We start from the raw sequence: 68111 nt of genomic DNA, 5'->3' as shown, positions 1-68111 counted from the left end.
CTTCATTTCTCGTTTATTTTTCCTCATCCCTTAACATCAAAGCGTGGGGTTTTTTACTTCTTGATTTTCAATATTCTTTAGCAGTTGCTGAATTGCTATTCAGCTGCACGGAATTTTTCCACCCACTGCTATTTTAAAGGTCATTTAATTATTATTACAAAGAATTACAGAAAGATAGAGAATTGCTTAAATGCCTTGAGCTGCAACAGGTTATTAGTGTGGATCTTTTTTTATAACCATGTTTAATAGATTAGTGTTTGCAGCTGTGTGCTAAGCACGGCTTGGCAGGCTTTGCCTTGGTGTCATCCAGTTGATGGTTTGTGGCCGTGAAGGGACTGAGCAGCTGTGGGGTGCCCAGAAGCCATGAAACCCAGAGTGGTTTGGGTTGGAAGGGAGCTTAAAGCTCATCCAGCTCCAACCCCTGCCACGGGCAGGGACCCCTTCCACTGGAGCAGCTTGCTCCAAGCCCCTGTGTCCAACCTGGCCTTGAACACTGCCAGGGATGGGGCAGCCACAGCTTCTCGGGGCACCCTGTGCCAGTGTCTTGCTCATGGGCCAGCCCTGGATGGGTGTCACCTCCTCAACATCTCCTTGGGGATTTTGGAGCAGGTTTCCCAGCCCTGGGCTGTCACAAGAGCAGGGATAAGCCTCTGGCACCAATCCTGCCCTTGTCAGGGCTGTCGGGGCCATAGTGAAGCACTGGGAGAGCTGCTTGAGGCTTCCTTGTCTAGGTGGGACTCTGGGAGCATGGATCTGGTGCAGGATCGCTGAGTCCCCTGGACTCTGAGGCCAGGGAGGAGCCTTCCCAGCCTGCCCACAGCTCCACTGGCTCTCCCACACCATCATCCCCTCGAGGGCTGGATCAGCTGGGCGAGGCTTGGCACTTTCTCCTCATTGTGGCTTCCCACAGCATTCCAAACTCCTCCAGGGCAGGCTCTGGGGGCCCTTCTGCAGGATGAGCTGCCCCTGCCCCACACAGACCAGTGCTGGGTGGGAGCAGCCTGAAGCCTGTGGGACAGCAACAGCCAGAAGCTGGACCACCGGTGAGGCACGACATCTCCTCAGCTCTCTGCCTGAGGAATTTGAGTCTTACCCACGCAAGAAGCCGGATGAGACCCCGGGTTCCTAATGCTGGTATTTCTCAAGGAGCTGTTGCACACACAGGTTTTCCCCTTCGTTTCAACAGCACATTGAGGAGCAGAGTTGATGCTAAAGCAAAATTAAACAGAAAAGAGTCCTCTGTTTTCATGGAAACATGGTTTTTTCCTATCAAAATGCAGGTATTGCTGGGAAAAAGCCAACTTCCCACCCTTCACAGCAACACGGTGCTCAGGAAGGAAGAGAAGGATGTGCTGCTCTGTCAAGCCTGCAGGTAGGCAGGAGAGCAAAGAGGGGCTTGGGAGAGGCACACCAGGTTTATCTTCTGCTCTGAGCCACGGAAGTTATTGGCATTTACTGTAGAGAGAATTCAGGATTACAAACCAAAGGAAATACTTCCATTTCTGCACATAAGATTGACCAGGCAAGCCCAGAAATGCAACACACATCTACCAGCATGACTGAAGATAGCGTTAACCAGGCCTTAGCTTCTCAATAACCTCCTCCCTGTATCACAGCATCCTTTTCATCCCAAATGCTCGTTCCACAAAGCCGGGGGGGGGGGGGGGGACGACACACAACCAGTCGGAAAGTGTGGACTAAATTGTAAAGCCTTGTTCAGTCCTCTAGGTGGAAGGCTGAGAAAAGGAATGTACAGCTTAGACAAGGGATACAGGATGTCTCAAAGAGCAAACCTGAAAGTGCAACCACTTCTTTGCCCGCTTTACTTGATGCCAGATGTGAATCAGGCGCGTGGGTTGGGAGGATGCTGGTGAAGGCTTGTGAGGTCTTAACCGAAATAGTCTGACAAACAGACCTCGGATCCCACACGTTGTTCCTGAATATTGTGTCTCTGGAGCCTTCTGCTTCCAGATGCTGCTGTGTTGCAATAAATGCATCACTCTTTTTGTATACTGTTGTGTAAAAGTGGAAAGACAGGCTGGGGCCTGGCTGGGCTGTTCCGCTGCGGAGCCTCAGCAGGGTTGAACACACCGGGATCAGGGCTGGGAAGCACAGGGGGTGTCAGGAGCACAAACCACTGGCCGCAGCATCCCAAGCATCCCTGGTGCTGTGCTGGGGGGCAGCTCCCTGTGCCCTGGGTGCTGCCCAAATCCACATCTCCCCAGGAGCAGCCAGAACCCGGCACAGCCGGAGGCTGCTCTGGCTCCGCACCAACACGGCACAACCCACACTGGGAATTCCCCAGGTAGCGAAAGCACGGTCTTGCCTCATGGGGACAGGCTGCGCTAGGAGCGGAGGGAGAGGCCAGCCCTGTTGCACGCCTGCATTGTGTGCATTGCACAACTGCTGCGAGCGGTGTGAAACACGGAGCTTGCCTCCCATCGCAGGCAGCTCGTGGGGCCAGTTAACACCTTCGCTACGCTCAGCAGGTAGGAAACCACCTCTGGGCCCCTGCCCGCGGCTGACACAGGCTGAGTCACAGCAGCTCGGCACACGGAGCGGCTCCCGCTGCCGCTGACATCACGGAGCGGCGCGGGGAGAGCTGCGCTCTCTGGGTGCCGCTCTGCCGCGCTGACACATCCGTGCCGTGGGACGGCCCCGGGGCAGGCAGCGCTGCCCCGCATTGCGCAGGCAGCGGTGGCGACACCCGGCCCCCGTGGCTGGGGTCTGCGCTGACCCCGCTGCTGTGGCTGGGAGAAGGAGGAAATGAGTTTCCTGTGCTCAGCTCGGTGCCTGCTGGAGCCGGGGCGTCCCATTCCACACTGCTTCAGTGGGAGCACTGGGGAGACCCAGCCCTGTGTGAGGGGGTTGCAATGAGCCAGGTTCCAAAGATGCTGTTAAGGAATTAACCCCTTGGGTTTGTGGGCTTCAGCGGGGCTTGTAAGGGAAGGGCATCTCAAGTCCTTCACTGAGCTCCTGGGTGCCCAGAGCAGATGCTCCAGCCTGGGAACACTTGCAATTCATTCCCGGATGGACAGCCTGAAGGTAGATTGAGAGGAGCTCTTAGGCAGAAGCTCTTCCCTGTGAGGGTGCTGAGGCACTGGCACAGAGTGCCCAGAGAAGCTGTGGTTGCCCCATCCCTGGCAGTGTTCAAGGCCAGGTTGGACACAGGGGCTTGGAGCAAGCTGCTCCAGTGGAAGGTGTCCCTGCCTGTGGCAGGGGTTGGAGCTGGATGAGTTTTAAGGTCCCTTCCAACACAAACCAGGCTGTGGTTCTGCGATCATTTGATTTCATCAGCACGTGCAGTGGCTCGGGACAGCCTGTTGGAGAGCTGCTGCTGGCACCGGTGCCCTTGCCTGGGGGTGCTGGATGGCTGCTGCCCCTCTGCTGCTCCCTCCTGCTGCAGGCACCGGGAGCTGCCAGGTGAGAGCACGTCCCTGTGACTCAGGGAGCAGTTCCTGCTCCCTTGGCTGGCAAACCTCAGAGCAGACAGCTCAGGATGCGTGTCCCTGTGCTCACAAAGCCTTTGACACTTCTGGGTTCTCTACATATCTCCATTCATCCCAGAGACGTGCCTGCAGATGACTAAGAGCTGTGAGCCATGACAGCCAGCCCTGCTGACCCAACTCGCTCCCAGCCTATGTGCTGAGCTGGGTCTCAATGTCAGCATGCACCCGCATGCGGGAGGCACATGATGGACATGATGCAACAAGGCTGCAAATGGGCACCAGGGCTCTCCTTGCGGCCCTGCAGAGATCTCAGCCCTGGGTGATTGGGGAAGCTTTGTCTGCTGCCCTGGCACATGCAGGGCTCCAGAGGCACAGCTGTGCTTTCCCTCCTCTGATGCCCATCGTGTAGGCATGGCAGTGAGCTCTGTCCCCTTCTCCTGCCTCCATCCCTGGAGGAGAAGAGCAGGAGATCTCCTGGCCCTGCTGCTCCCTCACTTGTGTGTCCTCTGCTTTGGGTTCCTTAGACCAAAAACTGCTTCTCAAGAGGTATTTGCTCAGCAATGGGCACAAATCCTCTGCGCTTCACATTGCTCTCGGTGGGATAAAATATTCTGTGCCCGTCTATTTAACCATCTTATGTTAATACCTTGAAATGTTTGTTCATCTTCTATTATTCTTTTAGCTCTGAAGTAGTAAATGCTCCCAGGCACGTCAGAGCACAGCAAATCTATGGCTACAGATGCTGCATCTGAACAAACCCCGGGCTGAGCAGAAAAGGATGCTTCTGGACAAAGCGAGAGCTGACATTTTCCGGCAGAGGGGCTGTGACTGGGAAGGGCTTAGCGAAACGGTAAATAGCTGCTGTCACAGGCACTTGCGTAACTGCTTGGGTTTCCCCATCATTATTTGTTAGTCTGTAGCTTCTCTCTGCTTTGGCTCTGCTGTGGTAAACCTGAGGTTACCCAGTAAGCCGGGAGCGCTGCTTCGGGAAGGAGAGGGTGCTACTTGAGTGCAAATGCTCTGGGTACTTCTCCTAAACACATCTGCTGGGCTGAAGTGATCACAGCAGGGAGGAATCATGCAGATACTGAGTCACTGGGGCATCGTGGGCAGGGGGAGCGGGACCAATCCTCCCTGGCTCTGGCGCAAGGATGGAGGAAACCACATTCCCAGGCCCAGCCAAGCCCTTGCCTTGCTGTTTAGTCACAGGGTTTCTTGGGAGCTGCGCTGTGGTTTGTCTGTGCCTCGCTGCTCTGCAGCTTTACCATTCACAGATGACCTTGGGAGATGCAGACTGAGCTGCACAGTGGGACAGATGGAGAGGCTGAGGATTCATTCACAGCTCCTTGCAGGATCACACACACTCGCACAGCACCAGAGGCTGCCCCTGGGACAGGCTGGGCAGGGGTAAGTACGCTGCTGTCCCTGTCACTTCAAACCTCAGCAGCAATTTCGAGTCAAAACAGACACCGAAAGGATCACTCTTTTCCTTGACGGAAGCACAAGAGGAAAAATAATAGTCAGGGTGTGCCCGATCCATCTGTCACTGAGGAAATAAAGCTGTCCTCCTAAAACTTAATGCCTTCATTCACTCAGACCAAAGGTAGAGATCAAGGCTGCTTAGTTGGAGTAGTACCTAAGGCCGTGTCTACTCAGGCAGACAGGCAGGCACAGTGACAAGCACATAAATTACTCTGGCATGGTCCCTCGGGAGCGTGCGCTCTCCTCCAGAGCGATTGCCTCAGAAACACGTCTACTCTTCAAGGAGCCCTTGGGCTACGCAGGGAGTAAGTTACTCCACAGAGTGCTTATGAGGATCTTCTTAAAAGCCAAGGAATAAGTTCAAGAGAGAACACTTCAGCGAAAAGTCAGTGCATTTGTCTGCAGCTGCAAAGGAATCTCATACCCGCGGATGAAGCTCGCAATGGGACGAGTACTGCGGGCACACAGGCTCAAAACATGAGTCAGTCACTTCTGCAAATCCTTGGTTTGCTTCTCCTCTAGTTCTCCCTTGATAACTTCCCTTTTCCTCTGAGAGGACTTGAGCTCCCTCCTCCCCTCTCTCATCACCATGGCACATTGCGCCACCGGGGACCAGGCAACGTGCGCACCGGAGCGGAGCTCCCACGAGAGGGGAGTGACTTTCCCACTGGTGCCTCCGCCGGGCATGCTTCCAAACTGGAGCGTGTGCCAGCTGATGGGTTCTCACTCTGGCAACCAGCTATGATGCCGCCATCAGAGACGTCTTTATTGAGGCCAGCGAGAGAAGCAGATGGTCTCTCAGTCAGCATCTCCATAAATGTGAGTGGTTGTGGCTATAAAAGCAAACGGCCATAAAGGGATGTTGCTAAGCTTTCCTTCCAGCGTTATTGCTTGGCTTTCCTCGTGAGGCACGGTGACCCTCTTCCAAAGAAAGGGCATAAATCATCACTTGGTTTTTTTTGCCTTTAATTCCTAGATGTGCTGAGTACTGTGTAATAAATCCTACTGCTCACTGTAAAAGTAAATCCAGGCACAGCCCTGCCAGCCTCTTGACTCCCTGCATCGCAGGTGATGGGAGGATTTAGTCAGTCTAGCTGGTGTTGTTCACATCACCCCGGAGCACATGTTGATGAGTGCAGTGAGCTGAGCCATTAGGTCACCCCAGAGATGAGCAGGGATTTAGGATGCCAAAGCCATCAGGAACACAAGGCAGCCCCATCCCCTCCCAGAGAGCTCAGGGACCTGCCCCTCATTGCTCAGGGCTTGTCTACACAGGACTCTTATGAAAATTAAATTGAAGTAACTAAATCTAAAGTGGATTAAAGAGCATTAAAATTCTGCGTAGAACTCTCGTTCGAAATTAAAGTGGGCTTAATTCAGTTTAAGTTACTCCCAAATGCTCCTGGATAAGGCCATTTAAATTGTCCTTCATTAACTGAAGTGGTCCCATATAGGCATTTATAAATGAGGCTTAATTAGCCCATTTTGAAGCACAAGTTAGCTGCCTTGTGCTCCCATAGGTAGGCAGCCAGGTCCACGGCTCCTCTTTGACAGGGCTCCTGGTCGGGGTGGGTTAGCATTTGGCATCTCTTCCCAAAGGAGTGGCTCGTGTCCAGCTTCTTCCCCACCAGCAGATAACACAATCCTTGAATACCGCCTATTTTGACCGCGTTAAATGTACTAATGGGAGATGAAAGGCTGCTTTGCCAGAGGATGAGCTCTTCCTTTACAATCTGGGACATGGGAGTGGTAATACCTAGAAAAATCCCTAGAAAAAGATGGGATGTCGGGCTTTAATGAGACTTGCTCATGACCAATGAAGCAGACTGAAGGAGAGCTTATGCTGAGTCAGCAAAGAAGTGGAAGGAGACGGAGGGTTGGGAGGGACTGAGCCCATCCCTGGGACAGGGCTCCTGCTGTCACAGGCTACCTCACTGTCACTGCTGCTTATTAGAAGCCCTGATTCAGAAGGATAACCCTCCAGCGGCATGAGACACTGCTGGCTGCCCTTAATGCCCAGCCTGGGTCTACCGTCTGACCGCACCTTCCCCATCCCATCGCCCTCAGTCTCACAAGTTCCTCCTCAGAAAAGGCCCCGGGCATGCGTGCTCCGCAGAGGGGATTTCCACCTCTTTCCTGTGGGTGCAGATATCTCACAGCAGGACGGAGCCACGACAGCGCTCCACAGCCCAGCAGTGCCAGCAGGCAGCCTGTCTTGCAGCAGAAGGGGGATGATGCAGCTGCCCAAAGCCATGCTCAGCGCCCCGCTTCCCATCCCAACCTCTCCACCGAGCCCCTCAGCCCAGGGACCAGGACTATGCCCATCCCCATCATCCAACCCCAGCAGAATGACAGTCAGATGTGGTGGTATGAGGGCCTGAGCCCAAACCATCATCTGTGCAGGGTACCTCTCGAAACAAAGGGGTGTTTGATGGGGGTCTGGATGCGGAAGCAGAGCGTGCAAGTTAGAAAGCATTGCTGCAAAGCACCATGAAGGTGCTCAGCACCCCTTGTGAAATCCATGGTAAGGTTCTTGGCGTGTCTCTGGCAGACTTGGTGCTGTTTAGGCTCTCTGAATACAGCTCCTTTCCTCCCCTCAGCCTTGTTCTCTGTTCTGCAGCTCCCCCGGCATTCCCCAGGCTGGGACAACTCAACCTGCAGCAGTGCTGGGTTTCCATGGGGTACTGCTCCCGGGGCAGCGCTTGCACTGAAGTCCTGCTGGCTCTGACCCCAGGGGGAGCAGAGCAGGGCACAGACCTGGAGGAAGCAGGGGTTGGAAAGCACCGTGATAGCGATGGCAGCAGCAGCCCCATGGCACGAGGTCCAGAGGAGAGCGGAGCAGAGGCGGGACTGTCCCTGAAGATGCTCCAGGCATGTTTGCACAAGGAATTAGACTGCAACACCTCCTCCGCAGGGCTGCGCACTGGAACAGGTCAATACGCTTTCAAATCACAATTGAGAGCCAGTTTCTTGCTTTGCAATGAGATGCTGTAGGAGCTTTACCCAGTAGCAGGAAGAGGAGGTGGCTCTGCAGGACCTCTCCCTCCACAGGGCACCCTTGCCCAGGGAAGAAGCAAAACCCCCTGCCTTGTAGGTGGTTGTGAGGGGTGCATCAGTGATCCTAGCAGAGCCTTTGTTCTGGAAGCCTTCATGCCCTCAGAAGCTGCAGGCTCCGCAGCAGCCCTTGCAGTGCCAAGCAGCCAAAGCGCCTTCCCTTCAAAGCAATTTGCAAATGTGAAAAGGAAAGAGAATGAAAATCAAAAGTAAGCACCGGGAGCCTTGGGGTGCAGCCAGCGCATGACCCCTTTTGACTTCTAGGGTGGAGAAGCCAAGACCCTCTACCTTGGCTTCTTTTCTTACCAAATCAAACCAGGCAGCGTGCAGTTGCTGTCACTGCTTTGCATAAATGAGGAGATCCGGCTTTGTGGCTCTTACTTTGGGATATTTCCTATAAAAAGCACATCTGTGGCCATACTTTTTGGTGCCATAGACTTTAGCCTGGAAGCAAAAGCACATAAACAATGCTAAATTCATGCTGACTGGAGTAGATTCCAAAGGAAAGAAGGGTTGGGAAAGCACCTACTTAAGTACTGACTAAGGATATTATCTGTGATCTGAATCTAGCCTCTGTGTGTGTGTTACTGTTGAGTACACAGTGCGGTTTCAGACATGGCCAGAGACAAGAAAAAATGATTGTTCAGGGTAACCACAAGGAAGATGAATGCAAATGTATTCCTGTAACTGGGAGAGTTCCCTTGCTCTTAAGCCGGGCCCCGGTACATGGCCTCAGGGAAGCAAATTTGCAACTGCCTTCATTAAATTGTTTAGGAATGATTAATCAGAAGTCAGAGATGCAAAAATCTTGCACATTGTGAAATGTTGGTTCCATTCCTGCCCTTACACACAGGCTGCAAGGGTGACTTCACACAACACTCAGGGGACAGGTACTGGCGGTTGACAGATGCTTCCTGCTGGTTCTTATCTGCTTTAAAAGCCCAGGTTGATGCACTTCCACCGGCTGAATCACAGCCACAGGCATTGCATGGGGATCAGAGAGGTGCAAGAGCCATGTGTCACCTCCTGCGTGTTGGACACGGGGCACGCAGCCTGCATGGGCATCCCCCGGGCAGGTCACCACAGTGGGAGATGCTGTTATCACCCGGCCGTGCTGTGCTGCGTGCATCCATGGGGTGACTCCAGTGTCACCGTGTGCTGTGTCCAAGAGCAGCGCATACAGAACGCAAACACAGTGAGCACCATTGCTGGTGGGCCCAAAGCTGGTGTCTGTGCATTCACACGTTCCTCCTGCCTAAAGCTGCCTACAGCTTAGGCTCAGCTTAAACCGCAGCATCCTCAGCAACCCCTTGGTGACTGCAGGGTCTGACTGTCCCCTGCCCTCCATCCCATTTCCCTTCCTTTCCAGCTTCAGCTCCTGGGTGTCCTCTGCTTTCCATGGGCATTGAGTGATGTTTTCCCGACAGCTCTAAGGCCAGGGCCTGCTCTTTAACATGGTGAGAGGCAACAGGTTGGTACCACCTTACACTCCATGTGGGTCAGGGGACGCCCTGTCTCTCTTGGGATGCACTGAGCAGGCGTTTTGGAGCTCAGGGACCCAATTGCCATTTGACATCCACCTCTGATGGGGAAGGGAAGAGTAAAACAGAGCCAGGACTGGGTTTTAATGTGTGTAACCTCGGAGTAACAGCAGCCAAGGACAAGCTGGAAAACCGTCTGAGGAACCAGCTTCTCCACCGCATGGACCACCTTGATCCATGATGAAGATGACCACCAGCGGTTCTGCGGCTCGAAGCGGGGCTGAGGGCAACCCGCACCTCTCAGCAAGGAGGAGGAGGAGGTCCCAGGAGGACACCGGGAAGCAGGAGGGCGCATTTACCTAACGAGCGCGCTTGTCGGGGCAAATCTGCCCGCGTTGCAACACGATTTGCATAGGAGCCAGGTGTTTGCAGCGGGACCGGCATCGACATCTGCGGGGCTGCTCCGCAGCGAGGGCCCCGAGGAACCGGGGACGCCGAGCCGGGTGGTGGTGGGGGAGAGCCGAGCTCCGGCCCCTCTCCGCTCGTCCGGCGGGGAGACCCGGCCCGGCCCGGCCCGGAGCAGCGGTCCCACAGGCACGGCCGCGGCCGGGCGGGGCACGGGGCGGACCGGGAAGCGGCCGCTGCTCCGCCCCCGCCCGCTCTGCCCTTCCGCGTTGGCGCGGCGCGGCCCGGGCCCCGGTATAAAGCGGCAGCCGCCGCCCGGTGCGCTCTGGCCCCATGGAGACGCAGCGGCGGCCCGTCGGGGGCAGGCCGGTAAGGGACGGAGGCGGGAGGGAGGGCGGCTCCGGGGCGGGGGGGCCCGGCCAGGCCTTACACGCCGCGGCCTGGCCAGGCCCCCGCTGCTAACGCCCGCCTTGGCCCGCAGGTCCTGAGCGTGAGCCGAGGCCGGGAGTACCCCGCGGGGAGCCATGAGCGCGGGCAGCGTCTCCTCCGTCCCGGGCTGGCCTGAGGCGCTCCCGGCAGCCAGGCCGCCGGTGTCCCTGCTTGGAGAGAGGATGAGCGGCAGAGAGCCGAGCGAGGGCCGCTGCCTCGGCCCGGGCGGCCTGCCCGGCGCGGAGCCGCCGGAGGAGACGGGGAGCCCCGGGCGGGAGCCCTGCGACAGCGCCGAGATGCAGCTGAAGGTGGATTTCTTCCGCAAGCTGGGCTACTCCTCGGAGGAGATCCACGTCGTGCTGCAGAAGCTGGGGCTGAACGCCGACACCAACACGGTGCTGGGGGAGCTGGTGAAGCACGGCCCGGCCGAGCGGGACAACACCGAGACCCCGGCGGAGGCCAAGGAGGCCCCGCTGGTCCCGCGGGGGGGAGCCGGGAACAAGAGCCCGGCGCCGGGCCCGGAGGAGATGGAGAGCGACAACCTGAAGCCCATCGTTATTGATGGCAGCAACGTGGCCATGAGGTGCGTTTGAGGGTTTGGGTGGGCATGGTGGTCCCTGCGGGGCTGTTGGTGCTCAGTGGGGTGCTGGTTTTACGCGTTCTGAGGTGTGCCAAGAGCTTGGAGTCTGAAAACAGCTGCAGCTGGGTGCTCTGGTAACGTTTCCCAAGGCACCTCACTGGTGCGCACTTGAGCATCACATCTGCCTTGGTGCCTCTCCTGCCCGTGGTCTCTGCCAGCCCCTGAGCAGTGCTCACAGGGTTCTGACAGAAGCAGGCACGCTTTCTGGGAAGTAAAGACATTTCCTTGTGTGTTGCAGCTTAGGAGGAGGATAACTGAAGATACATTGTCCTCTTACCTAATGGCTTTATGTAAGTTTCAGTAGCAGGAAGTTGCTCAATAAATAATTACAGGGTTAATTAGAGGAGGCTCTGTAATACAGAGCTGTCTCCTGCAGTGGAGACCAGTCTCCGAATTGGGGCTTTTCTATTTTGGCTGAATTTGTGTATGGTATAGAGAACAGATAAGATGTTAAAGGGGCTCTCCAGCCTGTCCAGGGCTGCAAGTCATCCTCAGCATCATAGGTGCTGATGGCACAGGTCCTGTTGGGCACTGTGACCAGAGGCAGCCTGCGGAGCTGCTTTGGTTGGAGTGCAGGAGCCTTAATATCCATGGAGCACCCATGAGCTGAATACTTACTGGCTTGATGTCCCTGCTGTTACCTTGGCTGTGGTGCTTGGCATTGCCTGCCCTCACCCCAACCCTTGATGCTGTGCTCCGCACCTCTACACAAGGAGTCTGGGCTGGGTTAATGTAATACACCAAGTTTCTGAATTGGGCTCTGCAGTTGCAGTTCAAAAGCAAGCCTCCTTCACTGCGTTTTAGTGTAATAGGTCTTGTAGTGTCTGTTTGTGTACAAAGACTTCTTAATTAAAGTGTAAGTCTGTTTGCACACAGCTGCTCTGGATTCCTGTAGCTTTTGTCTAAGGTGAAAGTGCTGAGTGGTGCTTTGCTTGCAGGTGTGGTTTTCTCTAAGCTGTGGCTGGCAGTTCTGAGAATGGGACTGGGAAAAGATGGGTTCAGTCTGCTGTGCACGCAGCAAATGGCCTGCGACTCCCAGGGGAAATAAGGAATTCTGGTGGCAATGGAGTGAGGTTGGAGAAGAAAAGGTGGGACCTGGGTGCACACGGGAGAGCTCAGCCCTTTTCCTATGGCTCTCCAGCAGCTCTGCAGTCACTTGAGGAAAATGGCCCATTGTGAGACCTGGGCTAAGAGAGTGACTCCTGCAGGGAAGTTTACCTTGGAGAAGTGCTTGAACAACAGAACTGGTTGTGGGGTTTGAATGCAGAGCCCCTTCCCTGTGGAAGTTATCCCAAAAAGCCCAGCAGATGTGACTGAGGGCAGGCCAGGCAGCAGTAATGCTGCTGATGGGACAGAGCCCGACTGGAGAGAAGCACTCTGGCTTTTTTAAGCAATTTGCTAGAAGGGGAATTCCATTCTGAAACTTCCTGTATTGATGGTGTGATGTTCCCTGCTGATTCATTTGCAGTGTGTACAGCGGCCTCGATGAACAGCTCTTGACAAACATATGCAAATCAGAGTGGAAATTAGCTTTTACTTCCTTCTAAGGGAATTTTTTCTTGGCTGCTGCCAAATCAGATCAGCCCAATTAGCTGCCTTCTGTGGATGTGAGATTGGTGGCAGGGACTCAGAAAGAAAAACATCTGCTTTTTGTATTTATCTCTAAAAAATCACAGTAACCTGCGTCTGGGTAACTGCAGCAAAACCGGTCTGACACTTTAGAGCATCTTTGTTCCGATTGTTAATGTCAGCCTTTCTGTAACTTGAATGTACATCGGGGGGTCTCTGTAGGTGTTAGTTTTCATGCTGAAAGTACCAAAATGCTTACTCTAAAAACTCTATAACTCTGATTTTCCTAACAGCTTCAGAGGAGGGTGAGGGCAGGAGGAGAAGTCGAGTTTCTTTCTGGTGCTACTATGGAATAGATTTCAGCAATGCCTCTGCTGGGATGTAGGTTCTTTGGTAATCACTTAATGGAGGCGTTCGCTGGTGTGCTACATGGAATTGAAATGTTATGGGAGTGTAGATGGGAAGCGTAAACCTCAGGGTAGGAGTAGTGCCCGGGTGAGGAAGTCTGACTGAATTATGAGACCAGTTATCTTCAGTATAGTACATCTTACCAGGGTGTTATCATGAAACACAGGCTGTTAGGTCCCCAGAATGCAATATAGGGCTGTAATAAAGAAATGTTGAACGTTTGCCACAACCATTATCAGCAAATTGCTGATTATGCTGTAACTACTGGCACTTGTAAAACAGAAGCTGTAGTTTCCTCTTAGAACTTCTGGAAACTATTGATAGGACCTAATAAATAATTAAGCAGCAGCTTTTCGCATTGGTACGTGGCTTCTGATACTGTTGTCAAACTTTGTTCTCAAACTGACAAGTGCTGTTAGGGCATTCCGTGCTGATCCTGTTAACAGGAGGTGTTAGTTTGGTGCAAATGCTGCATTTGTAGCTGATTTGGGGCCATAAAATAATAAAGAAGCATCTTTAAGTGCTGGTTGTCTTGTTGTAAGTATATAAAATGTCTTTTTTTCCTTAAGTTATCAGAATAACTTTACAAGCAGAACCCCTGGTGAGGGTACAGTTTACGCTGGCAGGAATTAGCTGCTGGCAGACTAGGACAAAGGGTGTTGAAGATCACATTGTACTCAGGGCTAAAAATAAAGACCTAGAGTCCAGAGTTAAAGCAGAGGTTCTGTTTCAGCAGCTGCAACAATTACAGCTGCTCTCTCCCTCCCAGTGAGGATTTGGGTATTTCTTGGTCCTCAGGTGCTAAAAGGAACAGTAATTCTGAGTTGCTGATGCTGTTTACACAAGATGAGTAATAAATACTGATTGTACTGCTCTTAATGCTTCTTCACCAGAGGTTTTCCGAGTTGCTGGATCTGTTTGCTTACTGTATTGCCTGGCTGGTCTGTCCGTATCCTGAATATTGAGAGTCTTCCTTTTCTTCTTTGCAGCCATGGAAATAAAGAGGTGTTCTCCTGCCGAGGGATCCTTCTGGCTGTCCAGTGGTTTTGGGACAGGGGACACAAGGATATTACAGTCTTTGTGCCATCTTGGAGGAAAGAGCAGCCACGACCAGATGTGCTTATAACAGGTGTGGAAATATGAAAACCAAAAGTGGCTTTTCAGGCTTACTGCTGTGTCACTTAATGAGCTGTAGTTAGTAATTAACTTATGAATGGAAGATCTGAGTAGTAAGAGATCCAGTAAGCTGCTGACCCAGTGAGAATTAGTCATTAACTTCTCCCCAGAGTGAGTGTTTGACTGTAACATACTTGACACCGTAGCCTGGACAGAATTTCTTCATGCTAAAAGTTAAAGCTTGATGGGAATTACTCACATTGAGAGGAGTTTGCTCTGAACTTGCAAAGAGCTGAGATTTCCAAGTAACTTTACCCAGAAACCTATGCCTGTAATAAGGCATGATAAAAGATAGGAGCCTGCCAGTCTTAGATGCATATTGCACCTTGCGTGCCAAGGATTGTGTGGATGGGACTGACTATATTACAGCAGCCTCTGTGGTGTGCTCTGAGTGTTTGTGAGTGCCATGCAGGCACTGGATGTGAGAGTCCCCCTCTGACAGCCTGATGGGTGGTATAAGCAAAGAGATGAGTGTAAAGGCTAGCTTGTGGAGAGGTGGAGTGACTTTACGTGAGTTCTGTCATTTATTGATGATGTTCCTTGATGTGTGCAAAGGCCTTTGGGCTGTGTACCTGTGTTCACAGTTGTGTTTGTTCTAGACCAGTACATTCTCCGTGACCTTGAAAAGAAGAAAATTCTGGTCTTCACTCCTTCCAGGAGGGTTGGAGGCAAACGCGTTGTCTGTTACGATGATCGATTCATTGTGAAACTGGCACATGAGTCTGATGGCATTGTGGTTTCCAATGATACTTATCGGGACCTGCAGAACGAGCGTCCTGAGTGGAAGAAATTCATTGAGGAGCGCCTGCTGATGTATTCCTTTGTTAATGACAAGTACGTTCCCATTCTTCCTGTGCTTTTCAGTCAGATCTGCGTGAGCTGTCGGGTTTTAATGAAGCAATAGCAAGTGATGTATGAAAAGAACAAAGTGCTGGTACAGAATTGTAGAAGGAAGTGTGATGGGAAGAGTTGCCCAACTGTGACGAGGTACAAAGGCCTAAGAAATTGGAGTCATCTCAATAGCTGTTCATAGCTTGGAGATAGGAGCTCTGCTGTACTGGAGCTCCTAGGAGAGCTTTGAGGCTCGATTTCCTCACAGGACAATCATTAGCAGGCCCAGCAGTAAGTACTAATTCTGATCAGCAACAGAGCACAGAACCTTTCCTGTGCCTGCGGTGAAGCATTTCATGTTGGTCTTTACCTGATGACAGGAGGGTTCTGTCTGCGGTGAATTGGGAAAGCTTCTTGGGGCTCAGATAGGAGTTTTTATTCTTAATCTTTAATGAAATGGGAGACTTGAAGACAAAATGACACCCTGACCCAAGAAAGTGAACTGCTCCTGATTGAGGTTTATTTTCCTTTAGGTTTATGCCTCCAGATGATCCCTTAGGGCGCCATGGCCCCAGCCTGGATAACTTCCTCAGAAAGAAACCTGTGGTGCCAGAAAACAAGAAACAGCAGTGCCCTTATGGTAAGAGCTGCCTTCTAAATGTGAAGACTGAGGTGTCTGTGCAAGTGTAATTCCTACATCTGTTAGCAAAGTTCAGTTCAGCTGGTCATGCCATGCTCATTCTCTGCTCTGCCTTTCCTTGCAGGGAAGAAATGCACTTATGGAATTAAGTGTAAATTCTACCACCCTGAAAGGATCAATCAGCCCCAGCGCTCATTAGCTGATGAACTCCGAGCCAATGCAAGGTTGTCTCCTACCAGAAGTACCAGTGCCAAGGAGGAGAAAAAGGGCAAAAGAGGTTCCCAGGCAGAGCTCTTGTGCTCTGTGCCCTCAGAGAGTGATAAAAGCTCTTTGCAGAAGGTCTCTGCAGAGAGGAAAACCTTGACCCACAAAGCAAAGGCCAGCGATGCTGCACTTCAGGCCAAAGGCTGTGTGTCTGGCAGTGTCCCCCCTAACAGTGGGAGCCACAGGTCCTCTGACAGGTACCAGCAGCCTCATATGGACTCTCTGTCTTACATCTCTCAGGATCATCTTGACTCAGGCATTGGGTCTCTGGAGAACCAACTGTCTGATATGTGGCCTTACAGATCTACCAGTCACTGTGATCATTCTCATGCTGATCAGGTGGCAGTCTGCACCTGCGGTAGGCAGAGACCCATCTACCCACATTCTCCCAGCTTAGAGCAAAATGGTCTGGTCTCTTACAAGCATGGTTCCCACAAATCTTCTTCCTCTGGTGCTAGCTTCTTGCAGTATAGCCCTGAGATATCTCACTCAGGACCGCCTCACTCTTTCTCAGGCTATGGAGTACCTGTACACCCAGCTAATGCTGGGCAATACAGTCTGCCCAGTGAGTATAACACCCCTCCACCCCATTCTCGTGAGTACTGGTCTGAACCATACCAGATGCCTCCTCCCCAAGTGAGATCTTCCAGTGTGCGAGATCCTCGCTCAGTGCAGAGAGCCCCAGGGCCAGCGTATGGGGACTCCTGCCAGTGGGCTGTGTCTGACCAGTTTGCAGAGGAACGGGCCAACGTGCACGTCAAGCTGTGTGGCATATTCCATCCCCATTTAGTTGATGCTGTGATGAGCCGTTTCCCTCGGCTTCTGGATCCCCAAAGGCTCGCTGCAGAGATACTCACATACAAGTCTCAGAATCCAGGTATATGAGGTGATGCTGAGGGCAGCCAGGCATGGGAAAAGCTTAAAGGGCGGTGTCTGCACTCTGTCGCTGCCATAGCTGCCTTCTGAGGGCTCCTTCTTACTCCTTGGAAGTACCAAGCTCTAGTTGGAGGCTGGATACCAGATGTGGTATGCTCACAGCAAATTCTGGTCTAGATATGACAGTGTGCCCCTCTTAGGTAAGAGCACCTTAGGGTCCCATCTTGCCCAGGGGCTGTTGAAGAGGCTCTGGGTGCTGAACAGAAGAGGTAGCAGCTTCAGAGCAGGATTTTTCCTTTGGGGGTTGCATGGTGAGTGAGGCCCACCCGAAATTCCTGCAGTTGTTCAGGAACTGCATGTGACCCTACTCCTCCCATTAGCTTCAGCTTTGAGATGGTTTAGTGTATGTCAGGCATGCAGAAGGGGGGGCTTGTGAAAGATCTGGGCTAGTACCTTTGCGGTGGCGTGGGGCTTATCTGTGAAGATTGGAATGCATTGTCAAGGCTGTTCTTAGCTCTTAACTAAGCCTCTTTACTATATCCTGCCATGCAGATCTGTGGGAAATGGTGGATTCTATCTAGTACGAAGCTAGGTTTAGCTGGCTCTAATTTGGGTTTATTGGTTCACTTCTTTGGGGATGCTTTCCATACCTCTCCCACTGAAGGTGACCTTCCTGAGATGAGGCAGTTCTCCAATGTGTACCACAAGTGCTTAGCAAGCTGCTCGGCTCCCAGAAAACTGGAGCTGGGCGTGCAGCCCTTCCTCAGGATGAGGCCTGACACTGCTCCAAAGCTGGGACGTGCAGTTGTCAGAACACGAGGGTGACCATGGTGTTGATGCTGCTCTGAAACATTGACCTTGCCTGGTACCTCTCTTAGGCTGTCTCTGTTCACCACTGACAGGGAGGATTTACGATGTCGTGCCTTGTGTCTTCAGACAGCAATAGCTTTGAGCACCCACTCAACCAGCTGCAGTCATGTCTGGGCTGCTGCCAGTCCTACTCTGGAGGATTCCTTAATAGTTTTTCCTCTGTAAAGCTGTTGCTTCGTCTTCCTACCAATGTTCTCCTGTCCCCTTCAGCTTTGTCAAACTATAGCAGCATCCAAAAATGTAGAATGAGGCTTACTTGGTAAGACTGTTCCCCTCGCATTCCTTTTTACTCTGAAAGATGTTTTTTTACTGTTGATACTGTTAACAGATTTTAAAGATGCAAAACCAATTGCTGTAGTAATTGGTTCTGGTCCTGGCATTTCACTGTGCTTAGAATGCGAAGGTGTTTCTTGCACTTACAGGCCAGAAGCAGTTGATTTGTTGATACACATTGTATCTGTGTGGTTTTTGTTATGTTTTTAAATACGTCCAGCTTGTGGTTAAACCCAGGTCGTTGAGTGGCAAGTCAGGATGGGGAGAGCAGGATACAGCTGTTGGAGAACCCTCTTCCCTCTGACTGTCCAAGGAGTGACCTACCCACACTGGCACCATGTGCCATAGAAACCACAGGGACACAGAAACCTGTATACCTGGTGAATACATTACTGACAAGTAGTGTTTCATGTTAGTAAGCAAAATGCTTCTTAATTTTAAGTAACCTGAGACTTTGCATATTTGTAAATTACAGGAAAAATGGTTTTTAACGTTATTGTTCAGCAACTCTGCTGCTTGAGGCTGGTTTTAATCAGTATAGTCTCGACTCGGCCATTGTGTTACTTGGCGTGGTGGGGTTTGGTGTTCTGATGGAATGCTGATATGTGCTGCTTCTCTTGCAATCGGAAGATTAACACTTTATGCTCACAAGCTGACGTTTTCCTGACCTCTCTGTAGCATTATGCAGTGTATAGCTCATGTACTGGATGGAGGCAGCCGGGTGAAAGCCATGGCAAAGCAAGACCCTGTGGTATATAAATAAAACCTGCTGAGTTGAATTATTTGGGCTCCGGTGGCTTTTTGAAGGCCCAGTCACGGTTTTGGCTGGCTTGCCAGGGAAGTCAGGGAATCATCTTCCTCCCTGGGCTTCCTCTGGCAGTCTTGGGTCTCCATATGCGCACTCTGATGGCTGGATGTGTTGATGGGCTTGGTAACTGATGCAGTGTCACAGGGCCAAAAATCAAGGCTCCAAACTGCTGTAGCAAATCACTGCGTGTTCAGTGTTCACGGGGCATTGCTGAAGTTGGCTCCCTGCACAGGGGAGGTGGAGGGAGGCAGCAGTGTGCTGGTGTGTTCCACTGTGAGAACCACAGTGGTGCTGGATGTCTCAGGAATAACACATTCCTCATTACTCTGGAATAAATAGCATGGGCTGTGCTTGAGTTCCAAAGGGCAGTTCCACGGCGCAGCCTGGGAAGAAGACATATTTCATTGGGTTATGGCACATCTGTGTCAGATGTTGAGCATGATAACACACTAACATGTCAAGACTTTGCTCTAAAGCTTCGTTATGAGCTGGGGAGGTAAGGCAATAGGAATAGCAATGCTCACATTCCTGTATAAGAATCTTCCCCTCCCACCTGCTATCTCACAGGACAGTGTGTTCTTCCCTGAGCTGCTAAATAACTTTATGGTCTTCATTCAAATGTGTGCTTTTATTTAATACAGGGCAATGACCTTTTCTAGCTGAACACAAGCAAGGAAGGCTCCTGGAGATAGGGCTTTGCTTCAAAACCCAAACCTGGAACCTCACAGTCTTGAAAGGTCATTTACTGGCCGTGGGGGGAATGTTTGCTTCCATCAAAACTGGACCAACACCACTAAGGGAATCGGGGCAGGACAGAGGTTTGTTACCGTAACCAGGAGAGGAAGAGGTGGTGGTGATTCACCTGGTCATGATGTTAACAGCCCTTTTCTATTGCAGTGACAGTCTTGGTGGCACATGGAGCAATTTGGGAGGGTTGGTCCCTAACACAAACCAAAGCTATCCGCACAAACTGCTGTTGGTTGTGCTGCCACCCACCCAGAAACCCCAACGGAGATCCAGTTCTGAGCTCTCATTCTCCCATCCAAGGCTTCTGCGTGAGGGAACTGGAGCATCCTCTGTGTTTGAGTGTAAGTACCACTTTCCCGTGTGCCAGGCATCCTGCTGGACCTCTTGGCTGTGGTGCCCAGGGGAACGCTGCTCAGAACCAGCACTGATGGGGGTTTTTTCCCCCCTGCACTGACTCAGAGGAGCTGCCACCCTGCCCACTGTTACTGTGAGGCTATCACGACGCAGCCTGTGGCTTACCGCTTCCTCGGGGCGCATCGGTGGGGAGGACCTGTCATAGCTGCTGTGCGCTTGCATTGTGTTTCTTATCCATCTCAAATAGGTTAGATCTTCCTCCCGCTTCGCTGATCTCTTCAAGTTAAGGAGGTCACACACAGGCACCCTGCTGAAAGCTTCCTGTGCCTCAGGCTTGCCCTGTCTCCATCCTGTCAGCCTTGGGCTGAGCCCCGAGGCTGCCTCCTCGGAGCAGCTTTTCCTACCCCAGCAGGGTGGGGGATTGCTGCTGTTCTCTTTGAAGGGAGGAGCGGGGGGGCAGAAGGCTCCTGGGAAATGTTAGGGCACGGCTCTGGGCAAGAGGAGGTGATCCAAGGCTGTTCCTGTTGGGCAGCGGGGCTAACAGGGAGCTGCCTGGGTGGCTGTGAGCTCTCTGAGTGTGGTGAGCCCATCCCTCCCAAGCCAAGTTGCTGGAGTGGTCAAATCACTTAGGTGTGTGTTGCTTCCTGCTCTCAGCAGGAGGAGACTGCTGTGGCTGCATCCCCCCAAAAGCATGAGACAGTGCAAAGGGAACCAAGGAGGGAGGGTTTGAATAGGAAAAACTTGGGTGTGAAAGTGAGGAGGCTGAGTGAGGGTGTTTGTAAAGAGGAATGAGGGCTCCACCTGTGTGTTTTGGGGCTCGAGAAGAGGAAGCTCCTCTTTACCTTCCCAGTTGTGCCAGAAATAGATGGAAAATGGGATCAGATACGGTCCAAGGAAAGGCTTTGCTCCCACTGCACACAGAAGGGACGAAGAGGCAGGGGAAGAGCCCCGCTGCAGAGCAGCTGGGATGTTCTGTAAAGCAACCCTCCAGAAAAGGAAGGAGGAAACGGGAAGCTGTGCTGGGGCAGAGGTCAGAGCCTGCTGGGTTCCCCTCGTGCCTTCCCCTGGGTCAGGCAGTGACCCAGGAAGGGCCTGGGCAGCGGATGCAGCCTCCAGCTGAGAGGGAATCGGGTACCCAGTGTCCATGGGGCCCCATCCGGCTCCCAGGCTCTGCTTGTGCACTTCTTGCTCCTCCAACTCCCATTTGAACCCATCTGGTTCCCCCCATGGGGGATTTGCAGGATGTGGCCAGCTTGATTCTAATGTTTCAAGGCGCTTCCAGAGGCAGGGATCTGATCCGAAGCTCCTGCACAGGCCATGGGAAAGGGGATGCTGTGTGATGGAGGCACACTGTGTGTGTGGTGATGCCACCTCACAGGGCAGCAGGTTCAGCACCGAACCCAGCTCAGGCTGCGGGGCTGGTTCTCTCTCTGCAGAGAGGAAGGGGTGTCCCGAGCCCAGCAGCAGCTCAGCTCTGGGTGGCTGAGAGGCGCAGCCATTGCTGTGAGACAAATGGAGGAAGTGAGTAATGCACAGAGGAAACTGCACCAAAGTGAACAGAAAGGTAATGGCTGGAGAGGGTCCTGGAGGGACAGGCCAAGGGGCATGGCTTTAACCTGCCCGAGGGGGGACTGAGATGAGCTCTTAGGCAGAAGCTCTTCCCTGTGAGGGTGCTGAGGCGCTGGCCCAGGGTGCCCAGAGAAGCTGTGGCTGCCCCATCCCTGGCAGTGTTCAAGGCCAGGTTGGACACAGGGGCTTGGAGCAAGCTGCTCCAGTGGAAGGGGCCTGGAGCTGGAGGAGCTTTGAGGTCCCTTCAACCCAAACCAGGCTGGGATGCTCTGACAGCAGGCAGAGGCAGGGGGCTGGGATGCAGAGTGCAGCGGGGCTCACCCTCCAGCCATGTATTTTTCAGTTCACCTCTCACCAGCTTCCTCAGTGCCTGCGGGTTTAGCCCTGAACACCCCTGTGCTCCTTCAGGCCGGGGTTTGCCCGTGGAAAGCTTCTCCTGAAGGAGCTGCTCCAGGGCAGCTTCCTCTGTCTCTGCTTCTCCTGGAGCAGGATAAACCCCTTGGTGCAGTGGCTTGGGGAGCTCAGCCCTCCTGGCAGAGCCAGCCCTGAGAAGCAGCTTCCCCATGGCCCCGCACTGCACAGAGGTGCTGGGGTAGGCACAGCACCAGGCTGAGCCATAGGGCAGGAGCATTTGCATGGTGTTGGCCTGGGGGAAAGGTTTCCACAGGCGGGGAGGCAGCGGTGAGGATGCTGCAGCAGGGGCTGCTCGCTGGGGAGGAAGGGGTCAATGCAGGTAACGCTGCTGCAGCTCCTCTGCATACTCTGCTCCCTGCAGCCCATCTGGGGCTGGGGTTTTGGTGCTGCAGGGCCCCACCGGTGTCTCGGTTGCAGCACCCGGTTTGTTTTGGTGTTTCAAAGCACGGGGCTGTCCCACCTCCAGCAGCGGGCAGGAGCCAGGTCGGTGCAGGATGAGTCAGGCCGCTGCTATTTGCATTGCATCAGCTCCCTGATGGTGCTGGGCGCTGCACGGGCACGTTGGGAGGAACCATCCCCGCTTGCTGGGGAGCCTGTCCCCGGTCCCTGCACGCAGCCAGCGCCCTGGGGTGGGCACAGAGGCTGCCCTCAGGGCTGCGGGGATGGTTCCCATGTGCTCTGCAGGGCATCAGCTCCACAGCATCGGAGTCTGCCTGGTGCTGGCAAGGAAACCGAAGTGGCTGCTGCCTCTTTGGGGCAGCCTCCGCAATGGGCTTTGTTCCCCCTTTACCTGCCACTGTTGGGGGGTCCCTCAGCGCCAGGCACTTGTGGGGTCACTGCTGCTGAAGGTGGAGGTGGCTGAGGGCAGCTCAGCACCACGCGGGGCTGGTGAGGCCCATCCTGAGCAGTGCTCGCCCAGCTCCGAGCAAGGGGGGGGGGGGGTTTGCAGAGCCTGGCACGGCCGGGTCAGCTCCGGGGGCGGTGCTGCTGCCCCACGCTCCCCCCGCAGCACCGCTGCCGTGCGCAGGGAGCGCTTCCCTGAGTGAATCAGGGCTGGGGCCTCATCCCCTCCCGGACCACCCAGAGCTCACCGGGGCACCCCTGCCCCTGGGAGCAGCAGCACCTGGCTCTGTGCCCGGCCAGGCAAGGAGCACCAAACACACCCCAGCGGGAAGCGGGCGCCTCGATTTCACAGCAGGGGGGACCAGGGCTTGGGCACAGGGTGGCCCCATTGCTCCCGCACCTTGCATGGGAGCCCAAGGCCTATCCTGGCACATATGGAGGGCTCAGCACCCTCCTCCAACCCCTGCTCCATCCTGGTCCTCCCTTGGCGCAGCATCCATGGCTGAGCCCTTCTCCAGGGATGAGGGTCCCTCGGCTGCCCCAGCAGAGCTGGTTCCCACCATGGGCTATTGCAAGGAGCCAGCTGAGAGTTACAACACGTGCATGGAGCTGCTGACGGAGGGGCCTGATCCGGCCAACGAGGAAGTAAACGGGGCAGTGCCTGTATTTTGCAATCCTTGTGTGGCCCCAGCACCGCCAGCTTGTGCACGGTGATGGGGAGCTGGCTGTGCCCTCACCCCTTGCTTGTGGAGGCTCCCAGCAAGTTGCAGCGGATCAGGATGATGCTCGCTGTTGGGTTCCACCACAGCCACCACCGGGGTAGCCCCATGGGAGCAGCTCGCCCTCCCCTGCCTCCAGGCTGGCTCCTGCTGCAGTTCTGAACGGGCAGGAGCAGGCAGGGCCTGGCTGGCACTGAGGGATGGAGGCACGTACGGGGACACGAATGGGAACAGAAGCTGGACCGCGCCGTCCTGCCCGGGCAGGGAGGGATGTGCGGCTCCTTCCCCTCTCCTGCCCCCCTGCTCACACCTTCATGGCCCATCACGGAGCCGCTGGCCCCAGCAGCCTGGCTGGGGCTGGTCCTGGCTGCCAGGGCGGCTCCAGCCATCGGCCTCCTTTAACAGAGCAAAAGGGTGAGAAAGGGAAGCGCTGGCCGGAGCTGTGTGAGTGCGGGAGCACGGCCCCATCCCCTCCTGGTACCTCCCAGTGCCCACATGGAGCTGGAGGGTTCCCAGTGCTGCCCATGGCAGAGCTGAGAGCCCCGTTCCCAGCTCTGGTGCTGGTGGCAGGACCCCCTCTCCCACCACGGGCTCCCCTTTCCCCTGCTCTACCTGGGGGCTCTCTGCCTCGCTCCCACTGGCGTTGGGCTCCTCCGCGTCCCCCAGCAGCTCGGGGCCGCCACCGCTGTCCCACCGCAGCGCCCGCTCCTGCAGCTGGGACAGGGAATAGGGTCCGGGGTGCTGGAGGGGCCGTGGGGGGAGCCGGGGGTCCCGCAGGCACTCACCCGCTGGCGCAGGCTCTGCTGCTCCCGCAGCAGCTCCAGGAACCGGCTGCTCCACAGCAGCTTCTCAGCGCCCAGCTCAGTGCAGAGGAAGCGGACGTCGGCCTCCAGCGCCTCCAGCCTCTCCAGCAAGGCCTCGCCGGCATCACCGCGCCCTGGGACCACGGCTCAGCACCCGCCAGCACCCCAATGGCCCCCGCGCCGCACCAGGGACCCACCTGCCTGCCCCGGCTCCAGCGCAGCGGTGGGGTCCCCATCCTCCTCCTCAGTCCCCTCGCTGCCACTTTCCAGCCTGAACCACAGCGCTGCGCCGAGCTGGAAGCCACCATGGACAGCAGGGACTGATGTGCATGGGCAGCTGAACCCATGGCCCTGGCACTGACCGTGACTGGGAACGCTGCTGTGCCGCGCCTTGGGGACCTGCAGCCCTGCTGGGGCCACCCAACAGAGCACGGCACCGGGCTCAGGTGTGGCCCAGGGAGCAGAGATCTCTGCATCCCCCATGGCGTTACCTCCTCGGTGACCTGGAAGGCGATGTCCCAGCAGCTCTTGTAGAAGATCAGCAGGTACTGGGGGAGTGGATGGTGGGTCCATGGTGAGCAAACCTGCCTTGTGCAGTGTGCCCAGGGCTCTTGGTGGGCAGAGCCGTGCAGTGCCAAGAGCCAAGCCCCAAGGATGAGGGTCCTGATACCCCAACTGGCCACAACCCCCAGCACCCCATGTGATGCGCCCCATGCTCACAGCACGCTTGGAGCCAACACAAATGAGTGCTGGCCCTTGGGGAAGGGGCCCCATGGTACTGACCCACGCCAGCCTCCAGAGCCACTGCAGCCCCTGGAGCACTGTCCCGGAGAGCAACAGGAGCCACCGGCACCCGGCACGAAGGAGCTGCCTCCACCTCGGTGCTGCTGCACCGCGCTGCCTGCCCATGGGGGCCCTGCAGAGCAGGAGATGGAGAGGGGATGGCCCGAAGCCCCAGGATGCTCCCCCACCGTGCAGGGATGAATGGAGGGCTCCAGGGCGCAGCACCGTGCGTTGGCGTCCAGCAAGGCTCCTGAAAGGGAGGGCAAGAGCTTCCAGGACCAGATTCCAGCAGCTGGGATGTGGGACTTGTGCTCAGGAGGAAACCTGCACCCCCTGCCCAGCTCTGCCCCCTTACCTGCGCTGCACCATGCATGGACCCCTCCTGGACACGGCTCCTGCTGCCTCGTGGCTGCTCTCTGCCGCTTGCCTGGGCTTGATAAACTGCGTAATCCTCTCGGTGACGAGACTGGGCAGGGGATTAGCGCTGCTCCTGCTCTACCTTTGGTGGCCATAAGGACAGACGCTGCTTGGCCACTCCTCATTTGCTCTCTGCAAGCAAAGGACTTGTGATTTAAACTGCTTTTAGCTTTCATTGAGAGCTCACCCTCGCTCCTGTGTCCAAAGCCAGGCACTGCCTATGCTGGGGAGCCGTAGTTTTGCTGTTTAGGAGGAAAAAGAGAGCTCTTGAGACATAAAATAGACGCTTTAGGCAATGCTGCCAGAGTCAGGCTCCAGCACCCACCTCAGAGCACTCGCGTAGGTGATGGTGCTTGTTCCCAAGGTGCTCAGAGAACCTCTCCCTGCCTTACCATGATACCAGTACTGCAGAGCTGGGGCTGTGCTGGGACGGAGGCTGTTCCCTCTGCTGGGACAGACCTCATGGGCCCTGTGGCCTCTTAATCTCACCCATCTCACAACAGCCAAAGGGCCTGGGTGGGGGGGAATAGCTGCAGTGAAGCACAAGTTTGCCATTGCTGCCCTCAATGCGCTGGCTCCCCATGCTGCTGCCACCAGCCACGGTCCTCATCGAACAGGCTGTCCCAGTCCTTCAGTGACAAACCCTGCTTCAACCCCTGGTCCCCGCAGCAGCCCTGGTGTGTGTCACAGGGAAGGCAGAGCTGATTGGCACCAGCACCACCATGCCCTGCACACGCAGGGCTCACTCACGCCAAGCTGTGCGAGCCCTTTGCTGTTCCTCTGCAGGGCAATGCTCTGGCCTAAAAGGCAGAGCAGCTTTCCTTGAGCTCAGAGGTGCTTTGGCCCCTCTGAAGTTCCAGCGTTCTTGTGATCCTTGCTTTGGAGCAGCAGCAGTAAAGGGATTAAAACTGCTTTTGTACTAAAGCCAAGCTATGAAAACCCATCACCTGTGACGCCTTCATCTCAGAACTAGGGAAAAACGAGGCCTTGCAGGGGTTTGTGCTGTTTCTTGGCTCTTCCACCCCCCTGTATTTAACCTCTGTTGCTTCAAACACAAGAAAGTAGGCCAGCTTTGCAGCTTGCCTGTTAAGCTGTTACATCCCCACAGATAAGCAGCTGCCAGCCCCTGACAGCAGAGCACCAGCCCCAGGATAAACCAGCTCCCACCGCGAACAAATACAGAGCTGCCTTGATCCTGGAGCCAGACAACAGGAGAACGTTGCTCCTGTCCATTCACCTTCACTCTTAGGTACTGCTCTGACTGACTGGGATGTCCACAGGAACCCACCAAAGACCCAAGACACCAGGAAAGTGATAACTGCTTCCATGGCACCCCCTCCATCAGCAGAGTTTAAGTAGACACAGCTGCATTACAGCACCTTAACCACCTTGAGGAAAGCAAAGCCTATTTCAGCATCATCACCTGGCTATTGTGATAAGCACCCAGCCCTCATCCCTCTGTGTGCTCTTCCAGTGGCAACCCAGACTTCTCAGCCCTTATCTGCAGGCATTGTGCCAGTATCAGCAAGAACTGACTTAGAACCCAGCCCTACCTTGCAGCAGGCTTAGTTGAACGCAGCTGGAGATTAGTGCCTGGCAATCCTTGCAAGTACTCCCTGTTACGTCTACCAGAGGAAAGAAAGCACAAAGGAAACCTCCTCATGGTCACAACACACGAGCAGCTACTATGTGCAAGTGGAAGAATTCGGCAAAGTGCTCATGGAGCAGATGGAGAACAAAAAGCACCAGGAGTCAGCTTTTGGACTGAACAAACCATGAGAAGAGAGACAAACATGTACCTTTTATTGTCTATGTACAAATGGCATCAGTTTGTATTAAAAAGAGAATCCACCCCATCTCAAAGATAGCAAAGCGCAAGATGGCTTCAAGCTCCAGCCTTCCCTGCATCTATAAGCACGGTATAGATTTTAGGAGATGGTGTTTAAAATGAAACTGCAGAGAAAAGGGTTAAGCACCTTCTTCTCTGCCTGACAAAGAACCAAAAGGAGCTGTTCCTGCCACTCTACATGGATTAAACCAAAGAAACCAGAAGTCCATTTGTTAACTATACACTTTGCTGTAAAAAAATACCCACACAACAGAACCCACACAACCAAAACTACAAAGCTAAGTATCAGCAACAAAAGTAATCTAAGTCTTACAACATGGATGGGCCATGCTGAATCACAGCCCACTTCCAGTGGAAAAAGAAATACCTCTCCATGGGTTTGCAGATGACAGGGGTGGCAGCAGCAACATCAGCCAATTCTAGGAAGTTCCCGACTGAGGTGGAAGCACAGAATAGTCAGGAATTCAGGACTAGCACTACTACTACACCTTGGTCTTCCTGCAACTCAGGTGATGTAAAAATGATGCAAAGTACATGGTCCAAGATTTTCTCCCCCCATCTAAGTTCTTTAGAGTGAGTCACTCCCAGCTGCAGACACTTGGCCAGAGAGCTGCCATCACGCTCATTCAGTCGACTGGCATTTTCTCAGTGGGGATTCACGCAGACCTAAATCCCAGAAGCATCAGCACTGATGAGTCTAGTAGTCCTGCAGAGAAAGGAAAGGATGGGCACATTAACACCTTTCTACCTTCAGTTCTGCTCGCAGAGCTGGGATTCTCAGTCTTCTCTCATTTCTACACACCATTAGTTGCAGGCAAAACATGTAGCTAAACATCCAAAAGAAAGGACCCTTCAAAACCTTAGTTCAAGAACCCATCAACTCAAACCAGATGCTACTAACGTTCCAGATCATGACAAGGCAACAGGACACAAAACAGCTTTCTTCATAAGAAGTGCATAGGATTAACTGTGACCTGGCTTCATAACCAGCCTACCTGGGCTTATTTACTGTTACATCCACGAGACAATGCTTAGCTCATACTGTGATTCTCCTCAACCATGAAAATAAGGTCTTAAATTACAGCAGAGGGAGGCTTTTTAAGATTAGGAGTCAGTCAGCCACTCAAGTCTACAGATGAGCAATGAAAACAATGACAGAGCACTGATACTTACAGCTCTTGGCTTTTTGTTTAACTTGAGATCAATCCTGTGGTTGGAAAGATAAGAGAAATGTCCATTTCAATACATTAAACCAACACTAGCGTTCAAAGAACCAGCTACTGCATATGGCACAGGCTACAACAAAGACTATTTGGTTAATTCAATCCACATTCTCAATTGGGCTGAGCCAAATCACTGTCCCAGTATTACTGGACAAGAGAACAGCAAAGAGACAGAGAGTGGATTCTTTCTTATTTGCCAAAATGCATATTGTGTCCACTCAAAACAGGAGTTAATAAAAGGTTCATAACCAAAATCACAGGGAAGTTATGCAGCATAAAGAAATGAGGTTAAACACGCATGCTCTATGTTAATTTGTTAGATGTGTAACTATGCCACAGGTAATTATTCAGACATAGTGGTAATGGTTATTTACTTGGAATAGAGATAGGAGTTTAAGATGAGCAGGGATTATATGAGTCAAAGGCATGGAGTTTTATTCCATTTTTTCCAGAAGGAAATATCCAATCTACACTCATCTCCTTCAGAAGCAAAGCCCGAAGAATCAGGTTTTAAACTACGGTTTTAAGTTACAAAGTTTGCTCTATTTAAGTAAAAAAATGACACAGGAAGGTAAAGGAGAGTGAAGTTAATTGAATTTTGCCGAAGTTATTAAATAAAATGTTACCTCCATCACGTTTTTCTGTTTTTAAAAAAAACTTCCCAGCCTAACCTAATATACATACCTACAATTAAACAGATAAACTATGGGTTAGAAAGGTCTCAAAAGGCACATTGGTGTCTACACACTAACAACACAGCACAAGTACTAAGTCAAGTCAAACTTACTCAAAGTCATAATCAAACATGCCAGACGGGCTGAGGGGCAGCATTTGAAAGGAAGAAAGCAATAGAAATTAATATACTAATGAATTAAATAAATTAGTTGATTAGCCACCCTAGCGAGATCACTAAAAAATCAAAGAAAAGAAAAGAAATAATAAAGCCAGTGTTCAAATGCCATCAAGTTCTTTCTTAAGATACCTTAACCCAACTCAGGCGCAAAAAGCTCTCCAGATGTGGCAATCCAGAGTCCCCCTCCCCAACTGGATTTCTGGGTAACAGAGGTGTTAGAACAGAGGCAGAGTGGGTTTAGGGAGGGGATTTTAGGTGCTGGAAAAGGAGCTATCATCAGACCCTCGGGAGTGCCCCCTAGCTCAGAGAGAGGAAAACTGATTTGCTTGCAAAATCGAACGAGGGGTGGTCAGAGAGCAGAGGCTTTGTCTAGATTATTACAGCAAAGCAAAGCTGGTTCAGGCAGAGCTGGAGACACAGAACTGAAGTGGCTGACTTGGCATTTGAAGAGTCTCACAATGCCCCTGCACACACACATCCTCTCGCACCCGCTTCCTTTCCAGAGCTAAAAAGAGAACACGGTCATTTGGCCAAAGCTAGTGACAGGCTGGTGACATTCCCACCCCTCGCCTCAGCATTCACACCATGCCACAGCGCGGTCTCTAGGAACTGTGTGTGTTGGAAAGGGCTTCTCCACAAATCAGCTCTAACTCAGGAGCTTTTCAGCATGGACTTTCTAAGAGCAGTATTGGTTTTGCCTGAAACACCTATCAGGCATGAAAATTGCTGAGTCCACAGAAAATAACCATCCTGGTCTTCCTGTGGGTTCACAGAGAACGGAGGACTTCAGTAAAGACACTGCAACTTCCATCTGATTCCCTGGTTTTCACTGCTGGGACCTGACCCGCCTATTCACATCAGTCCTGTCCAGTCTGAATCCCATTCCCAACACCTCTCCAAGAGGCGTACAAAGCAGAACACCCAGAGGACTCAATGCACCTTCAGTTACCAACTCCTCCCCGTGCTCCAGGACCAGGAGAGCAGAACGCTGGCAGGGTGCTGGCAAATGCAAGAGCTTCTGATCAAAAAGAAAAGCCACTATTTCTTTGGATTCTAATCTTTTTCATTCTGTGGCACTCAAGAAACAAACCTGCGGGTCCCTTTCAACAGCACTCAGGGCTGCGATGCATTTTAAAGCACATAGCTTTATTATTAGTAGATTCGGACTGCTTTGTCCTTGGGGGCTTTTAAGCCAGATATAAATTGGCCTTTCCTGCCAAAATTCAAGGGATAGTAACAGCAATCAGAATTTTAACAAGAGGTTTTGTTACAAACTTAAATTATCTTCTTTTAATTCTCTATCTGCCCATGCTAAGCATTACAAAACAGTCAATCACTAACTAAGCCTTTCTGTAACGTGGATGTGTCTGATGTATCTCTTAGAAGGATAAGAATTGCCATACCAGATCAGACCAGGGCTCTTCATGTCCAACACTGTTCCCGCCAGTAGCCAGCATCAGCTGCTTCAGTGGAAGGAATGGAGAAGAAACCCCAAAGCAGCACAACCTGGCAGTAGGGCAGATTCTTCCTAACTCCTGTCCCTAAAGTTCAGGTTATGCAATGGAGCAAAAGAATTGATATTATTTCCAGCATCTGGATTGTACCCCACTGTGTGTGCAGAGCATGGGTTTGCTGGCCAGGTGAGTGCTTAGAAGAGTATTTTGTAACTCATTCGAAATAAGTCTTCCTAAGCTGTACTGTGCTTATTCACAGATGGAGTTTCTTGTGTTATTCAACTTCTTTCCAATTGCCTAGAGGCAATAAAAGAGTTTTAAAATGCTTTGGACTCAGGAGGAACCCAAGGGACACCCAGTACTTTATGTTTGCCCAATTAAGACTGCTGTAGGAAGCAAATTCTGATCTAAGAATTAAAGACATACTAATGCCCCAAAACCTAATGAAGGAGAAAAAGCAGTTAAACGTTTCTCAAGCACTATACCTACCTCTGCATCTCCCACTCCAACCTTCTCCCAGCAACTCTGGACGTTTTAACCACTTCTCTTTAAAACATCTCTCTCTTGTAACTCATGAGAAGTTCCCTTAAAGAGAAAAGCCCACCCAAAGCCAAGCTCTGCACTTACTGCATTTCTGCAGTAAATGTCTCCTCTTTCCAAGAGCATGGATCTCCATGTTTCCTCCCTTAAGACCTGACTCCACAGTGCATTGCCATATTCTGTAGAAACCCCTGGCTTTAATGGCTTTACATGACAGAGGAATGGCTTTAACCTGAGAGAGGGAGACTAAGATGAGCTCTTAGGCAGAAGCTCTTCCCTGTGAGGGTGCTGAGGCACTGGCACAGGGTGCCCAGAGAAGCTGTGGCTGCCCCATCCCTGGCAGTGTTCAAGGCCAGGTTGGACACAGGGGCTTGGAGCAAGCTGCTCTAGTGGGAGGTGTCCCTGCCCGTGGCAGGGGTTTGAGCTGGATGAGCTTTGAGGTCCCTTTCAACCCAAACCACTCTGTGATTCTGTGGTCCATCAGCAGCTTATGTTGGCCCATGGAGAGCAGCGCTGTGAGGCACGGAGTGTGAGCCATCAGCCTGCCACACTGCATCATGCTTTAAGGGTTTTAAGGGTCAGAACCATTCACCTAAATCCAGCCATAAAGAGTTCAGGAAATCTTTGTTTTACATGAATTTCAGGTCAGTTTAACAATAAACACTTTGAGGTTAACGTAGCAAAGCAACTATTCTATGTCATGATCAAGAGACCCTGTTTGGTACATGACAGCTAAAAGGGCTTGGAACAGGAATCTTAGTGAAGATACTGGGAGTGCCCACAACCCCCAGAACATTTAGATTTGCTTTTCCATTTCACCCCCCTTCTCCAAAGAAAGCACTGACACTGCCATCTCACTTGGTCCTGCAGACACCAGTAAGCAAGTACAGGAGGCCACGACTGCAATCTTCCTCTGCTGGAAGGCAGACAGCTTTATTCTCCTGGACAGACAGGAGACTTGAGAAAGCCTGCTCAAAAGTATGGCTGGACCAGAGCTGGAGTCAGCACCCTGTGCTGCTTGTTTAACTTCTTCAGCATGTTTTCCCCTCCTTGATACGAGGGGCTGATAAATGCTATGGGATGGGTACATCTCAAACCCAGAAAGATTACTGACACAAATAACCCCAGCTGCTTGTTATTCTAACGAGTTACTCGCTCTTCTCACATCACACAAACCCAACAGCAGCTAACCGCGCAGGAGGCATGGCGAGAAGGCTGCTGGCACCACTAACCTGTGTCGATTTTTGTTCTTCCGCTTTTTGTGGCTGCTGTGGTGGCTCCCAGAAGAAGTAGAAGAAGCAGCTTTCTGGGGTTTCACCCCCTGCACAGACCCATCCAGCTCCTCAGCATCCTCCTGGTTGGGTTCATTCTCCTGATTGTGAAAGTCTGGAGAAGTGTCGCTTTCCGTGCCGCTGCCCGGCTCCCCTAGAGCAGGACAAACACAGGGGAGCACAAGAGTTACCTCCCTGCAGAGCACAGTGCACGGGCAGCAGAGCCAGCCTAAGCCTTATGGCATCAGGAGGTAAAGAAGAGAACCAGAAACATTCCCTAAGGCCAGCAGCAAGTGGAGCATGCCAGAAATGTACCCGGTTTGGTATCAATTACAAAACCATTTTTAACCGTCCTGAAGGTACGTGGCTCTCCACGTGTCCCTTGTGACGGATAACACACACCAACGTGCTGCTTCAGCTCTTTCAGCCTCTTTCTTCAAAGAGCACCAAACCCATCAAAATGAGTTTTATGCACAATAAACTCTTGTTGGGCATAAAAGTTTACTCGAGAAAGGAAGCAACTTTACTGGTGTCTCATAGGGCACCTTTGCTGCCTTGTGCAGGTAGCAGCTGTGTGGGAGCACTCGGGATGGAGGCTGTACTCACACAGGGAGCAGTGAGTACAGCCCTGGTCCAGGCAGCTGGAGGCAGAGCTGGGGAGAAGCATCATTCCTTCCAAATCCTGAGAGAAAGGAAAAAGCCACTTACGCTTCTCAATGAGCTGGTCCTGAACTCCAGCTAATGCACTGACCGCCTAGGAAAGCAAAAGGGGTGTTAATGGGAGCAGGAACTCACCACTTCTCAAATGGTCAAAAGCACAGAGATCACCTCACAAAGACACATCAGCCCTGAGAGCTCACAACCTGGCACCAGCACAGCGGATGGGGGTAGCAGCAAAAAGATAAGGACATGATGGCAGTGACAAGCGTGCAGCATGGGTGGTTCCTGCCTGCATTCCCTTCAACCTCTCTGGGCACTAAATGGGAAGAGGGTTCATCTACATGGGATGAAGATGCTCGGGTTGGGAGAGAGGAGCTTAAATGGAAAACTGGTCCTGCCGCAGCCTGGGCAACCAGAGCACCGTGGGACCGGATCCACCGAGGGGCACCAAGGGATGAAGATGGGGATGGGGACAGCAATGACTGCTCAGCCCGCCAGGGTCCGGCCCGGCTCTCACCGCTGCTGAGGTAACCGAGGACTTGCTGAAGAGCCGCTCCGCCTCCTTGAACTTGCGGTTCCTCCGGTCGTTCTTGCTGTTGGAGTTCCTGAAACGGGACAGAACGGGCATGGAGGGGGCCGGGCGCTGCCTGCCTCCCTCCCTCCCTCCCTCCGTCCGTCCGTCACTCACTTCTGGTTGGTGAGGTAGCGGTCCCAGCCGCGGATGATGTTCCCGTACATCTGCGTGTCCTCCAGGTAGCTGCCCTCGAAGGCGTAGATCTGCCGCTCCAGGTTGGCCAGCGTCTCCTGCCGGGCACAGCGCAGCGCATGGAGCAGGCCCGGCCCCGCGCCCGCCCCGCGGCCCAGGCCCCGCCGCCTCCCGGCCCCGCCGCCGCCGCCGCCACCCGCGGCCCAGGCCCCGCCGCCGCCGCCGCTTCCCCCGCCGGGCCCCGTTGCTCACCGCCAGCTCCTGCTTGCGCTTCACGAGCTCGGCCAGCTCCCGGCGGGTGTCGGGGATCTGCGGGGGGCCGCCGGCCTTGGCGTGCAGCGCGGCCATGGCGGCTGCGGCCTGCGCGGGCCGGGCGGGCGGGGCGCTGGCTGCGCTGCCGGGAGGGGCCGCCGGGGGCAGCGCCGAGCCCGGCCCGGCCCAACCGCTCCGCCCCGGCCCCGCCTCTCCGCTCCTCTCCGCTCTTTCCCGGCCGCCTCCCCCGCTCACCCCGGAGCGGGGCACAGCGCGAAGGACTCGGCGACAGAGCTCTGGGTCCCGGCCCCCTGAGTTGAGCCTGAACCCGGCGGCGTCGGGGGCAAAGGACCCCGAAAGGGAAGGAGGAGCCGCCCCGGTACAGAAATCATACTTCGTATGTTTCCTTAACGTATTTGGTGCCCTCCATCCCAAGGGCAGTTCATCTGTTTTCAAGGAACATAAAGGAAAATAAAGGGACCCCCGAGAAATATTACACCTAAAGGTAATTCGGGCTAAATTTACAAATTCTTTATTTAAAAACCCCTAAAGTATATATAAAGGAGATCCTCCGAGTCAAAACTCTACCTACCATGTGAAACCCTGCAGCAATGCCCCGTATTTACATCCTAAGCGTTTCCAGTCTGTGCGTGCAACATGGAACACGTGCAACGTGTGTGCACAGCACATGAGCACAGGTCAGAGAGCCCGCGACCACGGAACAAACACCCACTGGGGGCAGCGTGGAAAACGCACGTTTCTTACAGTGTGAAGCCATAGGGGGGAAGACATCCAAAGATGCAAGTACTTGAGGGAGTGGAACTGTTCATCCTCTTCTTAAAGCCTTGTTTTACAGGGGGAGAGTATTTTAAACAAGTGATTCGTATATTTTATCAAGAGAAAAATAGTGCAAACTCAGGTTGAAACAAGTCACCACATAGAAGGTCTTTGTGTAATGCGAACAAAACCAAGGAGAAGTTATCTGTGGGTTGGGGTGGTGCCAGAAATAAAGGCTCCAGCCCCTAACACTTGATATCCAGCATAAGCTCAGCACCATGTGTAGAAAGATGACCCAGATCTTGGCTCCCAAACCACATCAGCACCACCTGAAGCCCCAGGAAGACTTTGACTTCTATTTCAAATTGCCTTGTGATTCTTGGGTGGTGAATTCCAGTGAAATACCCTCACAAGGCAAACCAAGTACCCAGCACATACCAACTTCTCCACCTCATTTACCAGGCAGGTAAATTCTCCTGACCAGAATTCCTACCAGGCAAAGGAATTTGGCAAACTAGGGAACACAATGTGTTACAAAACTCATGGGGTTACTTTCTAACTAAGATTTCTGTTAAGGAGCATTTTCAAAGGGCTATGACAAAACAGTCAATAAAAATAATTTTAAATACATCAGCTGTGTTCTAAGTCATTTCCTGGCAGAAACGTCCTTCAACATCTGTGGAGTTCTCCCAGCATCAGAGCTTTCACATCCAGGTGCTCTTCTGCTTGTTGGGGAGAAAAAGCAAAGAAAAAAGAACAAAAAAAAGCTGCATTTCCCAATATGCAGAACTATCAGAAATGAATTACCAGGGAAGTCCCCCAAAATAAACTATGCGAACAGAAGAGCAACGAAAAAAGGACTTTAAGGCAATAAGAGGCGTCAGTGCTGCGATGCACCAACGCACGTTCAACTGCAATTTCTCTCTCCTGCCCTTTTCCCTCCTCATCTGTTAACTGTCAGACTCTTCCTCTTTCTCATCATCATCATCATCGTCCTTTGTGTTGGCCTCAGATTTATCCGAGGATTCATGGAGAAGAACATATTCCCTGCTGCTGAACCCGAACTTGAGGACATCCTTCTCCTTCAGTTCATAGTAGCGCTGCGGCTCAATCCGCTGGTTGTTTAGGAAAGTGCCATTCCCAGAGCCCAGGTCGATGATGTAGGGCCTCACTCTGCGGCCAACGGTACCATCGGCACGGGTGTACTCCACGAGCCTGGTGAAACAAAACAACACCCATTCCATCACAACAGCCAGAAGGGAAACACTCTCCAAAAGCAGACAAGTTCCCCCGGTGCAGTTAATACTCATCTGCACTCACAGAGATCAGCACAAGCCTGATGAGAACAATGGGAAACTGTGTGAGACTGAGCAGATTCTGAGACTGCATCACCTCCTAAAACTTGTGGTGATATAATAAAGCAATTCCTACACCAGAACAGATGGCTGTGCCCTACGAGAGCATCTTTGTCTTCAGCAGCAGGCAACCCCCGCTGCTCCAGAGGAGATGGGCACACTTTGCTGTGAAGGGCCACATGGATAAAACCTCTTTCTCAAACACTTTTACTGCCAATTACACCTGCCAAATCATTCCAGTTAGGATACACATCAGTTCTGTCTAACCCTGCTGTGTCATTTGTCTACTAAAAAGCTGCTTGTGGTTAAATAGGAGGAATTACAGATGGCTTTGATTACTGCTAGAATGATGTGCAGCAGGCAACATAAATTCCATCCCTAATGTACTTTACATTGTACCTCGCGACTGTGCACATCCAGGGGGGTTTGTTTGCTTTTCTTTCTCCTTCCTGAATAATCCTGTTTCATCAGCAGGTACTTACCGGTACTGAAACACAGCGTGCTGCTTCGAGCAGGAGGGGTGGTCAATGGGAATATCTGCGATCCTGCGGTGCCTGCCCAGCAGATAAGCACTCTGCCTGTGAATGTACATAACTGGCAGAAACTCGTCGTTTTTGAAAGGATAAAGGCGCCAGCGCTTCTTCGGAATGCGAGCTTCAGGGGGCTCGCTGTACTTGATCACCACACCCCGGAAAGTGTTGGTGTCCTCCAGCAGCGCACCCGAAAGTTCAAAGCTTGGCTTCTCTTTCTTCACAGCAGTTTTTTCTTTAGGTTTGCTATCAGACTGCCCCAGTTCTGGTTTCTGCTCAACACCACCGCCTTGGTTGTTTTGTCGATGCTCTCGTCTTCTTTCGTTGTAAAACTCCCTCTCTGCTTGCTGCTCACGGATGTTGTGGACATCTCTCTCTCGCTCGTGGCCACGGACTCCAGGCCGTTCGTTTGGGTTCTTCCTTCTGTCTGCATGGTCTCTGTGTCTGTCTCTGTCACCGCTCCTGTCTCTCCTGTGCTCTGGTTCCGATGGGTATCTCTGCTTTCGCTCCTCGTTTCCTCTCCGGCAGTGATCATCTCGCTCCTGGAATGAAGAATCACTTACAGCAACGCAGGCGGAACTGGCACGAAAGAGCAGTGAATCTACCTCAGCTTTTAAGCAAATCACAATCCTACACATGGAAAACACATACTTGGACGCTATCTGTGGATCTACTGCTACATGAGAGAAACTGCCTTCCTTGCCAAGCTATCTAGATTCCTACAATTCACACCAAAGAAAGATCAAGCAACCATGCAATGCATCATTTGCACTGGGCAAAGAAGCTCGCAGGAGCAGCCTGCATGAGGGCACAGGCTGGGTTCACACACACATGTGAACTTCTGGCAAAGCCTGGGGTGGGCAGCAAGAGCTCTTAAGCTGCCAGGACCCTCCTCCTTACACTGCACACTACAAGGACTCATGGAACGTAATTACCAGCTGAGAAGTCGTTTTTGAGCAAGCTGCTCTAGTGGAAGGTGTCCCTGCCCGTGGCAGGGGGTTGAAACTGGATGAGCGTTAAGGCCCCTTCCAACCCAAACCAGTCTGGGATGCTATAATTCATACCTCTCACGGCAGAGTCCCACCGCTGTCGGACAGAGCCAGGAAGCGCGCAAGGCCCCGCTAACACCTCCGCGGGCAGGACCGGGCCTCGGTGCTACCGACCATGCCAATTACCTGCTTCACCTTCACGGCGGCGTGGTGCGGGCTGCGGCTCCTCCTGCCGCGCGGGGACCGGCTCCTCCGCCCGGACTTGCTCTTCCTTTTGGGTGACCTTTAAAGCAACGACAGCAAGAATGAGGAGCGGAGCCGGGCCGGGCGGCGCGCAAGGCCCGCAGCCACCGGGCCCGGCCCTACCTGCTGCTTCTGCCCTGGCGCGGCCCGGCCGGGCCCCGCCGCTCCTCGGCCGGCGGAGACTGGCTGCCCCTCGCCGAGCGGGAGGCGGAGCGCCGGGGGCTACGCTTCTCGGCCTTCACCACCACGTCCCGGCGCCTCCGCTCCCGCCGCCGCTCGGCCTCCGCCTCCATGGCGCCTCCGGCCGCCACAAAGGGAAGTGCGCCGCACTTCCGGTGCCCGGAAGCACTTCCGCCACGCACAGCACCGCCCTCCGGCAGTTCTGCGCCTGCGCACAATCGCACCCAGCCGCGCAGGCGCCCTGCTCCCGGCGCCGTTGCCATAGCGACAACAGCATCCGAGGCCGCCATGATCCCGTCGCCGGACTCGCTGCTCCGGTACAACCCGCCGGTGCTCATCTGCCGCCGCACGGAGAAGCGCTCCCCCGGGGTGAGCGGGACCAGCCGGGCCGGGCCGCCCGAGGGCCCCGCCCCGCCCTTGCCTACCGCGCTCTGCTCTCTCCGCAGGCCCCCCCACTGCAGGCGAGACCCTCGGCGCCGCTCGCCCCGACAGGGCCCGTCCCGCCGCCCCGCACGGCCGCCGAGCCCGGGAAGCAGACGCAGGAGCTCCTCAACGCCATCCTGCCGCCGCGGTGAGCGGAGCCCGGCTCCCCCCCCCACACCGTGCCTGGCAGCGCCCGGCTGGGCCCCGGGGTGCCCAGTAACACCCCGTGCTTCTCCTGGCAGGGAATGGGTGGAGGACAAGACGCTGTGGGTGCAGGAGGTGTCCACCACGCCCAGCACCCGCCTGGACGTTGTTCGTCTGCAGGAGCAGCTGGACCTGCGGCTGCAGCAGAGGCAGGCGCGGGAGACCGGCATCTGCCCCGTGCGCAGGGAGCTCTACTCGCAGTGCTTCGGTCAGTGCCCTGCTGCAACTCTCACAGCCAGGCCCCAGCCGCTATCCTCCTCCTCCAAGGAGGCTTAACACAGCCCATAGGGTAGTGACCACCAGGCAGGGCAGGGCACACTGCCCTTGCCTTCCTTGTCAGGGATCCATGGGTCAGGCCAAGGTACCCGTCAGCACCTGCTGAAGCTGTCAGCTTCTATACAGACCATGTTACCCGAAAGACATGTTGTAAAGCAGTGAAAATTGCAAACAAGCATAAAAATCCCTTAGTTGTACTTAACCCAATAGTTTTAAATAACTTGAAATGCTGTATAACTGTTAAAGACTTACACTCTGCTGCCATGGTGCAGAGATTGATCAGGATTCTTCTGGAGGCTCTTGGCTCTTCTGTAAGCTTCCCCTGCAAGAAATCATTACAATGTTTTAGGCGCTTGCTCTTACAGCGTCAGTGGATCACTATCACTGTTGTGACCACAGGTTCTATACCACCACTCTGCTTTTACATGCCAGCATACAAAAGAAAGTAATTTTACTATCTGTACTAAATCCACGCTGCTTTCTTGGTGCAGAGAACGGGTGAAAGACAACAAAGCTCTGGGCCCTGTGTGGATCCAGCATTCGCAGATAAATGACTAACTAGACTGTTGTACCCTTTCTTTAAAGATGAACTGATCCGAGAAGTCACGATCAACTGTGCCGAGCGAGGACTGCTGCTGCTTCGGGTCAGGGATGAAATCCAAATGACCATCGCTGCTTACCAGACGCTGTACGAGAGCAGCATTGCGTTTGGCATGCGGAAGGCACTGCAAGCTGAGCACGGCAAATCTGACATGATAAAAAGAGTAAGTTGGGCTGTTCACTCCAGAATGTAGTTTTCTGCATGTGATACAGCATAGGGATAGTACATGTAAAGTTTTATATGAAACCAGTTATTTCTATTGCCACTGGATGGCAGTAAAGATCATCAGAATACTTGTCTGCTTTCTTAGAGCTTAATTGCATTGAGTAAATGATGTGCTATTATGTCTGGAACATGATAAAGACTGTACAATGTAGAGCTCTGTCCCATCTTAACTGAATATTGATTATTAACCAAGAAAACTTGAGGGATCTATACTCTTCTTCAAGATTGCAGAGCTAGAAGAGGAAAAGCGGGAGCTGGAAGCCCAAGTGAGTGACCAGAAAGCTAAATGTGAAGCCATTGAAAAACGGGAAAACGAAAGGAGGCAGATAGAAGAAAAGAAACATACTGAAGAGGTGCAGCTCCTGAAAAGAACCAATCAGCAGCTGAAGGTTAGTTAAAAACAAAAAGACCATTTCAAGTAGTAATGGTAAAACTCATAGAATAGTTAGGGTTGGAAAGGACCTTAAGATCACCTAGTTCCAACCGCCACTTCTCAGTTTGTAGTTAGAAAGACACAGAAATAACTTTCTCCTTACGGGTTTAGAAGTGTTACATTTATGGAGGTGTTGGCATTAATGTTCTGCTTCCTTTAAATTCTCACTGAAATGGGAAAAATAGTGCTTTCGCATTCGGTGCTTCCTTACTCACTCAGCAACTGGTCACTATCAGTAAACCTGATGATGCAAACAGCAGGTGAGAATACCCAAATTCTACTCATACACACACGTTTGCCAGGGAGAGAGCAGAATTTGTTCAGAAAATGATGAATTGTTACAGTCAGATGCTTCAAACTTGACCAGTACTCTAGAAATCTGCTCCTGCGTAACTTGACTGTGAGGTTACAATGTCAGCACCACCCCTTTCCAGCTACAAATCAGAAAATCTAGTGCAGGCAAGTTGAGATGTTTTGTTCCTTTGCTGCTGGCCATTACAGTTGATTCCCTGATAACAAGCTGCACCATTTAACATTAAATATTGTGTAATAGGAACAATTGTGTACTTACGCAGCAGGGACTAAATCATTACAGGAGCAATTTTGTGCATGCTGCTTTGGTGAAAACAGCTTCTGCTCGTTACTTTCCTTTTGAAAAAATCCCAGTGAGTAAAGACAAAATGTTACCCTAAACAACGTTAAATGTTTCTGGATACAGCTAAAGAACGTTTAGAGAGGAGACTGAGATGGGCTCTTAGGCAGAAGCTCTTCTCTGTGAGGGTGCTGAGGCGCTGGCACAGGGTGCCCAGAGAAGCTGTGGCTGCCCCATCCCTGGCAGTGTTCAAGGCCAGGTTGGACACAGGGGCTTGGAGCAACCTGCTTTAGTGGAAGGTGTCCCTGATCGTGGCAGGGGTTGGAACTGGATGAGCTTTGAGGTTCCTTCCAACCCAAACCAGTCTGGGATTCTTTTTTCCTTTACACTGAGCTGCTCTTATCTTCACCCTACAGTTTCTCCTTTCTAAACCACTGACTCCTTCAAGCCTTCTTGAAATGTTCTAGGGTGCAAGATGGAGAAACTCTTAGATCAAATATGCATTGCCACAGAATCCATGTTTCCTGAAGTACTCCAACAGCTGTGGATACACTGCTGTCATTTATTTTTCATGGCAGCTCTAGAAGAGGACAACCCAGGAGTCCTGGATGCTTCACACACGACATGCTCCCCGAGCACGAGTAGCTCTCCGATAAATCTACTAATTGGGCGTCAAGTTGTCTCAGTAACTGCAAAACTTGCTGTTCCCAGATACTTTTGTTCCAGGGTTTGTGTTCCAAATGCCAGAGAGCCAAATATTTAATTTAGCTAACATAGTCCAGCCTGAAATCAGAGAATTCGGACCACTGTTTCAACAGCTTTTATTTAATTTCCTCTTCAGTGCTTTACATTATTAAACGGCTCTTTCATTGTACGGAACCAATGCCAGCTCTTTTCTTCTCAGAATGCAACAAGTGTGTATGCCAAGAGCAAAAAGCTAATTTATAAAATGTGTACTAAGGAATGGGATAGCTCAGGGAAAAAAACAACTCTGGCCTGCTTCTCTTAAAGTATTGCAGCATCCCTGAGCTCCTTGCTTTGAATATCAAACAGATAATTTATCACTGTACAGCAACGTGGGCTTATTTTTTAGGTTGAATCTAATTTGACTTACTGTCTCGTTTGTTTTTCAGGCACAACTTGAAAGCATCATTGCACCAAATAAGTAGATTTTGTTCTTATCCTCCAGGCAGCATTCAGAAGAGCTGTCAGAGCAAGAAGTTTGCAATTAGTAACAAAGAGCTGTCTTCGTAAAACAAGCTTGAATTTTCACTTACTGGTAACCGAAGGCAGCACAATTGTGTTCTGTCCTTCTTTGTCTCTTGAAGAGTTGAATTTCAAGAGCTTCATTAATTGCTGCACCCTTTTTCAATGCTGTCTCAGCATTCAGCTCTTTGAACAGCAAGCATGGCTGGGACTTGCCTGTTGGTAATATGCTACATGACCTTCAAAGCAATAAACACTTCTATATGCAAGCATCTCTGTAACATTATTATTTTGAAAATGTCATATAAAATATGAGAAACCATATACAAAGCATCTACAGTAAATTTAAGTCCCATTCACCACGAATCAAAGTCAGGTAATTCTTGGGCAGGGTGTCTGGGGGGTTGTTTCCTTGACTAGGTGCATGTTGGTGTTAATTGTACATCAAAATCCCCTGCCAGTGCCGTTAGCAGTAACTAGGATGAGAAATACATGGTTATTTCTAATGAAACAAAGGGGTACACCACCATTCCAGGCAATGCTGCTCAGTGGAAGCGAATGCAATCTTCACTCAAGGTACCTGTGTAACTAACTGGTTATACCCGGCAAACAGCCATGGGAAAGAGAATTTACTGTAATTACATGAAAAACCGCCATAAATCTGAATTTTTCCAGAAAAATCAAACAAACAAGACCAGCCACCGCCACTAAATACCACTTCAGGAGCTGTTTTGCCAATGCAGTGTTTACTGGCCTCAGACGGGGATGTGGAAATACCAGGATCTCCAACTGCATAAAGGACTTTCAGATGATGCAGAAACAAAGAGTGAGATGCTACTCCTGGGAACGAGGCAGACAACTCAAACTGGGCTTTGAATGGGAACTACAAGTTTCATATTAAAAAAAGCCACTGCATACTAGAGCTGTTTTATGTAAAATTTAATAGAATAAGCAATTATTGCTTATGTTTGGGTTTTGGGGGCTTTGATCTCTGTCCCTCCAAGCCAGTTTTTTTCTTGTTCTTATTCTTATTTTTCACGTTGTGAGTTTCATAATACCGGACTCCGACTTTCTTGGAGCGCTGCTGCCTCTCAGCTCGTCTTCTCTGCAAATACACACAAACCACATTAGCAAATACATACACGCAAAACACATTAGCAAATCCACAGTATCCATAGCCTGGATTCGTTTGCAGCTTTCAAACATCATTCACTTTGCATTCCACATACCTTAAACATAATCAATTCAAAGGAAATATGACTGATGTGAACATATGGACATCTACATGGAACCTACCCGTGCTCTTAAACAAAGGAAGGTAACTTTAATCTTTACAAAAGCTTCTTTACAAGAAGCAACGTGATCTGCACAGGCACGAAAGAGGTCTTCAACAGATGATGTGACAGAACGCTCACAAACAATTCGGCCATCTGCTCCCCTCTGACTGTCCTAACAGCCCACAGCAATGCCCTAAAAACCATCTACACACCATATAAGTTCACTTACAAATCCCTTTCGAAGTCCTGCAGACAATATTAGTTGGTATGTAATTATTTGGAATTAGTTTAGGCTTGACTATAACATGAATGGAAACCAGCAGTGGCTTTCTCTGAAGACAGACCGGGACTGCTCATCTACTTCCACATTCTCTCATCTCCCAGGATTTAGACCCTGCTCTCTTCGCAGCACCAGTTAACACCAAAAGCAGAACCATTACCCACACAGAAGTCTCCCCTTCAACACTCTTTCCATTGTGGTTACCTGCTGGAACCTTTTATGGGTCCATGCTCAGCTGGAATATGCTCCTGCACATTGCACGTCAGCAGCAAGTCATCGTGTCTTCACATTCACCCAACCTCAGTGTTGTGGTTTAACCGAACACCAAAACCAGGACACTCAGCCACAGTCCCTGAGCTTTCTCCTTCCTATTCGTGTTCAGTCTCAAAGCCCTTACATGGTAACGGTCAACCTACGTATACAAAAAGCCAGCTCTAGAACTCTGCACATTTGTTGTACTACAAGAAAACACACTTACTTCTTTGGATGTAAGTTTCTTGCATGGCTGTTTACCCAAATCATCATCATCTTCCTCTTCTGCTTTCCTTTTTCTTGTCTTCTCTGTGGTGCCTGCTAACAGCAGAGATCACTACTGGGGCACCTTCCAAAACACCAATCTGCTTGCAGGACTTAAGACTGGGGTCATCATTCCATCTACTTCAGCAAAGCATTCTTTGGTTGTATTTCAACAGCTTCTACACAAACAGCATGCAAGGTCCTCACCAGAAGATCACTCACTAGTACTGTGAAACTGCCCTTGAGACTGCTTAAAGCCCCATGCAAGTCCAGAAGAACTTCACAGTCCTGGCACAATAGGGCTCTCCCACGTAATTTTTGCCTTTAATCAAACTTACGATGGAAACTGAAGCCACAGACTCTTGAAGTCACCACAGTAAATCCTATAGCCTGGAGTATTGCTGTGCTTTTATAACATCATAAACCCCCTCCACTCCCTTCTGTGTAACATTACACCATGGGGAACATAAGCTCCCCATAGCACCATTCTTTTGGAAATGCAACATTTGTCTCCACCTTCATTCTCTAACAGAGGGACTTATACAGACAAGTCTACAGAAAGGCTACAGCAAAGGTCATCAGGGAGCCCTTAAGGTAGCTATGGAAAGATTTAACTGGCTTTAGGGAACCAAACTTGCAATCAGAGGCTAACAAATGCTTCTCCCCCTAACTCACTCTCTTCTCATGCTTACAGCATTTCCAAATGTAGATTAAGGACATCTACTAATCTTGATTTACCTCTGTCTTCAGTTTCTTTGGGTTCTTCAGACTTCTGCATGGATTTTGCAAACACTTTTTCACTCAGCTGCTTTGGGATTCTGCAAGAGAGAAAATAAGCAATGAAAGAATGTTGTAACAGAGTGAAACCACCTCTGAGATGCAATCAGTCTTCAGTGGATCCCAGCAGCAAAGCCACAGCCTTCACACCTAAAAACCATCTCACAGTAATCGTCTCTGGAGTTACTGAGCTTGTGTGCTGTACAAAGGGACAAAACGTAATCCTTAACCTTGACATCTCAATCCTCACAATGAGCTTTGCTAAAACAGGGCCTGCTGAAAGAGCTAGGATAGATGCATGTGCATGGAGACCTAGCTGGTGTATCCAGGTAGGACAGCAGCCTTGGTATTGCTCAGGGAAGAACCCAACATCAAGGAGAGATCCGATGCTGCTACCCAGAAAACCAACAGATTGCTATTGCATAGCCTAAGTAGCAGCTTTCCAGAAGAGAGAGCACTTTGTCATGCTGCTAAATAGGACTTCTCCAAATAATCTTTCAAAACCAAACTGCTGCTTAAGCAAAGTTCAGATTTTTCTGGCTAAAATATATTAAGCTGTGGCAGCTTGCGTGTGGCAACACAGCGGAACCAGCCAAGCAAGTCATGAATGGAGAGAAACTACAGCAGCATCACATTAACCCTTTTCCCCCTGTGAAATAGGTCAGTCACTGAACAGATTCAGATACCTGATTGCTGAGAATCTCTTGGCTTTGGCTTTATCCAGAAATCTTTTGTATTTTGCAATCTTCTCATCCAAAGCCTTAAGAACTGCTTTAGAGCTCTCCTTGGCACCTGGTACAGCCACCTGCGATTCCTCCTCTACTAAGTCTTGATGTTGCTCATTTTTCTCTTTCTCCTCTTCCTTTTCCTCCTCTCCAGAAGAATCACTGTCTGTTTCATCAAAGCCTGGCACATCTACAGGAACCAGGTCTTCTTCTGAGAACTGAGGTGCCACATTAATCCTCCCAAAGTTCTGCCGAACATGGGACATAAGCTGCTTGATTTCAGTGTCTGTATTATTCTTCTCTTCTGCTGCCTCCACACTTGATTCTAGGGACTCAGGTATTTTCTCCTCATTATTATCTTGGCTTGATGTCACAGCTGCTGCCAATGCAGGAGGCTGGAAAGAAAGAATGTAATGGATATATTATTCACAAAGTCTGGCCCAGCATCTCTTCCAGCGATTTCCACTTTATCTCTTTGACAGATGACAGGCTAACTACAGGATAATTGCTGACATGACTGGCAGTGAGGTGGTGTAAAATGATCAGACATCTCTGCAAAAAGCATTGCTGCCTGGTCCTCAAATTCAAGTGAGTGTCACCTGAATCACCAGACTGGGCAGAGCCCAAGACATGCACTGCCCAAATGACATGGCAGTCCACGAGGCAAAACAAGTATGTGAGAAGAGGCACAAGCATCACATTCTAACCTGGGGACCTGCTTCTGCATTCGGTGGCTTCACAAAGAATGGAATTCTGCCCCTCTGCCAGTCATTAAGAACCATCTTGCTCACAGTCTGCAGGTCAGGCTCACCACCCTGGAAAAAAAACCAGTAACAACTGATGTCCATGTTTGCAGGGTATACTAGCCTTCTATTACATGTAAGTAATGGAAATATTCCTATTTTCCTTGGTCAGGAACAGGCCACAAGCTCTTCCAGCCTGCAGATACACAACACTGTCACACCTTTAGCAGTTTTCCAGTCCTAGAAGCAAGTTTCTCAAGGAAGTCTTCTGTATCATTCCAGGAATCAATTTTGTACGTCTTTCTGATGTACTCTGGTTTGGCTCTTTCCAGCACGGCACTAATGTGATCCTCAGGGCTCTTAATCTTTTCGACTTGAACCTGAAAATGAATGGTGGAATATCAACCCTTTGGAAAGCGTGCATTCATTTTGAACTCATCCCACCGACACCAGCAAAGATCTGCCAGCATTTTGCACAGACACATACCACTCCCTTCAGCACAATGTCTGTTTCTGTGTCTCCAGATGGATAAACCACACCTGGGCAGTCGATGAGGAAAATCCGCCGCATCAAGGTAATGTATTGCCACACCTGAAAGAGATCAGTAGTTCCCCATGTTACCTCCTTCCACACTCTGCTTTTTAAATGCATGGTTTTAATACACAGGACTTAGGAACTTGGTATTAACAAACAGAAACAGAATGTAACTTTGTAAGCCAGTCAAGGTGTATCCCACCTTGCTCCTTTTGTTTCAAAGCCATTCCTATGGTGTTTACATCCAACTATTAACTCACAGGAATAAGGCGAGGAAACTACGACTACGACAAACTGATATTCCATGGTTTTCTTCTTCCATGATCCGTAACTTGTGACATTTAGGAGTAAAAGGAACAAGCTAGCAAAGAAGATTCCTGTAATTCTGTTCTCTTGTTTACTGGCACATTCTTGAGGAGAGTTAGAAAACCAGCACTAACAGAGCCTGACAGCACAAATAAACCCAACTCATTTGATGTAGGAGAGCACAGACGTTGAGCCAGGGCAAGCTGAGCATTCGGATCACAGCACTACAGTGCAGGCAGAGCAGGAACTCAAGAGTGCTTCCAGCAGCAATGCTTCAGAGCAATGACTGTCGACCAGCCACTGCTCAGACTCACAGTTACGTAGCCCAGACAGTTCAAGAGCTAGACTTGAAAATGTCATTGAGCTAATTTTATATGAAGTCTGCCTTTGACAATACACTTACACAATTAATTTGTATCTTTAATGGAGGGATCTCTTCCTACCTTAGTTTCCCCTGCAATAGGGGCCACATTGCAGACCTTCTTAGACCGTAACGTATTGATCACTGAGCTTTTGCCAACGTTTGGGTAACCAATGAACCCCACACTGATCTGCTTCTTGTCAGAGTGTAACTGTTAAGAAAGAGTATGTTTTTAACACCTCAAAAAGACAAAGTTACTACAGTTCTACTGTTCCCTCTATATTGAAAGGCAAAGAGAACTCCTAAAGCACCAGATCAAAAAATGAGATAAGCTCTCACTTCTATCAAGAGAAATATATAAGGGTAAAACCAACTTGCCACCAAAGAACTCCAAGCAGTGAAGAAAGTATCTGCTATTTCAAAAGTAAGACGCAATCCCCTTGTGCTCCTGGCTGCTCAAAAATTACTTGTGAACACCTTATTTAGAAACCATTTAGGTTTGAGAGGACAGAATATAGATATGGCTTGAAGAGACAGTAATCTGAAGACAACAGAAGGTGTCTTTCTTGGATAAATGAAGACACTTAAAAGGAGAATACCTCAACAGAATACACATACATGCGGGACATGAATGGGAGTGAAATATGTTCCTTTCTTCTACATGTTCAGCTGAGACCTAGGAGTGTCTATGAGACACTGTCTACATGAAACCTAGGCCAGACTGGCGGTGAAACCCACTCTTTCTGGATCTCCTCAGTTTGACAAACACTTTGAATGTATTTAAAGGAATGTTTTCCATTTTCTCTCCAGAGAGGGGAGCTTTATTTATGGAATTGTTGACAGCATGGCCACAGAGAATGTACTGAACCCCAAATGCTAACACAAGACTCCACACTAACCCCCACGGCCCAAACAACAATAGAAATCCCCCGAATGGTTCCATACCTTTCCAAACTGCCTTAAAAGCTGTATGAAAGCACCTTTGCCAAAAGGGTTTGTGAGACTGGCATGAAAAGCCAGCGTTGGATACTCCTGAGAAAGGACAGCCACCCAGCGCTTCTAAAGAGGAAAACAGTACTTGGTTAGGAACCCTGTGCTGTGGAGGTGGTGAAACAACCTACTTAGGAGCAGAAGTACGCAGCATCTTCACTTGGGTACAAATGCAACTGTCTATGAAAACTGCTGTGTAAGAACCTTTGAGGCATTTCAGCAAGGCAATAGCTAAACACACTCAGTATTGTTTTTATAAAAGACAAACCATTTCCCAAAAACGCCTTCACTGCTCAAACTAATTAGTTTAAAGACATAAAGCAAACCAGCTGTGGTGGATATGGATCTTACGTGCACGTCCATTTAGCATACTCTGGAGACATCAGCTGAACTGTTAAATCCAGACAGAGGAAGTAGAGAATTTGTGGCTGGTGAGGGTTGCTCAACTCAGCCAAACCTGGACAGATTTACATCGTAATTGTTACTTTTATAGCAGGCAAGCAGCGAGTTCCCATTGACCCAGTTATATTGTGCACTTTGAGAATGAGGTCTGGCAACAGAATTAAAGCAGAGGCTACAAAAGGAACAAAGAAGGTCCATGAAATAACAAGTAGGAATGTGCTCACAGTAGCCCAGGTAGGAACAAGATCACATTTGTTCAGGACAAAAATGAGATGTTTCCAGTGTTTCTCCTTTTTAAGATAAGATTCCACGTGAGGGGAGCGAGTACCCATGGGATCCCTGGCATCAAGAACTTGAACAACAACATCTGATGAATCTATAACCTGGAAAAAAAACCACACAGAAGGAAAGGATTTTACAGAAAGCCAGATATCTGTCCTTCAAAATGAAAACTAGTTATTTGCTGAACTGCATCTAAAACCTTGTATCCTTCACAATCAACAGTTACTTCCCCACAGAACAGTGAAGCTCAGACTAACACCCATTGATACTCTACTCACTTTTCTTCCAACTCCCTGCCAAATCCAGACTGGACACCTCAATAGCTTTTACCTGTTCTACACACCAGGAAGATGCTTGTAACACTTGGGAAAGAAAACACTGCACCCACACAGGAAAATTCGTTGCTTCAGCAGAAGAAAACCAGTGTTCACCATCCATTCCTCAGCAATTCAACCCTGCCATTTCAGAAAGGATCAGGATATAAAGTATGTTTTCTGGACCAATATGAAACACACAACCAAGGAGGAACCTGCTGTTAGCCCACTAAGCATCTCCAGCAGAGAGCTGTCATTTTATGACTTGCTTCAAGCCAAATGGATTTGTTTCACAGCATTTTCCTGCATTTTTGGCAGGGTTTTACTGAAATCTGTTTGGCTCTATCATTCCCAGGGCTTTCAGATCTAAATGAAAAGGTTTTAATCCACATCCAGAAATTCAGAGCAGAAAATCAAGCACTTCCACACCTAACAGTCACTGAGAACACACAAACAAACTGTTCTTTAAGTCCTAATTCATTTTCTGTCTCCATTTCTCTAGCAGTCAACATGGCTCACAGTGAATTGAGGGTCAGAGCCCTCCAAAGATGACCCTATCAAAGTGCCAGATGGTTTTAGTCCGAAGAAACTTCAGGGCATGTGGCTGGTTTATTTGTGGTGAAGTCCCAGGGATCCAAAAGGAGTTAACACCACTGCCCTGCCAGTCCATCTCTGGATCATCTATTTTAAGGATACATATTCCAGTGGAACACAAGCTCAGTCAGATGTTTGAACTGAATCTCTGCTCTCCTCTACAGCTGGCTATTTCTGTGTGTATGTACTGTACTGGTACCACAAAAAGGGTGTATGGTTTCAAGTCAGTCAGTTCAAGTAGGCTGACAGGGAAGCACACAAGGGAATGACAAACTCAGGACATCTCTGCATCAAAAAGCCTTAACATTTCTAAGAAACTTTACAGCAAATTCCAATTGTACCAAAGCTTCGCTACTGGAGCAATAAATAGCTTTCAGAGCTTTCCTGATTATTGCTGTATAGGATATGCAATGCTGCGCTGAAGCACCTCACTCTGTAAAGGCTGACAGCCATGACTGCTGCAGATTATAAACGTTGCTTACCTTGTAGAGCTCACCCCAGATTCTTTTGGACTGTCCTTTCTTATATATATCCTCTTGTGCTTCATCCCTGGAAGTAGATTACCAGAGACATCAGCAGCCACAATAACAAGGTTACAGTGTTGTCTTCTCTACAGCCATTGACAGACAAAAGAGGAGATGGGGCCCAAGTAACAGACAGCTGGGATTCAGCTCCCTCTCCCTATCCTCCCCCTTGCAGAAAGATCCTACAAACATGCCCTCTTTCAAAGATCCCTACCTGTCCACTGGTTAGACCCTTATCTAACCCAAAACGTGAGGACGGAATTATGAATAAAGCCACAAGAATCTCATGGAAACAACAATTTGGTTAAATACACAGGGCAAAACAGGATTAAAAAATGCCAAATTCAGCTAATTTCACTTTCCCTCTCTTCATACAGAAACAGTGTCCATGGATGGACCAGATACTTCTTTAGAAATGGAGCTGGCTTTCCAGAAATGGAAACAACAAATCATTTCTCCTTTCTAGTTACCTTACACCAGTGTCTTCTGTCACCAGGTCTCGGTCCTTGCCCTGATCATAAGCTCCTGATGAGGCTTCAGCATTCTCCACCAGAGACTGCACATCACTAGCAGAAAGATTTGGTCTTTTCCTTTGTGCCTTGGGGCCAAACGTTGTTTCAAATGTTTCTGTGTCAAGAATGTGAACTCTGGAAGTCTAAGGAAAAAGAGGTTGATAAAAACCCCCACAAGCACCATGTTTTCCATCTCTCGTGACATGCAGGGAACAAGACCTTAGTTCAGCTCAACTCTGCAACCTGCAACCAGAGTTACAGGCATTTTCCTAACAATGTTTGAGTTCTCCAGCTTAATCTTTGAAAAACATCAGAGTGGATATTTAATAAGCAACAAAACACACTGCACTTGCCAAAGAGCTATGCTTCAGTTCTTTCCCCATAAATGATGTCAAATGTAATTAAAGCTACAATGATGAAAATTCAGCTGCTATCTTTGATCATTTCTTATTTTTCTAACAAGTGCATAAATCTGGCCAAATTCACAGATTTTTGTCAGGGGTAATTACAATCAAAACTGTAGATTTTAAAGCCTTGTAATGAATGCCAACTTTTCTTGGAACAGCATACAATTCATTGCTGAAAGAAGCAATTTGTTTTGGTAATGCACACTTCAGTTTCTTATAACTTTTCCCTTCATTTAAGTAACATTTTTATGACATAAACCTGGGAAGTTTCCATCTGAAAAAATATCTCACAAGGGTCCAAAATAACAGTTCAGACATCACGAAAGAAACCTGGTAATAACTAAAACCTGATGTACCAGAAATGAAGGCTGCATGCATGAGATAAAAAGCACATACTGGAGTTCAAATTCATCACACGAGAGTGCCTGTGGTACAAAGGTTCCTCAAAAAAGGTCCCTCTGTCACACAAACGATTAGAGGCATTAGAGCAGAGGGTGGCAAGCTGCTGCAGGTATTCTAAGGAGGTCCACTGAGACCTGGGATGTTTGAGGATAAGTTTTCTAACAAGAATTTCTAATAAACAACAGATCTTCTCCCAAACAAGGGGGAAGTAATAGACAATTTCTTTGGCTTCACATTCGATGTCTACAGCATTAGGCTTTCAAAAACATCCCTCCCCAAGTCAGCCGCTCCAACTGCCCCTTCCAATGCTTCCAGAAGACATTACACCAGATGGAACAGAGACAACCCAATTGCCCACAGATAAATCATAGAATGGTTTGTGTTGGAAGGGACCTTAAAGCTCATCCAGCTCCAACCCCTGCCACAGGCAGGGACCCCTTCCACTAGAGCAGCTTGCTCCAAGCCCCTGTGTCCAACCTGGCCTTGAACACTGCCAGGGATGGGGCAGCCACAGCTTCTCTGGGCACCCTGTGCCAGCGCCTCAGCACCCTCACAGGGAAGAGCTTCTGCCTAAGAGCTCATCTTAGCCTCCCCTTGTTCAGTGTAAAGCCATTATACTAAATGTATCTGTACAGATGAACAATACCCACATGTGGTTTAATGCGATCATAGAAAAGAGACATCGGCAGCTTTTTTTGCTTCATGACCACTTTGTAAGGATCTTTCATGACATTTTCCATTTCTTCTTGAAACTTTTGTAAGGATGATTGCTTGATCACACGAGTATTTCCTGCATGTAAAAACACACATGGGACCTGACCATTGCTCAGCTTAACTGCTTCAGAGACCTTGGGATGCTAATAAAGTATTAATGCTTTGTCTGGCATCAGAACTACCAGTGACAAGAAACAGAGGCTTTTACCCGAGATAAACCCCAAATAAGCATAAACAAGCCAATCCCTTTCTTTCACTTCAAGAAAACATTAAGAGTATCCCTGAGACACTTAACACGTAGAAAGCACAACGTGAGCAAAGAATAACCACCCTTTAGAGGAGTGTGTGGAAAGCAAACACCCAAAGTACTGGTCCACGTGTGCCCACACACACGGTCCTTCACCTTTGTTTCCAGTTCCTGTCCCGCACAGCACCGAGACCACAATTCTGCAACAAACACCCTCCAAACCCACAGAGAGCAACAGTTTTGAAGAGTCTGAAGTTGGAAGAAACTCACCAAACCATTTAATATTTGGTTCCACTCTTGCAACGGTGCCTGGTGCCACTGTTGACTGATACTGTAGAGGCCTGATCACTTTACCATATTTGTTTCTAAGTGGAAAATGAGAACACGTGTAAATATGCAAGAGCAGTACACACACCACTAGCACTGCGGTTCACTAGACCGCAAATACATTCACAACATCCAGAAAGATCCTTCATGGAGAACTGGTGCCCCTGAGATCCTCAGCAGGGATGGTGCTGCCAGTAAAGGCTCATTAACTCAAACACCAGGCCAGAAGAAGTGATGACAGCTCAAGTCTCACTCCAGTTTGACCAAGCTCTTCATGATGGCTGCTTGTGTCAGACCAGGAATGATTTACTGGGGTGCAAAAGGCACCAAAGTGCAATTCCTTCCCTCATGGGCTCATGTGGAACTTTTCCATCAGCTCTACTCATCAGTTGGTGCAGGACGCTCACCAGAAGATAATTTCCAAGCTGACTCTGGCTTAAATTTAGCAATTTCATTCTTTTTTTAATACATATTCCCCAGATTGCTCTCAAAACAAAGTGAAATCTGGCAAAACAAAACACAACTGCCAATCTGAACCAGGAACCCCAGAAAGCCCCACAGCATCTACAGCACGGCCGAGCCATGTGTTTACAAGGTGGGAGCTGCTCCACAGCCAGTGACAATCAAGCACAATGAAGGGACATCTCACAACAAAGGAGCCATTTGGAAATCAGGCTTTTTGGACATTCTGAGGTGAACTTTTGGGTTTTGTTGTGGGAAATGAAAGAATTCTGGACGTTTTGGGGCTCATGACCTCTGTTGAGATCACACCAGATGTTCTGCACCATGTGTTTTCCAGCTGTATTCCCTGACACACACCACAGCCCAGGATAAGGCTTCTCAGCTCATGGTGTGACAGGAAACATCACAGAGCAGCTCCACACTGACAAATCACAGTGGTTTGGGTTGGAAGAGGGCTTAAAGCTCATCCAGTTCCAATCCCCTGTCACGGGCAGGGACACCTTCCACTCGAGCAGTGCTTTGCTCTGCCACAGCCGGAGCGCACCAGCACCGGAGGCCACACTGCGGGTCTGCACTGAGAAACGCGCTCTTTGCGCAGCGAGGCCTCGGTGTCCGCACGGCGCGGCCGGCAGCGGTACTGACACCGCATCTACTGGCGCCTGCTCGCTGCCGTGCTCCCGGTACCAGGCTAGGGCCGAGCCGCGCTCACCTCCGCTCCTTCTGCCGGTACATGTTGAGGCGCCGGATGGTGGCCCGGTCCCGCATGTTGTTTCCTCCCGCGCCCCCCACGCGATCTGCGGAGACAAAACAGCGCCAGGTCAGGCCCGGTCCAGAGGGGGCCGGCACAGCCCGGTCTGCGTCCCCCCCAAACGTACGTACCGGGGTTGGTGCTGGCGCGGGAGGGGTTGATAGTGCTGCGCCCCTTGTAGCGTGGCTTCACCATGGTGCAAGCGAGACCGCGCTCACCACGGACTGGAAGAACCGAACGGCCCCACGACCACACGCACTGCACCCGGCAGGAAGCGGTGGCAAAGCCACTTCCGGCGTGCGGAGCTCCGCGGCATGACGCACTTCCGCTGATTCCGTCTTCCGCCTGCGCAGGCGCAATCACGTGTGCCCGCCGGTCGCTATGGCGACGCGTGCGGCTGGCCCAGGCCCGGTCCCCGCCCGGTGCCCCCCCGCTTCCCCATTGGGTTTCCCGCTCCTCCCGCGGCTCTTCCCGGGGCCTCCCCGGCTCCAGGCCGCCACCACCCGCCCTCGGGCGCGGCAGGGAGAGGCCACAAGGCCCCGTCCGGAGCGGAGGCCCCGGCGGGAGGCGGTCCCATCGGCTGGGCCGCTGCTGTGTGTGCGGGGCTTCCGCCCAGGGCAGGGGGAGGGCCGCAGGCCGGTTCAAAGGCAGAGGATGCTGTAATAGCGAGGGTGCTGGCAGAGCAGCCCTCATTGTTTGTGGAATGATGTTTGTTCACAGCAACATAATAAGAATCATTTGGGAGCTCGGCATTTATGCTGCTTCCCATGCGTGGTGAATGAGGGCGATCACAGGATGGTTTGCGGGTGTAAGGTGCTGGTGGGAGCACACTCACATGCACGGGGCAGCATTGGGGTGTTCATGGGCACACAGGGTCATTGCTGGGTTACTGGCTTCTTAAACTGAGGAATAACATCAGTGTTTTGGTGTGCATGTAAAGAATTGCACAGGCACTGCAGTGTCTGAAGGCTGAGCCTCCATCCGTGCTACTGCCAGGTTTTAATAGAGATTGGAAAGATCCTCACCTAGGGGGAATTAACAAAGCTCCACTGAAACGGTGTTAATTTAGACCAGAGATTGGGCTGGGGCCAAACTGCTCAGCACGTTGGGGAATCGTCCCCCAAAACAAAGGTCTGGCCCATTGTTCCTAAACCCTTATTAGCAGCAGAGCCTTCACGGCTTGCTCCATTTCCTCCCAGTTCTGCTAATGCTCCTCTAAATCCAGAACAATAACAGAGCTGCTGAGATTTTGTTCTTTTAATGCTTTTCAGCTTTTTGCTTTTAGGTAATGCATAATACAACAGCCTCTTAATGAGACTTGGGAGATGTTTTGTAAGATGGAGGTCTCATGTTGAGCCTGTTTTGGTTAAGCCTATGATGTCTTTTGGGTGGGTTTTTTTTTCTCTCTTACTAGAATTATCTGTGCCTTAGGCATTTAAAAAGTGCACATTGATGTGGGCCTAAGAAATTAATGCCAAATTGCAGATAATTGTTGAAGCTATCAGACTTGAGGCTCATGGAGCAGAGTTTTCCCAGGACAAGTGTGTTTTCTATTAGAGTTGATATCAATCTGTCAGAAGATGCTTTTGATTTTCAGAGTTTTTAGACTAAATAGTTGAGTAATCCTTGCTCTGTTCTCCCCCACTCTTTCTTCCTTTTCCTTAAGAAAACACCCTTTTTATTGTTAGCAAGATAATCTTGGAGCGCATCCAGAAAACTGCTGTCTCTTTATGTGAAAGAGTAGAAATAGCTCACTTTAGACATGAGGTTGTGTCGTGGAGAACTTCTGTTGGTAATGCCTCAGAGTTACTTGCTGAATTCCCACATTGGAAGCTTAACAGAGAGGTCTCAGCACCGCTGTCCCCAACTCTGCTCATGGTGAGCCCTTTTGTCCCGATCGGAGTGGGCTGCGAGCCTGGATTTGCTGTCACAAGAACAGATTCTCCTGATAACATCTGGGAATTGCATTCAGATTGGAATCAATGCATCTTTTCAGCTACGCTGCCCTCTCTTCCCCTGGTTTTCCTGACCAAAATTGCATTGCTGGGGCTAAGAGTCAGTATTTGACTCGCAGGATCTCTGTAGCTGTGGTTGTTTACTTGTGTATCTGTTCACATACCAGTCAGATATCCTACTTTACTCATTTTTTGCTGCTTTATGATTCACGAGCTTTTCATTTGCTGTTGATGCATCCTCCCATTTCAATTTTTAACTTCTCTTTTCTTCTTCTTTTTGAGTTGCCTGCAGTGGGATCTTGTCCCTGCTGTGTGCCCGACAAGACAGAGGGGTCGATGATGGAAGCCCAGCCTGTCAGATCTGCCACACGGCCTCGCCTCCATTGGCATGACTGGCCTGAAAGGAAATCACTTTGAGTTTTATGTGGCCTCTTCCTTGTCAAAATCCCAGTGAATGCGGTTATGTGATGCCATTGGAATGACTCATTGCCATAATTACATATGTTCTAAGGGGTTATTCCCATTGTATTATTAAAAACTAGTGATGTTTGATTTTTGGCAGGGACTGTCTTCCTTGTATGATCTACAGATTTTGTCAATTAAATGAAGGAAAAGTAGATCTCCAAGACTTCAGAACAAGACTGGACTTGAACTCAGAGAACTTTTTCAGCATGGAATTGAGCTACTTGGTTTTAACAGGGTAAAGGCAACATCAGCCATCTTGCTCTCCCTGTTGCAGTGATTCCCTGCAGAACACAAGGACAGAAGTTGGTTTCTTATCCAGCATTCAAAATCATCCCAAGCACTGCCAGAAGATACAGTAGATGGTTTATCACCACGGTAGTTTTCCCAACTCAGCTCCTCAGGAATGGGTTTTCAGGGATAGAGCTCGCAAGAGTTGAGGCAGGGCTCCTTGGCAACAAGCTCCGGGTTTGATGGATCCTTAACAGAACAAAACAAAGCGATCCCAGATATCATTGCCTTGGATCTGGACTTCCTGAAATGGTGATGGAAAGCAATAGGAGGAAGGTGGAGGGAGGAGAAGTCTAATCTTTCTGACAGGAATGAAGTGCTTACTAGCAATAGAAGCTAAAGCATTTATGTACAAATGCTTACTTTTGTGATTTGATTTAATAGTCATGAAAAGTGATTTCTTTTGTGGAAAGCTGAACATTAGCTTTGTGTGGCATAGGATTTGACATGGCCTCTTGGCCTAAATGCCGGGTTCTAACCAGGCATTTGAGCTTGTGTAGTAAATAACAATATATTATCTGCCCGATTGCCTCTGTTTTCCCACTAAGATCCTGCTGCTCTTCAAAAATCATGGAGATTCTGGCAAGCAGCTCCATCTAAACAGCGGTTTGGCATTCACTTGGGTATAATATATTATGTGTATAAATGCCACTGGTGTGATTTATTTCTGGTGACTGGTTAAATACAGCTGGTATTTCTATAATTTTAATAGAGTTTTTAAACTGATTATGCCTAACATCTCTCTCTGTGAACACTATTGACTCAGTACGATCTGTAAATACCTGTAAAATCTCCCTTTTAGTGATCTCAGGCAATGTAATCCAAATAGTAGCATTAGGGATAACCTGTTTTACTCTCCTGCTCTGTTTCCTTTAATCAAAGCAGAGATTTCTTCTGAGTGAGAAATCTGTTTAACATAAACATGAACTAAAAAATGTATACATTGCCTCCATCTCCATGGGGGTAGAAAGCTGGTAAATTATTGTTTGAGGAGTATACGTGCACCCAATTAACTTGACTGTAGCTGATGAAAAATACAGATTTATATTACACAGAGAGGGTAAGAACATAATACAACCAACCTGTGTTTGGTGGAATTTGTCTGCTTTAGCTCCTAAATCTCCACGAATGAGATAGAAATTAAACAGTTCCAAACCCATAGTTGTAAGCTGTTAGTATTTTATCCATCGCCCTTTATCCCCCGTTGCATGGGATGAATTACCCCAAAGGCTCTCTCTTTCTGGACATTTTTGGTTAGAGCTGGGATTTCCCTCCAGTTTTTGGTGAATAAAGCAAACAAAGCTTGTTCAGCAAACCCATGTATTTATTTATTTGTTTAAAGAAGCGTATTTTACAGTGATGCCATGGAGAGAACACCACAACGGATCTTGTTTGGTGGGCTGAAAGAGAGCATTCGTGTGCATGTGAGTTGAGATGACACCAGCCTATGTAAGGAAGTCTCTGGCTTGTACTGTTGAGCTCAGTGCGCAAATCACATTGGTCAAAGGCAAAATATTTCTAAATTCAGAAGTGAACCAGCACAAATCTTGAGCTGATTGAATACCAAGAAATTGGATTTATTTTTAATCCTTTTTTTTTCCTAATTTTTCTAAAACAATTTAATTTCAAAATCACCCATACGGAAAAAATCTTGGATATTCTTAATACGCATTTTAAACTTTCCTTTGCCTTTGGCCCTTTTTCTTCCCATTTTGCTATGAAAAGGGAAGAAAGAAGAGAAAAGGCCATGACAGAAGTAGTTTGTCAGTTTATCTAGAAAACTCTAGAGAGTTCTATAGAACAGGTTGTGTTGATCTGTTACATGCAGTTTAGTTTTGAAATCATTGTGCTAATATTGCCATGAGTTACGGAAGGGAATCCGGTCGGTTAACAGAGCCTCTGTGTATCAAACCTTCCTAATGCACTCTTCTCTTTCCCCTAATCCTTGTTGAGAACTGGATTGAGATACTGCAGCAGGAGGGAGGAAGGAGTTGTTTATGAATTAGCAAGCTGAGGTTCATGAAAGGGTTACTGATTATTGCTGCTAAAAAGCGGAAGGGAAAAACGGTTCTGCTTACATGCAACACCATGGCACAAACAAAATACTCGTCTCACAGGCTAGCTGAGCCTAGAGAATCGAGTGAGATTGGATCTTTCAGCTGGGAGGCTTTCAGGAATCGTTTGAACATGATCCATAAACAACTCGAAAGGATGACTTTTAAGAACCTCTTTCTCTCTCTGCTTGGAATGCTGGTCGTTTATCATTGTGCTGAAATGGAATCCCCTTTAAAAGATATAACGGCTTCTTGTTTACTTAAACACAAAGTGGATGATGGGCTGAAAGGTTTTGCTGCCAGCAGAGCAGTCACGGACAGCTTGGTACAGCTCCGGAGCGGGAACAACTGTGCAGCTTCCACGTCCTGCACTGAGCTGAACCAGCCGGGGTGAAGGGGGGAGAGTTCAGGTGTCCTCCGCCGGTGCTGAGTCCTCAGTGGGTGCCATGAACCACCAGCAGAGGTTGTATTCACCAGGTTTAGCTTTGGGGTGAGCTTTTCCCTGCCCATCACCTTACCAGGGAAGTGAGGAGCTTCAGCAGCACGTCACTGATCCACCCCACGCACATCCCGACTCCATCCCTCAGGACCAGAGGGCTTTTGCTGAACTCTAGAGGAATGAAATGGCTGCACACATTTATATGGAGGAAGCACATTTTACAACAGAAGGGAAACTGAGCAGGATGCCACCTCGTGACACTGCTGAGGGGAGAGCTCTCCATGCAGAGAAGCACACGGGTCTCACTAAGCCTCCATCCCGCACGGTCCTCATACCAGTTCCTCGACCCAGTTGTCGGCTCTTGCCGCGCAGGAGCACTTTGTGCTGAATCCAGGGAATTCCAGCCATGCAGACCAGTAGTTCCTAACAATCCTAACAGTGTGCTTCTCTTCTGCAGAGCCCAAACTGTGCTTTCCCCTTTTGCCTGCCTTCCCTCCTGCTACGCGCCTGCGTGGTGTCTGGACAGACAGACAAGCGTTGTCCCTAGCCCGGGATGGAGTCCTGCTGCTGTGAGTGTAGGAGCGGAGTCACAGCACTTCCACAGCCTGCGGTCTGTTGTAACCTTTCCTTTTCTCAAGCTGCTGCATGTTAACAGCATCCTTCAGTCCTCAGGGGCTCCGCAGAGCACAGCTGGGGTCCTGCGGGCACAGGACGGCTGATGGGTGGCTGCAGTGCGGCCGGCAATGTAATCTTTGCTTTTCTTAGAGCTTTGGTGAGTTTCCCTTCCACAAGTGAGTCTCTGTCCTGTGGGACACCAGCCTCCATAGGGGCCAAGGCATGAACCACACACTCAGGAAGCTGGTTGTCATTTTGGGGGTTTTGGGGGTTTTTTTGTTTGTTTTTAATTTGAAATAACTCTTTTTGAAGCAGATTCAGGGCAGATACCACTGACCTCTTGCCACAACCGTTTAACATGTATTCGCAATGATAAAGTCATGCAGCTTAAAACACAAGATAAAGGGCAGGGGGAAGAGAAAGAGGCCACTGCCTTTGTGTGAGTCAGGGTCCCAGGCTGGGGAGAGCGGCCACATGGGTCCAGTCTCATCACTGTGGCTGCAGCCGTGCTGCACTGGGGCCATGCACCCAGTCTCGAGTTGAGGCCTTTGGTCATGAAGTCTCTGGGTCCTCCACTGACTCGTACTCCACCTCTCCTCCCCGCAGCGTGCCTGTGGAGCTATGGGGAGAGGAGCGTCCCTCCGTGTGCGCTCCCACTCCTCTTCTCAGCAGCGTACCTCCATGGTCCTGGGTGGTGTGGGTGTGTGCAGCCTCCTTATGCATTGTGTATGTGGTTTCTGTTGGGTCTGTGGGTCAGTCGGGGAGTATATGTCTGTCTTTCTGGACATGTGTATGTGTTGTGTAGCAGTGCTCTGGTTCAATAAAGCTTTCATATACATAGCAGCAATGAAGTCTTGCCATCAGGTGACATAAAGGGACAGCTACTGGGCAGGGCTAGCGGACGTGGTGAGGACCGCAGCCCCTCTCTGTTTGCTCTTCCTCTTCTTGGTGCCAGACTTAGCGTCTTTGGTGTCTTTCCGATTCCTGTTCCCATTCGCATTATCTTGCTTTCCTTGCTCTTCCTTCTTCTTCCTTTTCCCTGCAGCAAAGCAAAGAGGCATCATGAGGCTTTCCAGCAGAACCCAGCTAGCCCATAGCCCATTGCTGCTGATGGTGGCCAACAGGCCCTGCTCCCATCCCCATGCACAGAGGTGCTTGAGGGCTGCCCTATCTGCCAGTGTGTGCTCTGCATTGTGAGCTGCTGCCTACATACAAACGGGGAAGAAGGATCAAATCTGGATTTAGCTTTGTAATCGCCAGTCTCCAGCAGAAGCGTGAACACTTGCACTTCTCCGGGGCTGCATACCAAGCCCCTGAGCTAACGCTGCCATGTGCATCAGAGGGACAGCTTGGCCACAGTGGTGTTAGTCACTGCTCTAAGCACTCAACCCAGCTGCAAATCTTGTCCATCCCATAAGAGAATGAGCAAACCACCATTCATCCCGAAAACATTCTAATTCCTGGGAAAAGCACAGACCTAAGCACTCTGGGAGAGGAGAAGATGACTCCCACCCCTGCAGCGCACAGGCATCCAGCTTTGGCTGCTCAGCTGCCTTGCTGCTGGAACTGGATGATCTCAAGGTCCTTTCCAACCCAAGCCATCCTGTGACTCCGTGTGCGCTCACCTTCGGGGCACTGGCTCTTCTGCACCGTGCATTGCCGCACCTCCGTGGTGGCAGGACACAGGGACACGTCTCCGGAGGGAGCCTGCAGAATCCGCCGCGTTCGGTCTTCGTTGCCCTTCTTGAAGCCACAGAGCTTCCTCTTCTTGGAGCAGGGCCCCCAGGGCCCCCACTCACTCATTTCACATTGTGCTGCCAGATAACAAGAAAGGCCAGCGGTAACTCTCATTTCCCTGCCCCATCAGCTTCTCCCCCACTTTAGGCTTGGATAGATGTGCATTTCCCCAGCAGCTTCCTAAGTTTTCAAGCACCCCCTTTGTTGCCACTGTCTCTGAGGGGTTTGTTTTATCCCCTAACCCACACTCCAGCAATTCATGCAACTGAACCCAGCAGATGCCCAAGCATCACTTACCAGGACTGCTGCACTCCATGGTGCCGTTGGCAGCAGAGTAGCCGTCGGGGCATGTGACGTAGCATCTCCCTTTGTGCAAATACAAACCTTCCTTACATTTTGTGCAAAAGTTTCGACTGAAACAGGACTCACAGTTCTCAATTTTGCATTCTGTGGGGGAAAAACAACCAACCACAAAGGCATCATGAAGCCTGATGTGAACAAAGAGCTCACAAAGCTCTTGACTGCTAGGGAGAGTTCATTCCTGGCCCCAAGGGCTCTGCCAACAGCCAGGGCAAGTCTCTGAATGTCCTGCCAGGCCTGGCTGTGTCTTTGCATCCTTCCCTGGTACAGGACAGAGCTACTGTGCTGTGGCTCCCATAGGCAGCAGCAGCGGCTGCCAGATTCAAATCAAGGTCAGGGTGGAAAAGGTTTGGGCTGGTGTTCAGCTTGAGCAACACTCAGCCAGAGTGGGACGGTGCAAAGAATGAAGTCCCGTGCCAACAGCTCCAGCTGAAGCTACAACATGGGCTGCAAAGAGTCGGGGTTAGATGGAAATCTGGCCATGAGGGTGGTTTGCGTGAAACTGAAGGGAAGTGATTGTATTTTTCCATGTCCAGCTTCTTTCTGTTGCTCTGGCTGAAAGAGGCAGCCCCAGGCCAAGGATCATGGTTCAGAGAGGTGCTTGGCTATGACGAACAGGCAGAGGAGGTGGAAAAGGTAATTGTGCAAGCAGTACCTTAAAAGCTGAAAGCATCTTCCCCTTCTTCCCCATAGAGAAGGAGAGGGTCAGTCTGACAGCATAAATTATGGGGTTATTCCCTGGGTTAATCGGCACCTTCTGCCCTTTGATACAGGCAGAGCATCTCACCTCGCTGGAGGCGGCCCCTCAAAGCAACACCACCCTCCCGCATTGCATCCATTCCCTCCCATACTCACTGATGCACTTGTTCATGTCTGTATTGCGAAGGCCAAAGTATCCCAGTGGACAAGATGGTAGGCAAATCCCAATTTGCCGGATATCATTCCTCTCCAGAAGGATGAAGAGTTTGGGGGAGCATCTCAGGCACCCATTGAACTCGGAGCAGAGGTCGCAGCCTCTGGCACAGCCTTGACTCAGCTCGGTGCTAACTGGAAAGGCAAGAGGAGAGGCAGTGATTAGTGCCTGTGTGCATGGCTGGGCTCTGCACGCATTGGGGTTGACCCCAAAACACCGTCAGGAAGGGCAGGGACCAGGGCAAGGGAAAGGCCGGGGTCCTGCTGCACTGATGTGCTCCCAGCACCGCTCCCAATGCCCACAGGCACCAGCATCAAGCACAGGCGTGAGGGTCACAGCAGCAGCAGCAGCACCCAGAAGGAGCCACCAGCTCAAGAGGGTCCCAGCTCTGTCTCCCGCTGCACAGACACCCACAGGGGACATGTGTCCGGGTGGACCAGCGCATCCCTGCCATGTCCCCTCTTGGAGCAGGCAGTGCCACCCCAGCCGAGCCATGGGCACAGTGCAGGACAAGCAGGGACCAGAGCCAAGGGGTGCTGGAGCAAAACCATCTGGCTAATTCTGTGCTGTGCTGTGAGCCAGGCTGCATTCGAGCTAGATCTCGCTGTGACCCTGCTTATGTTAACTATATCTGGCAGTGCAGGAGATTTCACTGCCCCCAAAATAGAGATGTGTTCTCAGCTCCTAAATCCAGTCCAAGAAAAATACTCAATCCCATGTCTTGAGAGAGTTTTCTGCTTTTAATTATCATATAAAAATGCTGCTTGTTTTGAAACCAATAGCATTCTTTGCAGGCTAGAATGCAGGTTATTTTTATTAGTTTATTATGCAAGCAGTGTCCTTGTTTATAGAAAAGCTGTGGATTTAAAAAGATGTATTCTTTCAAATACCACGTTTACTACCCCTCAAAAGAGAGCGCGGAGCACCACAGTGTTCACAGGCCAGACCAAGAGGTAGGAGAGCTTTCCTCTCCCCCTCCAGTGACCTGAGACCCTGGCAGCTCCCCTGCTGCCTGTCCCAGCCCCATCGCTGGGTCCTCAGGCATGGAAAGTGACACAGAAAACAGAGGGGGTCCCCATCCCGGCGGATCCTCAATGCAAGGGGGTTTGCTGGCTCTGCTCTGGGATGTCCCCTCGAGATTCTGGGCCCTGGCCCCTCGCATGGAGTGATTCCCAGGGGATGCGGCCCCATTCCTCCTGCAGCGCTGGGCCGCGGAGCCAAGGTCTGCCTCTATGGCAAAGGTATAAACTGGGCCCTCGTTGGAAATTGCACTTTATAGCATTAGCCATGACGTCAAGTTTTCCTTGTTCTCACAGGGCTCAGCAGTCCCAGTTTTAATAGAAAATCATTTTTATATAATTTAATTTAAACCAGTTTTAATGTAAAACAGTTCTAGCAGCGAGCTTACATAAACGAGGGCAAACCCGTGCCGCTGCTCTTGCGCCGATGCAGCCCGGTTGCCCTGCGTGGAGCCCCAAGCTGGGACCAGCCGAGCATCCTCCAGGCTGGAGGGGTGCTTGAACCCCCACGCACCTGGGGTTGCACTGGGCCACCCCTTGGCCTGTGTCGGGTCCAATGTGGGGCAGTGGAATGCACATCTCTGAATGGGAGTGTGATTTAGGGTTGCTCCAAGTTCTCCCAGGGCCCCCCTGTGTTGGTAAAACGCATTCACCGTGTGCCCGAAGCGCACAGCACCACGAGAAGAAGTAGAGAAGGAAAGCGTTTCATACATACTTCGTCTTTGCCTCTTGCCCTTCACCACTTTGCTGCTGCCCGTTAGATCCATGGAGCTTAGAAAAACCACCACCACAAACAGTCCAAGCTGCATAGTAACTCTCCAGCGCTGCAGCCCCTCGGTCGCAGGGTGGTCGGAGGAGCCCGCTCCACAGCTGGGGATCTCTGTCTGCCGCTGCTAAAACGTCTCGGGCGGGATCAGAGCTGAGAGTCTGTGCGCGGAGCCTGGTACAGGACCATATCCACAAGCTACATCAGCGACAGCGAGCTTAGGTAGCAGGTAACATGGCTCTACCTTCATCCCCGTAAGGAGCGCAGGAGCTTGGCTCTAGTCCCATCGGGGGGCTCTGGCAGCGACCGTTAGCTGCTTGCAGTTTCCAAGCGCACTCGCAGGGACTGCAAAGGAAGAGGAGAACAGATTAACGCAACAGCCAACATCCTTCCCGGAATGGTTGGGCTCGGCACCGCGGCGGGCAAGCACGGAAGCTGTGGGGTGAACCGGGGGAGCAGCACATAGGGGGTGCAGGCAGACGGCAGCCCCTGGAGTGGGGCGAATCGCCCCCCAACCTCCTCCATAGGTCACTGTGTCGCTCGATAACCGAGCGCGCCGCAACGCCCGGCGCGGCTTTGCCATCTGCCGATGCTGCGTCCGGTTGGAGCTGTAAGTTGTTTAGAAGAGTGCCAGTCCCCCTCGGCCGCCCCTCCTCGAGGAGCAGATGGCCTCTGCGCGCTGCCAAGCGCACAAGATGTTTCCCATCAAGTGGGCACCTCTGGGGCTGGTCGTCGAGCCGAGCCGAAAGCGAGCTGCAGCCCCAAAGCCGGAGCCGGGGCTGTCTGGGGACAGGGCGGGATCGTCCCGCGAGCTGCCCAAAACGCCGCGTTTCTGCTCGGAGGGAATTTCCAAACCTCCCAGCTCCCATTCCCCCGGAGCGGCAGGGAAGGGTCAGCGCTGCCTGGGCTGGGTGAGATGCGCAATTGCTTTGCATGAACGTCTTGGAGTGCAAAGGGAAGCCCAGTGCGGCAGCAAGGTGCTGGATGGCAACCAGGGCTGCAGGCACGGCCACCGTGTGCCCTGTCCTCGCCCTGGAGCATCCAATTCCTTGCTCCTGCTCCAGAGCAGAGGCAGTGCAGGCAGGGCTGGTGCAGAGCAGCGTGTGGGGAATAACCCAGGAGGTGGTTTTCCATGTGCCCTGTGGCTGGTGGGAGAGGAAGGGCAACCTCAGGGCTGCACCAAGAGCTCTGGCACTGCCGGGCAGAGCCAAGCTCCTCTCTGCAGCTGGCAGAGGGAAGCCCTGCCAATGGCTGCCGTTGTGTGGGAATAAGAGCGACAACATTCACTCTGGGAACTCAAATGAAACAGAAAATGGGTATAACCCCTTTATCATAACTGCGCAGTCGCCGGTGCCCCAAATGGCCAATAGTGATGGTGCTGGAGTGATGCCCGGCTGCAGCCCGTCTGCACGACAGACACAGGCCCTGGGGTTCCAGCCCCTTTCCATGCCCACCATGGGGTGCCCAAAGGGCCACCGTCTGTAAGGTGGTTATGGCCACAGCAGCAAAATACCTGATGAGAGAGGGCTGCCTGCAGCATCCCAACTCAGCTGCTGAAGGGAGATGTGAGTGGGTACCACTGAGCCTTGCAGCAGCACGTGCTTCGATGCCAGGATGTGACCAGAAGCGGGCACCTCATGGCAGCTTTAGCTCACGTGTGCCCTGATGGCTTTGACCTCTTTGTGTCCCTGCAGTGATTGCAGCGCGGTGCTGGGGCAGGAGCACAGCGCCACCCGTGTGCTTGTCGTTACAGCCCCCAGCCCATCCGCAGGGTTCTCAAATACATCATTAGTTGCTTGTGTAAACATGGGCTTGTTCTGCACTTCCAGGGCTGTTGGCTGCAAGCTGCTTTAGAAACACTGGCAAGTGCTTGAGCTGGGCTGTTGGGAGCATTGAGCAGAGCTGAGAGGGGATTGCACCGCAGTCCCGCAGCCTCCCTCTGCACCCTGCTGATGTGCAGGGACCTGGGGTGAAGCAGCCAGGAGAGGAAGGATCTTGTGGATGGATGGCATGGCACAGCACGGCAATGCACAGCACGGCACAGCCAGAGGAGGCCCCATGGGTGCTACCTGGTGTGTGCAGAGCAGCGTCAGCACGGCATGGCCCAAACGGTCCCTAAATGAGTGCTGAGCGCCAGCAGCTCTGGAGGGAGCACGGCGCTGCCCCTTGCCTTTAATTACAGCGGCTTTACAGGTGAAGCGCAGTCACAACAAGCACAGGCTGAACCTGCTCCGGGTGTTGACACAACACTCACAGTTTAGGCAAAGTCCCCTCGGTGTGGGGACAGCAGCAGGGATATTCTGATGGAGCAAACACAGCCCCAGCGTGCCAAGAGCCAGTGGGACGCCTGTGCTGCCGCCACAGACCCCATGTCTCAGGGCTCGCTCAGCGCAAGGCAGGGAGGTGCCATGGGAAACACGGAGGCTCAACACAAACCAGGCAAGCACCCACTTTTCCCTCCTTGTTTCCTTGCTTTCTAGCCCAAAGGCAGCCACAGCTGCCCGCTCAGCACAGGAAAGCTACTGGCATCCTGGATGCTGGCCATTAGCACGATCCCCGTGTTTCAACACTTCCCTGCAAGCACTCCGTGTCTGCGGCGTGCCCACCAGCGGAGGCTGCGGCACAAGGGCCGGGCTTCCAGCTCTTCCCACCCTCACCTCAGGACACAGATTATGCCTCTTTCAGCTATTGCAGCCATCGGTCAAGCTCAGGTTGCTGCAAACAATTTCCAGTCTAAACATCAGCAGGATTTATGCCATTATCCCATCGACAGGAAGAATCTGGGATAACCTGAGTTGCTCTGAATTCATTACTGGAGAGCCCTGGCCCCTGCATCCGAGATGACAGTAAGCCTTGTTTGCAGTTCCCTCAGGATAAATTGGTCCTTGGGAGCTCCAATGCAAGCCAGA

At 50.9% G+C, this 68111-nt stretch overlaps 5 protein-coding genes across 23 annotated transcripts; 2 read left to right on the top strand and 3 right to left on the bottom strand.

The window, feature by feature from the left end:
• The first annotated feature begins 10132 nt into the window (after positions 1–10132).
• On the top strand, positions 10133–26947 carry ZC3H12A (zinc finger CCCH-type containing 12A). 3 transcript variants are annotated; one of them, XM_080632266.1, is made up of 8 exons: positions 10133–10240; positions 10353–10883; positions 13907–14046; positions 14693–14927; positions 15458–15564; positions 15689–16025; positions 19553–19743; positions 24144–26947. In XM_080632266.1, the coding sequence occupies exons 2-8, from the start codon at positions 10396–10398 to the stop codon at positions 24377–24379; spliced, it is 1734 nt and encodes a 577-aa protein (XP_080488392.1). In that variant the 5' UTR covers positions 10133–10240; positions 10353–10395; the 3' UTR covers positions 24380–26947. The 3 variants fall into 3 exon arrangements, with proteins under 3 accessions (XP_080488392.1, XP_080488391.1, XP_080488390.1); XM_080632265.1 differs by having other exon boundaries at positions 24099–26947; XM_080632264.1 differs by lacking the exons at positions 19553–19743; positions 24144–26947 and adding an exon at positions 19297–19375 and having other exon boundaries at positions 15689–16705.
• A 131-nt stretch (positions 26948–27078) lies between these two features.
• MEAF6 (MYST/Esa1 associated factor 6) lies at positions 27079–34324 on the bottom strand. Of its 5 annotated transcripts, XR_013958248.1 has the most exons (8): positions 34113–34324; positions 33843–33958; positions 33672–33759; positions 33203–33248; positions 32456–32648; positions 29003–29060; positions 28327–28360; positions 27079–27859 (listed from the first exon to the last, which is right to left on the bottom strand). XR_013958248.1 is itself a non-coding variant. In XM_080632268.1 (7 exons), the coding sequence occupies exons 1-7, from the start codon at positions 34206–34208 to the stop codon at positions 27851–27853; spliced, it is 582 nt and encodes a 193-aa protein (XP_080488394.1). In that variant the 5' UTR covers positions 34209–34324; the 3' UTR covers positions 27079–27850. The 5 variants fall into 5 exon arrangements, 4 of the variants coding, with proteins under 4 accessions (XP_080488394.1, XP_080488395.1, XP_080488393.1 ...); XM_080632268.1 differs by lacking the exon at positions 29003–29060; XM_080632269.1 differs by lacking the exons at positions 28327–28360; positions 29003–29060.
• Positions 34325–37931: 3607 nt separating this feature from the next.
• GNL2 (G protein nucleolar 2) lies at positions 37932–54915 on the bottom strand. 13 transcript variants are annotated; one of them, XR_013958241.1, is made up of 21 exons: positions 54723–54915; positions 54553–54637; positions 53211–53419; positions 52744–52883; positions 51243–51427; positions 50731–50797; positions 49283–49441; positions 48612–48725; positions 47749–47877; positions 46952–47056; positions 46686–46844; positions 46429–46536; positions 45683–46116; positions 44958–45037; positions 44182–44276; positions 43205–43251; positions 42218–42376; positions 42055–42145; positions 39662–39836; positions 39342–39411; positions 37932–38046 (listed from the first exon to the last, which is right to left on the bottom strand). XR_013958241.1 is itself a non-coding variant. In XM_080632257.1 (19 exons), the coding sequence occupies exons 1-18, from the start codon at positions 54784–54786 to the stop codon at positions 42070–42072; spliced, it is 2415 nt and encodes an 804-aa protein (XP_080488383.1). In that variant the 5' UTR covers positions 54787–54915; the 3' UTR covers positions 39912–41723; positions 42055–42069. The 13 variants fall into 13 exon arrangements, 6 of the variants coding, with proteins under 6 accessions (XP_080488383.1, XP_080488382.1, XP_080488385.1 ...); XR_013958242.1 differs by lacking the exon at positions 39662–39836 and having other exon boundaries at positions 37933–38046; XR_013958243.1 differs by lacking the exon at positions 39662–39836 and having other exon boundaries at positions 37934–38046; positions 44182–44273.
• DNALI1 (dynein axonemal light intermediate chain 1) lies at positions 38162–42245 on the top strand. Its single transcript, XM_080632271.1, is given in 6 exon segments — positions 38162–38642; positions 38645–38757; positions 38852–39021; positions 39675–39853; positions 40140–40304; positions 42074–42245. Coding segments are annotated over 6 exon segments (1008 nt in total). The 5' UTR covers positions 38162–38297; the 3' UTR covers positions 42110–42245.
• A 6373-nt stretch (positions 54916–61288) lies between the features above and the next one.
• Positions 61289–65245, bottom strand: RSPO1 (R-spondin 1; the record flags this gene model as incomplete). Its single annotated transcript, XM_080632422.1, has 5 exons — positions 61289–61446; positions 62033–62221; positions 62442–62591; positions 63360–63551; positions 65152–65245. The coding sequence occupies 5 exons, from the start codon at positions 65243–65245 to the stop codon at positions 61289–61291; spliced, it is 783 nt and encodes a 260-aa protein (XP_080488548.1).
• Between the last annotated feature and the right edge of the window lie 2866 nt (positions 65246–68111).

The sequence above is a fragment of the Psittacula echo genome, assembly GCF_963264785.1.
Source record: "Psittacula echo genome assembly, chromosome: 21".
Taxonomy (NCBI): domain Eukaryota; kingdom Metazoa; phylum Chordata; class Aves; order Psittaciformes; family Psittacidae; genus Psittacula; species Psittacula echo.
Note: the sequence above shows the minus strand (reverse complement) of the source record. Positions and strands in the feature narration are given on the sequence as shown.

Bases quoted from the DNA above. Each gene is read 5' to 3' on its own strand.
- MEAF6 (XM_080632267.1), bottom strand. From the start codon at position 34,208: ATGGCCGCGCTGCACGCCAAGGCCGGCGGCCCCCCGCAGATCCCCGAC. The intron at 33,249-33,671 runs GTGAGAGCCGGG...TTGCTTTCCTAG, and splicing joins CCTCGGTTACCTCAGCAGCG to GCGGTCAGTGCATTAGCTGG. The intron at 28,361-32,455 runs GTTAGTGGTGCC...TTCCAACCACAG, and splicing joins AAGAACAAAAATCGACACAG to GATTGATCTCAAGTTAAACA.
- GNL2 (XM_080632256.1), bottom strand. From the start codon at position 54,786: ATGGTGAAGCCACGCTACAAGGGGCGCAGCACTATCAACCCCTCCCGC. The intron at 49,442-50,730 runs GTAAGCAACGTT...TTTTTTTTCCAG, and splicing joins TCTGGGGTGAGCTCTACAAG to GTTATAGATTCATCAGATGT. The intron at 42,146-42,217 runs GTAAGTGAAAAT...TTGCTCTGACAG, and splicing joins TGTGCTGCCTTCGGTTACCA to CTCTTCTGAATGCTGCCTGG.
- ZC3H12A (XM_080632264.1), top strand. From the start codon at position 10,396: ATGAGCGCGGGCAGCGTCTCCTCCGTCCCGGGCTGGCCTGAGGCGCTC. The intron at 10,884-13,906 runs GTGCGTTTGAGG...TCTTCTTTGCAG, and splicing joins GGCAGCAACGTGGCCATGAG to CCATGGAAATAAAGAGGTGT. The intron at 15,565-15,688 runs GTAAGAGCTGCC...CTTTCCTTGCAG, and splicing joins GAAACAGCAGTGCCCTTATG to GGAAGAAATGCACTTATGGA.